Here is a 72089-nt window from a genome sequence, read left to right on the forward strand (position 1 = left end):
ATATATAATTATGTTCGGCAGTGGAAGTGTATGGTTTTGATTCAATTCTTTTTGAGATCATCGTGGTTTTATCACTTTTCATGTATTGTTTTATCATCAAGTGAGAGTATTTGAGGATAGGGATTTCCTTATTCTTTCATCTACTCCCAAGTACCTGGTCCGTAAATACTAGGCTATAAAAGCATTGAGGATTGAAGTCTGATCAGGGTCCTCTTTACCATTTAAAAAAATGTATTGTTCTTGTTACGAGGGTTGTTTTGTGCTGTTCTCGCTATATTTTATCTTTGTTTGTAATTGATCCTTAGAATTAGCTAGGAAGGAATGGCTAGCATTGCTACCAAAAGGACCCATATTCCTACCAAAAGGAGTAGTTATGAACAAATAAATGGCCACATACTTTGCACCTAAGACCCCTTTCATCAAATAATAAATGCTTCAATATAGCTTTTAAATTGTCTTATTTTATGTAATTACAGGGTGACTTTCTGTAACAATAGAAATGACTTTCAATATAGGAGTGGATACTTACATAGTTACATGATTGAGGATAGACTAAGCTCACTTTGAAGTCCTCTCAAAGAAAGTTTGGTATGAATCGACCCTAGAAGAATTTGGCATAAATGTATTGAGGAATGGGATTGCAGGTTTCACATATTCACCACATTCAAACTATTCAAACTAATTAGGCACTTATTGTTGACTAAGGAAGGATATAGTCAAAGTTACAAAATCAGTATCTTTGAAAATGCACAATAATTCGATTGCACACAATCAATCAATTAGTCAATTGTTCTCATCTATGCACTGCCTACCGCCTAGAGTCTAGAGCTGAAGAATAATCTAAACCTCTAGAACTACCATCCTTCAATAATTATACCTAGACTCGGTTTAACTGCCCTCACATTTATACAATAATTATTTATTAATGGAAGAATTTAATGAAATTAAAATTACCATGTGATTAAGTTTGTGGAGCACAATGGCTACTAATAATTTGATAGATGACTATAAAGTATAAACATTTATTTAGATACTAGCTAGGAAGAAAACAAGCTATGACCGAAATTAGATTTGCCAAGATGTGTGGACGCATGTAAATGAAAACTTAAGATCGAATTTTGTATACATCATGTGAAGAAATTATAATGAATGTCCAATGAAAAGGTGATCTAAATTGAGATGAAGTAAATTTTTTAAGATGTGATACGATAACTAAGTTAAGTTTGGTTTGGTGGAAATGAAGACACTTTCAACCTTTAAAAGTTGGTTATTCAATCCTACTAGGAATAATGCTCTAAGAGAGGAGATCCCGGCTTGTACCTTACCTCTGATCTTACTCTCCAAGTGTACAGCGTACTAATACAGATCGAGTTAACTCAAAAGGGGATTCATCCTAATAGACCTTCATCTTACCTACCAAAAAAGAATACGGAATATTAATTCAAATAGAGGTAGTCCAATACTACTGAATATTGAAAAATAAGAACAACTAGTTACTAATTACATACCACGTTAGCTATCAAATTTTCGCTGAAAAGACTTTCTTAGGCATATAAGTAATGGATCACCCACATTGATTAGGTTTACTTAATCCTTACATTTTAAAGCAATAAAATTGCTTAGGGCTTGTAATCCACACAATATAGATATTGGGATTCCAAGTCTATATAATTTGACCTATCTTATTACTTTATTTTTAATATAATGTACATTTTTGGTTAAAACTTTATTTTCCTTGGCATTAAAAATTTAAAAATTTCTTCATATAGTTAAAAATGCATGAGTCGTACGTATGACCAGGTCAAGTCAGAACACAAATTTCTGTGAACAATCTTCAAATCTGTCTGTATTATGTACTAGATCCGAATAAAAGAATGGAGGATCCTTTTTCACATTTATCAATATGATTGGGTCAATGTTACCCGTTAGAAATTGCCACTTTGTTTGGTTATTATGACTTAATTAATTCATTAATTAATAAGGCCATTTTATTAATCAAATTCAGGTTGGAGCATCTCAAGAAATGCAGTAGTTGGACTCTATAGAAAACTACATTTAAAAATATAAATATGAATACAATATTATTTACTTGCTTTATTAGTTCTTGTTCTACAAGAAAATTTGGTGAATAATTGCATTATATCTCTTGCTTGTTGATGTTAATTAGGTTATAATAACCAAACAAAGTGGCCATTTCTAATTAGGAATCTATTGGAGCAGGTACATAACTGGAAAAACTCTTTAGGTTTGATGATCAAATAAGGGGTGGTTCTATATGATTTAATTATGAAATTTGTCAAATATACTACTAATGATCCATTAAGGGTGACTTTTAATTTTCGAATATTATTATTATGGTGATCATATTTATTGAAAAAAATTATAGATCGTGATTTATAGTAATTGGTTAATGCAATAATTACTTATTGATAGAACATAATCATGGATCTCAATCATCAGCTTAAACTTTTGGTTGAATTGGTCTTTTAACTTAGTATCAAAACCAATGTGACACAAATGTCACGGGTTCGAATCATACTCACGTACCCTCCTTTCAAAGTGAAATATTAAGGGCCGAGTAGGGCCTTAACCATCAGATAAACATTTTGGTTGAGTTGGTCTTTTAACATTTACTCCCTCCGTTTTTTAATACTTGCTCCATTTCTCCATCCGCGGAGTTTTAGAAGAAATTGGAGAAAGTAATAAAATATGTAAGTAGTGGGGTAGGTGGAAGAATAAAAAATTGTAAAAAGCAAAAATAGTGAAGAAAATTGGAAGAGAGAGAATATGAAATTAATAAAATATGATTTATGGTGGGTCCACTAGGTGAGAGAAATTAATTAAATATGGTAAAAGCTTTCCAAATAAGGAAATGGAGCAAGTATTTAAAAACAGCCGGAAATAAAAAGTGGAGCAATTATTTAAAACCGGAGGAAATATAATTGTAATATGAGTAGTTATGCATACCATACCCTCGAGGCCTCGACACATTCTTATCATTTTGAGGAGTAATGGGCACAATATATGTACCGAGTACATTCGATACACTTGAATTAACCGATACACCTGGATTGACCATGTGTATATTATATAATGTATTAGGTTAAAGGCCTACATTTTGCATACATTTTTCTTTGAAATAATAACTAGTACACACACTTTGTTTTCAGACAAACCATACATTGTTGAATACTTGAATTGATGATTTGATAAAATTGTTTCGAAAATTGTAATGAATTACAGAATATGCTAGTTTAAGTATAGCTCTAAATGAGATTGAAATTCCATGGTTAGCAATTGGTACAGTATAAGTGGTCCCCTAAACAAGATGATCAGATTCTGAGCCCAACTCTGAAACTGACAATGAACTGCAAGTATCCTAAGCAATGCAAATAATTAGATAATTATGCTCTACTTACAGCTTTGCCGTTCACATGTAGCAACATCAACATTATATTTTGTCCTACAAGTATGTGATTGGTAGAGTAAAATTAGTCTAAATAGGTTTAAATCTAGGAAAAATTAGAAATAATAATCCCAACTTTCATCAATTTTGTCAGAATAATCCTAACTTTGGATTATACTGGAATAATCCGAACTTTAAAGGGTCTTCTTTTTCTTCAATCCCAAACTGGTCAACAAAAGTCAATGACTTGTTATTATAGATTATGTGCCACGTGTCAGAAAAATTAATTTTTTTTTAAAAAAAACCAGAAAACCCTTATCCCCTACCTGACCACCGTAACCCCACCACCACCACCACCTACCACCGCCGGCCGCACCTACCCCTCCCTTCCCCTGCCTCAACAGTGCGCCGCTTTCCCCCCCAAACACCCTATGCCGGTGTTGCGACCCACCTCCACCCCCAATCCCCTCCTTTCTCGATTTGGTTTTCCGCCCTCCACAACCGGAACTCCCTTTAAACCCCTCCAACCATTCGAAACACCCTCAAAACCCCTCCCTCACTCCCGAAAACCCCCAACAACCACTTCCTCAACGTCGAAACCCTAGCCGCTAGGATTTTGGGGTAAGCAGAGTGGTGGTTGGAAGTTTCCGAAATGGGGGATGGAGGGGTTTAATAGGTGGTTGCGTGGGGGTTTCGGGGAGGGGGACTGTGGCTTAGGGGAAGCGCCGGAGCGGCGAGTCTAGTGGTGGGGGAGGGACGACGATTTGGCGAGTAAGGCGGGGGAGGTGGCATGTTGCCGGAGTTCTAAGGTGGTTGGGGTTTTGGTTGGTTTTTTTTTTGTTTTTTTAATATCTTTTTTAACCACTTAATTTGCAACACGTGTCATTTTAACCAAAAAAAAATAAAAAATTAACCCATTCAACCGGTAACCAGTATTTGGGATTGAAGAAAAAGAAGACCCCCCAAATTTCGGATTATTCCAATATAATCCAAAGTTGGGATTATTCTACCAAAATTGATGAAAGTTGGGATTATTATTTCTAATTTTTTCTTAAATCAAAACAAAATATTATGCCGCAAATTGTTATGTAAAAATAAGCTAAGCAGTGAGAATTATATACGAAATAAAAAAAAAAATTAAATAAAATTTAATAAAAAATAAGTAAAGTTCAGTAAAAATAAATTAAGTATAATACTCCGTACAATATTAGCCCAAAAAAAAATAAAAAATAAAAAATAAAAAAAATTAACAGACAATCACAAGAAACCCAGGGAATATAGTCTACACATTCAGCGGTGACCTAGGAAATGGTAATAGAGGTGTGCTGATTTTTGGTCTAAACATTGTAAAGATCATTTTCAGTTTGAACCCACAGGCCACCGACGTAGTTGTAATGTTATTTTGCAATCGTATTCTATTTTCACTCTAACTAATGCATAATTTCAACCCTAAAATTAAATATTTATAAGGGGGTGTTTGGTTCGTAGAATATAGGTATGAGATATGGGTTTAGAATGACTAAACTCATACTATATGTTTGGTTGTCAATAGTATAAATTTTAAACTCATACCTCAAACCCATGAATTATAGGGTTTAAAAACCTTTGGAGGGAGGTGGGTTTGACTCATTCCTTTCCCTTAAGTATCAAAAAAAAGGACGGAATAGTGAGGGATTCCATTCCAAAATTGAACAAAACACATGGTATTAACTATCAAATTCCAACCCAATACCACCTTAACCCCATTCCTAATTCCAAACCCATACCACTATACGGACCAAAAAGTTGATATTTAAACGATATATTTAAGGCAATTTTAAGATTCTAACTAGATCTCACGTAACTATTTTAAGATAAATATGAAATATTAAAGATAATCAAACATGGTGGATAAATAGTGTAAAGTTGAAACATTGCAACTAAACTTAGGAAGTATTAACGACATTATAAAAGAACATGTGCGAGGAAGGGTCTGTAAGTAAGCAGCTTCACATATTACATCTTATCAGTTAAAGAGCATCCAATTACCCTGATCCATATAAGTAATAAGTCAATATTTACAAGATAAACATGCGTAGTGTATACCTCTGAAAGCTTAATAGATACAGAGGTAACCGAAATGGTTAAACAAAAATCATAACAATATACATTGAAGGGGAGTGGGATCAAGAGGAATGCTACATTCTTTTTTATTTCCTGTGCTTCTGTTAAAAGGGTTCCTCTGGCTTTAGAAAGTTGTTATATTCCAGTTGGGTCATCTCTCCACCCTTTGCAGGATCAAACTTGCAGCGGTAGAAGCTACATTACGAACAAAACTGTCAGTCTTCAAAGAAACTTGTATTGCCCATAGTACAATCATAAAAATTACCTTATGCACAAAACATGCTCACAAAAAAGTTCTCTAGTATTCAATTGAAGGGGAGGAAGAAAAAAGGATGTGTATGGTTAGGCTGAAGCAATAAAAGGCACCATAAAATCTTTTCAAAAGAGAAACAAAAAGGCAACTAGAAACAAGGAGAGGGATTTGCAAGGTTTGAATGCTACAACGCAGAAACAGGTGAATTCAATATTGATAGACATGTCGCAAGTCTGAATTAAGAATAAGATGTCCCAAGATGGTGATTGGAATTGGGAGTCTTGCTACTGGATTCTTGTAAAAAAAAAAAAAAAACATCAAATCTCACCAATAACTTTGAGAATTTGATACCCAAAATACAGGTAGATTAACAATGGTCAATGAAACATTCAGTGATTGAAAAAGGTATGCTAACTGCTGAGGTACATCACCAGTAACATATTTTATAACTATGAAATATATGCAAGTGATTTTATAACATATGTTCATCTGACGGTAAATTGAATTTTAATTACAAATGTATTTTCTCCACTTCAGTTGTACAGGCACCTCCACAGGGCTTACTGAAAAATTCAGACTTACATTGCGAAGATCAGTGGATATTTTAACCAATAGAAGACTACTTGGTTGGTTTTCATGTCACTGTGGCTTTAAATTATGACCTATATTGCTTTAGAGGGTCAATAGTGTTGGAAGCACAAGGAGTTCCATGTTTAAACTCATACGGAAGAAGAAAAAAAAAGTTCTATACAACCACCAGGGCCAATATATTCAAGCTGGGCATGAAATCAAGATGGCAAAAGCTGTATTGTAGCTTTGCCAAATCACCAGGGAAAATCCAGGCAGGGAGGAAGTCAGCAAAGTGGAAAGGCAGAGTTGCAAAACGGATAGAAAACCTAGGCATATTGGCCATGGCCAAGGCCAAGCTTGGGCCGCAGTGGGTTATTTACAACATTTCGCTTTTTATGAATTAATTAATCTTGGCCATCCACTATACTAGGGGTGTAACAGCATGTTGAAACACAAGGTACTCAATTAAATTTTGTGTGAGAGTAGTAATTTTGATTGCTCATAATCCTCCCCCCAAAAGGAAAAAAAAATGAAAAAAAAAAAAAAAAAGAAAAAGGGGTGTGGGGGTGGGGGGTACTTTTGAAGTTAAAAAAATCAGCATAAAAAATTGCTTTAAAAAATTATGGATCTTTTATGCTGCAGCCTGCAGCTCAGTGTGCACCCTTCAAAAGCTAAAAATGGAAAGGACTTGATAAAAAAGTCGTCCCTGTTACAGCCAAGGGGTGCAATATAATGGCTTTTAGTTGAAATCTTAGTTCCCATTAGGGGAGGAGGGAAATAAACCAACATCCACAGCATCATCAACATTGCAGTAGTAGAAATGTCTATAATTATGATGAACTCAGCAACACTCAACAATATAAATTCTTAGCATAACATGAAATTTAAAGAGCTGTATATACTCTCTATACCATAAAAAAGAAATAATAAAACCTTAGATGTGCTATCTATTTGGTTACTGACCTGCCATCCATGCCAAGAATTACCACTGTATTCTTCTGATGCCCAAATGCAACGATATACTGATTCCCTTCAAGTAAACGAAATTGAGCAACTGACCATTCTGAATTGAAATACCTAGGCAATACTCCTGCACAACGAAAATGACTCAGGCCAGCATGTAATAGAAACAACTATAATATTATTAGTAATACAATTTTCCAAAAACCAAGTTACACTTCCATCAATCTATGGTCACAACACAGTAACTAACAGCAAAAGAAAGGGGCTAACATAAAGACAAGCACAGTAACAGCTTAACGGGTTAAGCAATTGACAAAAAGAATGACAAAAGTAGCTATTTTTAAGCTCCTCTAACGTACTCAAGACCAAAAAGTCAAGAAAATGAGAACTATCAGCCTTATATATTACTTAAAAATCGATGACATATCAGCCTTAGTTTGATTCTCCAAACTAACAAGAACAATGCACTTACAAGTACTATCTTTCAAAAAAAAAAAAAAAACAAAAAAAGGTACTATCTAGCAAACTAGCATTATCTATGAGTACCAACCTAATTTCATATGAACACCAAACGTGCAATATTTTTCTACACAGCCAACAAAATCAGATTCAATGCAAGTATCAGCACCATCAGCTTGATTGGTACAGAGGCCTTATAACAATTTTAAGGCAATACACAGTTCGCACAGCCTAGGCTGTTTTGTCCATGAAATTGTTGCCCTAAAAAACCAAAGAACGATATTATACCACAATGTTTTTTCTAACCAAATAGTTGGTTTTAAGCATTTTTATTAAAGAACGGATGTAATTGAACAAGTGGATATTCTTGTATCAGGAAACACACACAACAAAAATTTACAAAAGAAAAAAAGAGGGGGGGAGGGGTATAAAGTTAATAAGTTATTCAATGTAAGTAACAGCCGCCTATAAAAAATTTACACAGAAACCCTTAAAAGTTAAAAAGTTAAACAAATTGTTTATTATATTCTATACCATCCAAAATCCTTATTAAGCTATGGTAGGCTAAGGGGCACAATTCTTTGTAATAGGGGGAATGGGTGAATGGAAAGTAATTAAGAGAAAAACACAAGGGGCAGGGACGACATAGAAGTGGATAAATGTTTGTAAACAAACAAAGTACAGACAACTGTGTCCATGTTTCCAATATCTTTCGTTAGGCTATGAAACTCATTGAGCTCACTAAAAGAACAGTAGGACATGATACATTTAACAAATGAAAAAACCCCTTAGTACAAGAAAATCCCTCTTTCGCTACATGTAATGCTAATAATCAACTTAAGAAATAAAGTCAATAAGCAATGAGAAATACTTGTCTAATACGAAGTATTTAATTGTCGCCACTGAAAATCCATTTTGTGAAATAACAAAATAAAATCTAATCTAATCTAATATATTACATATAAATAAAGTAGGCATTTTTTAGAGCATTCGGCGCGCCACATAAGCAAAGGCATTATTTAGACCAATTAAAAATTATATTTGTATTTTATTTTAGAATTAAAAAATTCACTTGCCACCTAAGTAAAAGTGACAAATGAGATTTAAGAGTTTTGCCACTTAGGTAAAAACAACGAATAGTGATTAAATAAGATTTAAATTATTTAAAAAACTACTCCCTCCGTTCCACAATGATGTTCTTGTTTGGAAATTTTTACTTTTTAAAAATAAGAGTACATTATTAATATCTAACTTTTATAATTTTTGCTAATGTGATACAAAGATATTTGCGGTCAAAGATGGGTAAAAACTTACATCGATTTACATAAATAGGAACATCATTATGAAACGAAGGGAGTAATAATTATCTTTTTTAAGGACTAAAAATTATCTTGAGCTACTAAAATTTAAATTAATTAAAAAAACTAAAAAATTTATTTACATATATGGATGCAAATTTTTGATCGCAAACAACTTTAATCACACTAGCAAATATTATAAAAATTTAGATATTAATAATGTACTCATTGAGACGAATAAAACTAAATCTCATACAACTATGTTTGTTCTTATATATAGAAAGAAATTTAGAAGATTTCCTTTATTTTTTAATAGTCAAAAGATTCTAAATGGAACAACATTTTGAAACAGAGGGAGTATTATAAAAACGCATAAGCAAAGCAATTATTTCAAAATAGAATTGTAATTTAATTATGAATTAAAAATTTTAATCGTCACACAAGCAAAATTAACGAATAAGGTTTGAGATTTTAAATTCAAGTGCTAAGTAAAATAAACAAAACAACGAAAGATAACTTTAGTGTTAAAAAAAATTGTTATCTTATGATTTAGGAATTTTATCAAAATATCCAATGAATGAGATTCATAAATATACAAAATTTTAAATTAAATAAAAGGATTACAATTTAATTAAGAATTAAAATATGGCAAAATAACGAATGTAATACTATATTTCTTAAATCATAAAAAATAAGTGTGTATCCATAAAGAATAAAAAATAATTTACAACTTTGAATAATTATACAATACTCGAATGAGATGGTAAATTAAAATTTATCAAATATTTTTTTAAGGAAAAAAAAAACTATTTTTCAAGATTCACAATAAAAATGATTTTGAACATAAGTAATTATTGTGATTTTAAAAAATCATAGCAATCCACACATCATAATACCTAAAACCGAGCATCAATATATATATATATATATATATAAAGGGGAGTTTTTTTCCTGAGGTTTTAGAGAGCCACATAGGATTTTAATTTTTTAAAAATTATTAGAGCGCCATGTAGGATTAGTAGTTTTAGCGTGTTACGTATAGGGTTATGCCACATAGAATTATTATTTTAAAGCGCCACGTAGGATTAAAATTAAAGGTTTAAATTTATTATAAAAATAAAATATTATCTTTAAAAATTGAAAATTTTATCTAAGAGAAAAGAAACAATTTATTTTATTTCGTATATATAAAATAATACTATTAAACTTAAAAAATGAAATTCAAGTTCAATTGATTTTTAGAAAAAAATGGGATTAGATAAAAAAAATAATGAAATATGAGAAGTGATTATAATAAAATATCTTTTAAAAATATACTAATAAAAAAAATGAAATCACCTTCAATTATTAAAAAAAAATATCAGTTTTGGATTAGAAACAAAAAAAATAAGAAATAATCATTGAAACTAAAAATATATCCTTTCTCTTTTCCGGGAAAAAAAAAATGTTCATCATTTAACATTTATTCGCTACGTTAATAAAATTTATCATATCTAATAACTTTATCACCACTTTAAATCCAATATTTTTTTCAATGTAAAACTTTTGCAGGGAAAGAAGCATATTTTAGAATTTGAACACTGAGAAATTCTTGAATGCGATGAACAGGGAGGTTAATTTTGCAATTCAAGGGGGTGGGTTTAAATACGCAACTTATCAACAGCCATGATCAACGATTGATTTACAAAGTATAATGGAATTGAAGCCTGGAAGATTTAAAAATTTGTTTGTATATGTATGAACCTTAATTGTATATGATTAAAAAAATTAGTAATATTATGTATATATATTTTGTTATTTCGATTAAATATTAAATGATAAGTTTAACTATAAATAAAAACCGTGCATTGCACGGGTTTAAATCTAGTAAATAAATAAATTAGTAAATAAATAAACTTTCAGTTCTTGTAAATCTAACTGACATTCCATCATAGAGGGAAATCCGAAAATTATACAAGATGCTGATATTTAGCACACAATAGAAGACATAGTTAATGATATATATTGCAAGTAGTGACTGACTGACCTTTAATAAAAGAAAGAGATGAGCCTGCAGGTGCACCAGCAGCATTGCTTTCAAGAGCAGGATTTGGATTTTCAGTGACTGGGGAACCAGAATTAACCTTCAAGCTGAAGACATGAACAGTACCCTTGTCGCTTGAAACAGCTAACCACTGAGCAGTGGTAGAGAAGGCCAAGCTGTATATCTCTGCTCTATCTGCACCTCTTCTAACCTACAGTACCCAATAAATCTGATATGAAAGATTCATTGGCAATCTTGTATGCCATTGAGATTGAGGAAAAAAAATCATTAATGAAAGCTACAAAATATTAAAAATCAAATAGGGGAACCAAGTGAAAGGGAAGCAAAATCCTTCATAGTCCAGTTTTAAAATAATTTGCTGTTTTAGATCAGCTTTATATTAGGGAAATTGTTATAGTCAGTGCCATTTGGGTTTTAATCAGATAATCTTCCGTCAATAGTGATTATTTACAAACAAACATAACTAGTGGTAATGAATAATACTTCAAGTTCTTCATCCGATAGTTTAGTGGACACAGAACATGCTACAGATATTCATATATTTTCAGCTGCATATGTGGTTATCAGATGCTGACAACTGTGGCAACCAAGTTTCTGTGGTTGCAGCTCCCAATAACTTATGCATTTATTTGTTTGCATCTAAATTACCTCCAAAATTTGTAGTGATCACATAATTCGTAATTAAATTTAATGACATCCTTGATGAGCTATAATAACCATTGTTGCATTCTTCAAGCTATTTACCGTTTCTCAAGCCGACACCAAACCAAACACAACATAAAGCTTGCGGCCCTCAAATGACCATTAAGGCATTCACTAGTTAACTGTTACCCATTTTTATCCATTTCCTCTCCTTATATCAACTACAAACATGCCAGCTATCACTTTACTCCCACAATGTGAAAGATAAAAAGAAATTTCTTCACCTAGCCACCTAAAATTTGCATTCTGCCTCTTTGGCTTTCAACTACACTACAATTCCACTCTCTTCAACCTAGTCTCAACAAATGAAGCAACTTCATAAGAGATGTCAGGCATCAACTAAACACAATCTCATAATGTTTATAGCCCTATCATCATCAAAAGTTACATACAATCTCGAGATTACAAACAGTAAATATCACTATCCGGCATCACAAGACACAGGCATACTTGATATCTCAAAATTCTGTCACTGTGTATACTTCTAAATCAAATTGGCTATGAAACACATGAACACATATATTTATCTATAAGAAAGAAAGACCAAAAAGCAATGCCATTTGAAACAAATCAAATATAAATTATTTCTCAAGCGAAAAACGAAACTCGAATTAGAAGTTACCTCCTGCAGCAATGTACCATCAAAAGTGTTAAAGATCCTCACAAGCGTCCCCTTCGAGCTCGCGGTAGCCAAAAGACCTCCATCTTGAGTTAAGGAAAAGCAAGCAATCCTAGAATCATGAGCCATAATGAACTTAGTCTTTCTAGAAGCATAATGCTCAACCCGAATTTGCCCCTTCCTCAATCCAGGACAGACTAACACCAACTTCCCCGCCGATTGCGAAACCTCACACAACCCCTTCGGATTAGCACTAGTCTCAATCTGATGCAATAGCTTCAAATCTGCAAAATTATAAACAAACACCTTCTGCTCCAAAACAACCACAATTCGATCACGACGAAGCCGAACACCGCGAACTTCCGACCGAAACGACAATTCCCCAATACACCTGCTTTGATGATCATCCCAAATCATAACCTTATTAACAGGGTACTGAGGGTCAGGTCCTCCACCTACTAAAGCGAGAATATTACATCGGTACAACATTTCCACCTTCCCAATACCCCCACCTCGATCAAAATCCCTTCGAAAAATTTCCCTAAAAGGATCACAATTATAGATTCTAAACCCTCGATCAGTCCCAGATGAAAAGCACCCATAATCTTGATTAAACGAAACATGAAGAAGAGCAAGAGGTTGAGAAGATGAAAGCGAATTTGGGGAATTGGGATTAGGGTTAGGGTTTTCCGATAAAGAAGTTCTAATTGGGGGAAGAGAAGAAGGAGGAGAGAGAGAATCAGATTCTTCGGGATTGGAATCGAAGTAAAGGTGATCAGATTGCTCCGACATGGAAGTCGCCGGCGATGAAGGTTGTGGTGGGAGGTTTGGATCAACTTGGAGGAATGAAGATGGGGAAGAAGATGGAGAATTAGGGTTAGGGTTTGGATTGTTTGGCCAAGCTGAAACGGTCGCCATTGATGAAAGCTTCAATTTTTATTTTATTTTTTGTATGATGACGTTTTTTTTTGGGGTGATTTTATAGATGCAGTATAAGAAGAAGAGTGGAATTGAGTGAATTTGGGAGAGAAGGTAGTTAGGAAGTTTATTGTTTTGTTGTAGTGAAGGGAAAAACTGAGTTATGATATGATGATTTTTTATGCTTAGTTAATAAGGAGGGAATAGTGATTTACTCCTATAAGATAGGGATTAAGGATAGTGACATTAGGATTGGATTCTTTGATTGGGTGTTAAGTAAGGAAAATGGTAAGTTGTGTACACTCAATTCATATGTGCTACATTGTTTATGTGAGAGAATATATTATATTATTAGGTTAGAACCCGTGCGATGCATGATTTATATAAAATTTATTTTTATAATTTTTACATTTAAAAAAAATGGATAAATATAAATAAGAATTATTACAAAAATATTTGTAATTTATAGTTTTAGATTTTCATCAAAATTATGATATAATACATGTTCAACGTCGCCTAATACATATTTCAATGTAGGAGTCCATTCATTAGTGTACTATTATAATTGTTTCATTTTTTAAAGATAAATTGATAGGTTGTAATTGTAATGTAGAAGCTTTCAATATTCAAATTTAAAATTTTTAAATATGGTTGCTCCACAAAAAAACCAAAAAAAAAAAGATGACATCATCCTTGCATTTAGGTGGGAAAAAATTTATTATGTGAGTGACATGTGGACAGTGATGACGTCAACAACGTTTTGTTTTAATAATAGTTAATAGATTATTTTAGTTTTAGATCAGCTTATTATAGTCGGGATTGATCTAAATCAATCAAAGGCAATACAAATTACAAATGGGAATTGTATTTACACAAGCCATCAGTCTTAATCAATAGGCTAAGATCTCATATAGTTGGGGATTTGAGATCATATTCGTTTTTCTCTATAGTTCGAGTAATTGTTTGCGTTTATGATGTAGTCTATTTGTTAAGTTTTCCTGAAATTGGGGTTAAAGACTTAGATAGTTAAAGCTAGGAGGTAAGGCCCGATTCTTGAAATTAATATTTAACAAAAATAATAATATTATTTATTACAAAAATGATACCTTAAAATTAAGTTTTATTGGAATTGGGGTTGAATTGAGCTGAGCCTAAAATATTAAAATTATTATGTAACAAAAATAAAAAAAAGTTATTTAATAATAATAATAATAATAAAAATAATAATAATAATAATAATAATAATACAGAGTAATATTTTTTTTGTATGAAGGAATATATTTATATAATTCTTAAATGAAATTGCGTTAAGAGTAAATAAATTGGGAATCAGTTTGAAAAGTTGCTAATTACAAAAATGTCATTAATGAGCACGGGAAACATCTTGACCATCTTATTATGGGTCTAGATGGCAAGCTTTATATAGCAACTTGAAAGCTATTGTAGCCCAAACAAGCTACATGCTTGATTGGAAAAGAAACAACCAAACTCCACTCCATTGTAACATGTGTACAACCTTTTTTTTTTAAAAAATCTTTATTTTTTTTACAAACTACAAGTTGTTGTAGCTCACTGCTCACCATTGGAACACTTTGTAGCTAAAAAGTGTTGTAACTTAAAAATTAATATAGCAAAGCAAGATACACAACATTGTAACTTACCGTTGTAGATGATGTTAGAGGAAATGTGAGGGTACTTTAGGTAGTTGAGTGAATTTAAACAAAAAATAAATAAAATTGAGAATAATTTAATCTTTTCATATTGTCCAAAATTGATAAAATATGATTTGGAAATTAAACAACATTTTAGGGCGTCTAAAAGGAAAACGTGAAGATCATTTAGGGACGGAGGAGTATAATGTTTCGTAGTATAATTGTATTAAAAAAACGAAGTGTGTATGTGTTAATTTCATTTTAAAATTGTTGTGAGCCTATATGTACTTGGATGATTGATGTGGCAATGACAATGTGGAGACGATAATTGAGCCTATGAACTCAAGATGAGATGATTGAGCCTATGTGTAATACCCCGAATTTTTATACGTATTTTAATTTAAATAAGTATTTTCTTAAAAGTATTTAAATAATTCGAAATGAATTCTTTAGGGTTTTTCGTTAATTTAAAAAGAATGATTTTTATTAAAAGTGTATTTTTAATTATTTAATAATCTTGAAAATATTTCAATTTATGATTTGGGAATATTGGGGCATATTATTTTATAAAAGATAACTTTTAAAAGTCAAAGTTTTAAAGAAAGTCAAAATCCTAGTTTGATTAGGAATCCTAGTTTGAGTAGGAAAGGGATAATAAAGGGTAGTAAGTAGGAGGTTATGGAGAGGGTATAAATACCCAAAAGTAAATTCTCTCTCTCCTCTTATTTTATTTTTCCCTTAATTTTTCCCCTTCCCCTTTAATTTATTTATTTATTTATATAATCACCACCCACACACCACCACACGCACCGGCTGGCCACCACACGCCACCACCGACCGGCGGCCACCACCACCAACCTTCGCCAGCAGCAGCAGCAGCAGCAGCCACCAGGTGGCGCGGCAGCAGCCAGCCATGGTGGTTGTGTGCGTCGGTGGTGTTCAAAAAAAAAATTATTTATTTTGTTTTTATTTCTAATTAAATCTACCCTAAATTTAATTACTGTTTTTGGGTTTTGTGTTGATTCTAGGATGTTTGATAATAAGTATTTTGTATTTTAATTTTCAAATTTAATTTTAAATTAAAAAGCCCCAAATTGAAAGTGAATCGCTAAATATCGCCCGCAAATCTCCACATAAAGCCCACAAATTTGTATTAAAGTGACCTTATTGCCCTTTTCGTTTTTAACAAAAACCACTCACTACATCTCTCTAAAAGCGGCAAGGGAAAGAGGTAGCGGCGGCGGAGGAAAGGCGGCGACTTGGTGGCAAGGTCATTATTTAAATTATTTTTTAAAAAAAAAATAAGCGGCGAAGGTGGGGCGCCTGGCCAGGACGCCCACCCACTGGCGGTGGCGCCAGCTCCGGCAGCCAGTGTCGGTGGCGTGGCGTGTGGCTTGGAAGCCCAGCCAACGGTAGAGGCGTCCAAACCAGGCGCCTGCCCACTGGCTATGGCTGCCGGATCTGGCGCCACCGCCAGTGGGTGGGCGTCCTTGCCAGGCGCCCCACCTGCCTTATATATATATTTTTTTAATTTTTTTTTTTTTTTTTTGGAAAATCAGAAAATTTGTGTTACTTTTAAATAATTTTATGTGTTATTTTTTATAAGTCTAGTATATATATTTTTTATAAAATCAAATAAAAAACATAATTTCCACATCCTAAATCAAAACATAAATTTATTAAACATAATTAAAAAAAAAAAAAAAAAAAAAAAAAAAAAAAAAACTGTTTTTAATAGAATTCAAGATTTTCATTTTTTTTTAAAAAAAAACAAAAACAAAATAAAAAAAAGTCAAAAAAAAAAAAATTAAGGCGACGTCTGGCAGAAACGCCAGTCCACTGGTGGTGGCGTCTGGCCTGGACGCCTATGCACTGGTTGAGGCGCCTGGGCTGGACGCTAGTGCACTGGTTGTGGCGTCTGGCCTGGACGCCAGTGCACTGGTTGTGGCGTCTGGCCTGGACGCCAGTGCACTGGTTGTGGCGCCTTGCCTGGACGTCCTTGCCATGGATCCGGCGTCCAAACTAGGCGCCACCTCGTTTTCCGTCGAAGACGACGTATCTCCGGCATCCCTCGCCTCTCCGGCCTCCCCTCCAGTCTCCCTGGGCAACCCAGTACGACTCTACATTTGTTAGATCGAGATTTGTTCACTTTGGGTACTATTTTAGAAATGGGCAAAATTGTCAAACCATGTCTAATTTGTGGGCTTTATGTGGAGATTTGCGGGCAATGTTTAACAAATCCCAATTGAAAACCCTAGGTTTCGAAATTAATGTCTATTGATGGAATTTGATTGTGGTTGACTAAAACTATTGAAATTAATGTTTTTAAACTAAATTACAACAATTTTATAAGTTTAAATAATGCTGGAATTTTTATATATATAAGCTATAATTAGGTTTCTTGAAAGGATTTTTAATTACCCATTAATTGGGAATAAAAGTAAGGGTTTTAAATAAAATTTCAGATTATTTTAGAGGGTTTATGAGTGATTTAAAGAGAGTATATATTGCTGGAAATTTGTGTGAAAGAGGTATTAATGCTTCTTTATAATTTTGGTTTGTAGGAGACTTTCAAGTGAGTGATTTTATTTAGTCGTGGCGATTTTGAGATTATATTCAAGGTACATTCGCGTACTTGGTAATGATTTAAGTGTATAGAAGCATGTTAGGCTTTGTTTAATTAATTCCAAGTAGTGTCATGATAGGTGTTTGTTGGAATTTGTTGATTGGATTGATGATTGGTGAATGATTTGTGATGTATGAATTATTTGTGATGAATGGGTGATTAGAATTAATTATATTGGCATATTGGTTATGAACCACACTTTTATTATTGGCATGTTAGAGAGCATGTTTAATTAAACTAAATGTTTAATTTTGGTTTGGAATATGAAAAGGGAATTTTATTGTGGTTCATATAATTTTTATTGATGCTATAAGCATGAGGAATGAGCTATTTAAGTGTCTTAGTACACATGAATAAATTATATTGCGGTGCTTATATGCACTTAAGGTGTTTCTAACACCGAGGGATAGGATTTGCGGCGCATTATGCGTTTAAGGTGTCTTTGACACTGAGGTAGATTAAAAAGGGTTCAACTATTAGATTTATGTGGTCACTAATTATTCAAGAATTAAATTGGTATGTTTGATTGCTTGAATGAATGATAATGTTTGATTGTGCTGTGGTTTGAGAGTCATCACAGAGTCTAATAATATGTAAATAACGTAAAGAGAAAGAGATTACACACCAAAACTCTTGGAATGTATATACCTTAAGTATGAACATATGGGGGGGAGTTATGCGACTTTATATTTGACCATAACTTCTACTGGGAGTACAGGACGCTGTATTTTCTTTTTTATTATTATTATGCGCAGGACGTCCAGTCACTTTATGTGACAGTTGCCTACCCGGTTAGCTACCAGTGTAGTTTACCTCAATTTATTTGAGGCAGGGATTTGATTGGAAACCCGTTCGATGTGTAATCAAAATTAAATGAACATTGATAGTGGTCTAGTTAGGTGTTGAATGTTTTGTATACTTGTAAACAGGTGCTACACGGTAAGTTGTGTGATGTTAGGATGAAAGCATGTTAGTGTGTTTTATTACGCTTATGTACTCAGCATTGCTGATTGTGTGTTTATAGGTTTGTTTGGCCTTGTCTTTGCCTTGGCCCTAACGACGACCCATTTCTAATGGCGAGTAGTGGGGACAAGTAGAGAGAAGCTTTTCAGGTGAGGAAGCATATTCATGAAGGGCATGAGTGAAGAGTGAAGAGTGAATCATGCTTAGTTCTCATAGGATTATGATGTGTTTTATTTACTTTGAATATTATTTATTTTATTATGATCGTGAGACTAATTAACGCAAAGGTTTTAAATATTGATTGGGTTTTAAGGGCCTACAGTGGTTCCAAGTTGTAGGTTTACTTTGTTTGACTTTTACTTTCGTTTGGTTTGACTTTTTAAGTTGATTTGTTTTTAAATGGTTTTAAAAGTAGTCTTCCGCTGTGTGTGAGTCTTTGATATTTGCCTTAGCCATTTTCACGGTGGCAGTAATGTATTAGATTTTCCTTTTTCGTATTTTAAAAAGGGCAAAATAAATTTTTTTTAAGGAAAGGAATTTCTAGGGTGTTACACTATGAGCTCAAGATGAGATGATTTTTTCATTCAAGCAGTTGTTAATTGTTGTATTTCTTGTTATGATATGTGTTTTATTTTTTTTATTTTTTTTTTTTTTTGAAGAAGAATTGTTATGATAATATTTCAGTATGTAAAATTGTTGGTATATTTGACAAATTTGGTTTATAATTTTGTTCACCGATATCATAATACGAACAAGAATTGTAAAATTTGTAATTTTTAAGCATTATTTCTTGAGCGAATTGTTTCATGGACTATTAGTTTTTGTAAAATTTAATGCGTTTACATTAGTTGTCGATTAAAACGTGGTTGGTGGTGTCCTAACATTGTTAAAAGGATGTTTCTACTATGGTCATCTTTATTGTGACCATGACTATACTTAATTATAATTGACTGATTTTTGCTTTATTTTTAAATCTTGATCAAACCTATTTATTTTTAATTTTTTCCATTTTTAATTCATTTTCTTTTTTCCAAAAATTAATTATTGATTTTCGAAAAATGTTTTTTTTTTATTTTCGATATTATTTTATTAAAATCTATTTTTAATAAAATCCAAAAATAAGATTAAACAAAAAAATCAAAATAAAAAAAATTGTTCTTCATAGTTCATCAATGTTCTTCAACGTTCTTCAATGTTCTTCAAGTTTGTTCACCCGATTAATGCACCAATATATGATTTATGTCCCTTAAATTCACTCACATATCAATGGAGATAAAATAATAATAATAATAATAGTAATAATACTAATAATAATAATAATAATAATAATAATAATAATAATAAGGCCCGATTTAGAAAGCCTTTGCAAAATTTTAATAAATCAAAATTCGGTATTCTAACGCATCTAGGTAGGTTTTTAATCCTTGAAAAATAGATTTTGATTGTGCAATATCAATCAACGATGCGAAAAGAACGAATTTGTGTAATCGAAATCGAATATTTTAAGTTTTTCGGTAATCTAGGTTCGTCATGAAAATCCGAGAAGAAACTGTATCATTGTTTTTTCGAAACCCTGTTTGATCCGAAAAAACGGAGATCGAATTATAAAACTTGTTTGTGTTTACGGAATTTACCAAAATATGAATAGGACATTACCTATTAGAAACATCTTAATTATTAAATGCCTATTACCATACGTTATATTGGACATTACCAATTACTATTAATGTACTATACGACCAATGCAAATTATTTAACACTAAACATGTACAAAGATTTAAATAAATCTTTTTTGGCGAGATTTAAATGAATCTAATATAATTATTATTAAAAAAAACATATTACGGAATCAATATCTTTTATTTTTAGAAATATTATTTTAATTTTAGAAACATTTTCAATCACCAATTATAATTAGGATATTTTCCTAATTCCTTATCTTATTATTATTGTACAGAAGATTTTAAAATCAGTATCTTTTAAATTTTGAAAAGTTTATATTCAAATTTTTTAACAAAATTTATGATTATATTCAAAAAAATTTACGCTGCACATCTTCATCTTTCTCCACGGAAAACTCCTTTTAGTTTTTGTGGCCGCTGATTTTGATTTAAAGCTTCAACAATTATATTTGAACACCAAACATGGTTAAAAATGTAAGTATACTCAAAACTGATTTGAATCACATGTATTTGAAATACAATTGAATTTTTAATTTTCGATTTTTTATTCGATTTATGAACATTCGTTAATCACACACACACATGTATATATACATATATATATATATATATATATATATATATATATATATATATATATATATATATATATACATGTATGTATATATATACATATATGTATATATATATATATATATATATATATATATATATATATATGTATGTATATATATACATATATGTATATATATATATATATATATATATATATACATATATGTATATATATATATAGGGTTTATGTATTTGAAGTATTCAAATCATTAATTGCATATATCTAGGGTTTATGTGCTAAATGATTTGTAATTTCAAATGTAGTTTGAATTCAAAATCTTCTTGCTTTTTCCTTGTAGAAAAATAAGGAAATGGAGAAAGACATAAAAGACATTCACTGCAAAGTGTCAAACATGGTGTTATCATTGGCTGAACTCATTAACAATGTTGCTAGTATATCTAATAGTATATCCAAGGTTCCAGAATCAATCGATTGTAGTACTGACAAAGAAAGCGATACCATTGAGAATTATCCACATCTAAATCGCTCTAAGTCTCCTTTCTTAAGCCTTAATGGTCAGTTGATGGTTAGCTCACGTGTCTCAACCACTAAGCGAAAGCTAGATGTGGATAACACTGGCGAAGAAGAAGAAAAACAAGTTAAATGCTTCGATATTGATTCATTCAGCATTCGTAATATCCGTTTCAATGAGCCTCAATTTCCTCCGGGTGTTGAAACACTAAAGGACCTTATTGAGAAGGAAGAAACACTGAAGGATACAAAAGCAAAAGAGAAAAGCGAAGAGCCTTGACATCAAATTGAAAACTCCAAAGGCAAAAGCAACAACAAAGACTGGTAATGATGAAACAAAAGACCTGATTTCCACATATTCAAATTAAGAGAAGAGGCCGCGTTAGGAGGCCAAGGACAAGACCAAAGTTAAATTGCAGATAACTCTGTGATTTTCAAAAAAGGTAATCATTCATCAATGTAATGGTCATTACATTAAGCGATACGATTTCTGATCTAGTATCTATTGTTCCCCATTTACAGACAAAGACGTCATCATCCTCAAAGCCAAACAAAGGAAATAAAAGCAATTCAAAAGCACAAGTGGAAAAGGTAATAGTCATCAATAATTCCTCAGTATTGCTAACTGTGTATTGCAGCAACATATACCTGTTCATGAAAAAGCATCAACGTGCTCTGCCGAGAAGGAAAACCAAACTCTAACTGAATTGGTAATCTTATTTCCAATATGTTTCTTATTTTAATATTCAACTCTACGTAGTTTGCAAGTGACAACATCAAAAAAATAAAAAAATTGCAGGCCCAATTATCAAAATCAAAGAGGCGGAAGAAATGCACTTCGAATGCAATTACCGGAGGGTTGATACTTTTTTAAATTGATTGTTTATGCGACAATGACAAAATATAGTATTGGTAATTGCCTAAATAATTTATTACCCTATGTCTCTATGGTTCATTGTTTTCTGAACTACTACTCATAAAACGTAGGGACCTAACAATTCGATTGAAGTACACAGTTTTGATGATAATGGCTATGTGAAATGGTTTCAAGATCAGCATCTCCAATTCCCCTATTTCTTGAATATGTATCACAACTAACATCCTTGGAGAAACAGATATGTATGAAGGCTCACAAAGAATGACATTATGATGAATGCTATTGTGCAAAAAATAAACCAATTATCAGGTTGACATTGGTGAATCTTTGTGTTTGTATCTAGATAGATGTGTAACTACTGAAGTATGCTATATCAAAAATCTTCCAACCAATTTTTATTTATTGTACATAGACATGTTAACCTATATTTAAATGGCATTTTATTTTTATTTTTTTTATTTTCTTCAATTGCAGCTGATAAATGTGTACTTATATGATATGCAAATGGGATTAACTCAACTACGCTCATATTGCTAGCAATATTCCAGGTATTTACAGTGGTTGTTATTACACATGTTTATTAATTATGATTGATAACAATGCTTTATTATACATGCTGCACATAGACTATAGTACTGAGATCAGATGGTGCACGCATACGATAAATCAATCGACTCTTAGTAACTGTTACAAAGTGTTATGAACCCTTCATACCTTGTAGGGATCTCAACAAGATTGAAAAGGTTTGAGCTACGCAAGTTTTGTCCAATTTTTCATATGTGTTAAATGATATGTGCATCATAAATTGTCGTTTGTTCATCAGATATTCATCCCCGTTACGGAATCAGCCTCACAACATTGGTTACTATTGGTTTATCATGTCTTAACTAAAAAGGTTTACATTTTTGATTTGCTATGGATCTCTAACAGCCGATACCTTCTTGTTATGGATATGGTAACTATCTGACTGTGTGTTAACCTTATAAATACTTGTTGTGTGATTAAAATGGTTTTTGAAACTGTGATTAGATAAACTTTGCTAGCACTACAATGCGGAGAAATCCATTAGGTCAATTTTTGAATTCAGAGCTATTACATTTGAAGTTTTAAGTGTTCATAAACAACCAAACGGGTATATCTATCTAACATCATTCCATTAACCTAAATATGGACTTGTTTAATTTATATTGCTAATTTAAGTTATTTACTATCTGTAGGGAATTTTTCAAACTCAACTTTGAGCCCCACTGTGATTCATGCTTTTTAGGCATGGACGCTCCAAGGGAAGGAAGCTAGAGATAGAAGAATCGCCAATAAGTTTTAGGAACTTGTAAACCGTTCACGAGTGTGAAGGTTGCACCCCATTCACGATCACGGAGATCGCTAACTCCATAGTGGTTTGGAACCATGACTGGATGTTCGGGGATGATGGTACGAACCCAACCTAAAAGAGATTGAACCCGCCCTAAATCGGCCTCTACTTAATTCTTATGATATTCATGTGTGCTTTTCGAGCCACATACATACATCAAATTAACCCTAAACTTGTTTAATCTATGTGGGTTAATTATTAATGCACAATCAAATCTATTATCGGTAATCACTTGAATTAAAATCATATTAAGCCTAAATCAAATTATTAATTATCTTATTAGGTGTAACTTCAAGTATAAATTCCCTTTGTACTTGCAAAAAAAGGGCGTGATCAAGCAATAACAATAAATCATGAATAATCAAGCAACATATGATTAATACAACAATCATCATCATAATAACACCATCAAAATATCATTTATAGTAGATCCTAAGCATGATACTAAACGAATTAATAACAAATCCTAGCATGTCACTAATAATCAAATCAAAGCGTTATCCTACACATGATACTAGAAATCATAATCAACATCCTAAACATGATACTAGAAATCATAAAAACATCCTAAGCATGATACTAGGAATTAAAATAACATTGTAAGCATGATTCCAACTCCAAAATCAAAGAATAAGGATAGTGGAATTACTCACTTTGATGCCTCAACCTTCTTGCTATCAAAACAATACTCACATTAGTAAACTTCAAGAAAGTAAAATCAATAAAGTAAATAAATCAAATATGAATTGAAGTATAGGTTTGGGACCAAACCCTCAGAACTATCAACCTTTCACATTGAGGTCGAAGGCAACGTCGAGTATGGCTAGGAGTATTCAAATCTAGCGAAAGAGGTATGGTGTTTGATTTGGATGAGTATTTAGGATATGTTTAGGGTGTGCTTAGGCTAAGGCTAAGAACATGGGATCAAGAGAGATAAGATGATTAAGAATATTAAGGGTAATGATGATGATTGTTGGTGATCTGAAAAAGGGGTGAAATGACCTCTATTTATAGGGAAAAAAGAGAGTCAAAGCGATTAGAAAACACTACTAGAAAACAGGTCATTTCCGACGGAAAAATTCCGTCGAAAACACCCTAAATTCCGTCGAAAACACGGTTCCGACGGAAATTCCGTCGGAACGTGTTGTCGGAAGACCCTTTGTAGGAAAAACGGCTACTTCCGTTGGAAATTCTGTCGGAACAGCGTTTTCCAACGGAATTTCCGACGGATTTTTTTCATCGGATGAGGTTTTCCGGTACCGGAAAGCCCGTCGAAAATTCCGTCGGAAACCCCTGCAAAAACAAATAAAAAAAAAAACAAGCCCCACCCCCACCAGCCCTAACCACCCTCATCCAACCACCGCCACACCTACCCCTTACCCTTACTCATCCACCACTACCCTCCTCCTTAACCCTTAACCACCATCGAAGCCTATCCCAGATTAACCAACAACGCACAACCACCGAAACCACGCACCACCACCGAAACCACCCTCGCACCACCACCGAAACCACCCACACACCACCACCAACACCACCTCACCAAAATTTAACCACAAAAAAATCAAAAATTAACCCCCAAAAAACACAAATGAGCCCAAAAATACGGAAATTAACACAATAAAACCGAAAAATACCACGCAAAAATCGAAACCACCACCAGAATTTAACAAAAAAGAAAAAAATTCCAAGAAAAAAAACGAAAATTACATAAAAAAAAAACAACGAAAATTAACCAAATTAATTAAAAGAAATATATAATTATACAATTATTTAACAAAATTTATACATTAACATTACAATGACATCAATAATTAACTAAAATCAGAATTTAAAAGGAAAAAAAGGCTAGATTTACAGTCTAAGAAAATAAAACCGTGTTGTTGCGACGGAGGCTTTTGTTGCGCCGTTGTTGTGCGGTGTTGGTGGTTGTTGTTGATCTCGGTGTTAGTAGTTGTTGTTGATCTCGGTGTTGGCGTTGTCTCGGTGTTGACGATGATCTTGGGTCTTCATTGATGGTTTTCGTTGATGGTGGCTAGGAGATCGAAGAGGAGAGTGAAAGGGGAGAAGAGATCGAAGAGGAGAGTGAAAGGTTGGAGAAGAGAAGAGGAAAGGAGAGGAATTTAGATTGAGGAGAGGAGAGAGAAAGGGAGGAGAAGAGAATGAAGAGGAACAGAGGAGTAGAGTGAGAATCTAAGAGGAAAGAAGAAGAGAGAAGAGAGAAAGGGAATAGAAGAAAAAAGAGGCGGAAATGAGTTTGTATAATAACCGGTTTTTTAGGTTTGGTTTTTTTTTTTTATTATTATTATTTAATTACATTTCGACGGAATTTTCCGTCGGAGATTTCCGACGGATTTTATTTCCGTTGGAAACTTAATGTTTCGACGGAATAATCCGTCGGAAAGTTCCGACGGATTTTATTTCCGTCAAAACGTTTAGTTCCGACAGAATATTCCGTCGGAAAGCCCATATATTCCAACGGATTTATATTTCGTAGGAAATCCGTCGTAAATTTCCGACGGAATAAAAATCCGTCAGAATTTACGACGGAAAAACATGTCCGTCGGAAATCGGCCTATTTCTAGTAGTGAAAAATCAGAATTTGAATCGGAATAAACCTGGTCTCATCGCAGGGCGATAAGAGTATCGCGCCGTGACAGGGTCCATCGCGGCGCGATAGTTCTGTCATTCTGCGATGGTTTTTCTAAAGATAAGAATCCGTAAGGATTTTGATTTCCAATCGGATTGGGTTAATCAAATATCCGTACAAAGACATGTTTTATTCAATATCAAATTCTTTAACCTTATCTTTTGGGGAAAGGATAAATTAGAAACATTCTAGAGGATTCTAGAATCTCGTAATAAATCCTAATTTTTTTAGGATTGGGATTAAGGTATTTGGACCCTCACATGACCATTGGGTCGTAGGTAAGATGGACCTAAGTTCGGTTTGGGCTTGGTTTAGTATTTTGACTATAACTTGTTTGTTATAAGTCGGATTTGGGCTTATAAGTATATCGTTAAAAAGCTCTTTTCAAGCCCCATTCAACTAAATAATAATTGGACCAGGTTATGGACCAAAATAATCTGGTTTGGATGTTTTTATGAATTGGACACGAAATGAATGATTTTGGGCTTAAGGGAATGAAATGAATGATTTTGGGTTTAAAGCATTTTAGGTAAGGTTAGAAATATGGTCAAGGCTTAAAGTAACTTCATGAGACTCTTCAACTCTTTACCGAACTCGTTAATCAAAACGTGAAAGGTACTCATCACTAGGTTTGGTTTTTGGGAAGACACAATCAGGTGTCTACACTATCTCTCTTCAGTCATGATTGTGTAATGTATGTCTTGAAGTACATCAAGTGTGGTGATATCAAGGTCGTGAATGACATTACCTACATAGTATAATTGAAACTTTATTACTTGTGAAATTTTATCCTTTTGTATAATCGCAATAATTCTAACTCCCTTTTGAAGCTCGTTTTAATTAATTTTAAAACTCGTATTTTTATCGATTTGGCTGTCGAACCCAGATTTTGGCTCAAAAATAGTGATTTTTGGGTGGAATCGACATTCTAAAACAGATTCGACCATCTTTGAGGGCTGTCCAGAAGCCAAATTCGAACCAGATACCCAAGTTTTTGGGGTTTTTTCGTTTTTCAACGAAAATTTTAAATCCTTTTAAGCCTTGATTAATGCAACCATTACAAGGTTAGATTAAATGCATTATTGCATCCCTAATCTACTGCTATTTTAAATATCCTTAAGCATAATTATGGAGTTTTAATTAGTGCTTGAGTTGATATGCCTTTTTCACATAAACTTGTTTTTCACAAATTTTGCAAATTAATTGCAATAATGTGTGAATGTTTGATGTGAATGTGTAATTTTAAGTTCTCAAGTATGGTAAAGTTCTAATCTTTAAAGGTTTAAATGATTGGAACTCTAACCATAAATTCCATATTGAACAAAGTTTGGATTTTTCATTTTGGTTGATTAAAATCCATGAAGTTCAAATACTTGTGAGTAAAATTTTGATTATTCTTCATATTGGAAGATGTAATCTTGGTATTTTACACAAGTATGAAAGTTGGAAAATTTTTATCATTAGATGGTTAATTTATTTTTCCAACTCCCATTTGTCAAATCCATTATTAATTTGCATATTGGCTAAATTAATTATGGACATAGCTATTTCAATTTTAAGCATAAAGGAAGACCTAAATTATTTCAAAATAAATTTTTGGATGATTTAGGCTTGTGCACCGTTAAAATTGAATTTAATTAAGTTGGACTTATTTTATTTTCATTTTGCCCTTAAATTAATTCTAAAATAAATTTAGATTAATTTTATGTCACACGTAAGTGGGGATTAAAATCCCGAGAAATGGCACGCAAATCAAGGCAAAAACACCCAAGCGCCATCAAGGCTAGCCGGGCTGCCTAGCAGCCCACATGTGGCTGCCTATGGTGAGCACAGGGGTGTGCCTTGAGGGGCTGCTGTGTGGCATGGGTGTTGCGTGCTGCCGTAGTGCTAGGTGCGTGGCAGGGCTGCTGGAGTTGCTTGTACGTGCTGCTGGCAGCGAGGCAGCAAGCCCCAGCCAGCTTGCCATACGCTGCCAGGCACCAGCTAGCATGCGTAGCGAGCTGCTAGTGCTGGCTGGCGCAGCATGCTACGCTGGGCGTGGATGCTGGCACACAGCATAGCAAGCGCAGCACATGGGCTGCCTAGCAGCCATGGTGCGCACCCACCAAGCAATTGTGTGGGCTAGTTTGCTTAATTTTTGAGCTATGTAATTTTTTGAAAATTTTGCCGTTTTAAATAATTTATGTAACTATTTTAACGAGGTTAGACCTCGATTTTTCCGGCTTTTGCAAAATTTTGATTTTGACAAATTACGGGTTAAGCGAACTTAATTAATCGGATTAATTAAGTATGGATGCGGAATTAAGTGGGTGCTTAGTTGATTGCTTGAGCAATTTGCTTTTAGAAATAATGGATTAAACAACTTGGACTAATTTTAATTAGGCGCGTTAATCGGATTAACCACCTAAGTTAGTTACTAGGTTTGCGTGTTTAATTGTGTATTTCGTAAAATGCATGTGCCATTCACAAATAGTGAATGGGTGAATGAAAGATTGTTTTCAAAACAGGTTATTGAAAATGGCAACTAGTGGGGCCCGACTAGGATAGAAAATACGGACTGCGTTCCGTTATGTATTTTTGTAAATCTAAATACGGTCTGCAAATTGTTAAGTATTTTTGTATTTTAGATTAATCTTAGTCGAACTAGCTAGTTATTTTATTTTGGCCAAGATGTCTCAAGACGGCGTTTCGATGAAGACGAGCCAAGATGAAGACCCATAGAAATTGAAGATTTCAAGGGGTCATGCTAGTTGCCAAATGCATCAATTTATGCTTTATATATTATTGTTATATATGAATGTTAGATGCATGTCTAGGATTTCATATGTTGCGACGATTAGTTAAGTTCACTTAAATCAAACCAACATAGAAACCCTAGGTCCCTTTCAAATATTGAGCTAAAATTTGCCGTTCTAAGAACAACACTTACCAAACTAATGCGCGTATGTGATGGGCTACGCCAAAGCGAGGCATCACTACTTCCCTAGGAACGTAAGGTATACTAGGTATACAAGTTGTATTGGTTAAGCTCAACGATATCAGTAAGGAGTCCTTAGATGTTGTGGCAAAAGAGATAAAATGTCAAGGATGCATTAGATGCGACATATTATCAAACCGAGAGTAGCTTGGAGCTATTAGCAATTGGATTGCTTACCTTAAGATATTTAATGATTAAGACATGCCAAAGCATGCTTAACCATTTCTTGATCTTTGGGATCTCGGAATCATTTTATTCTCGCCCATAAGGGACAAATTATTAATGTGTGGATAAAATGCTCAATAAGATTGAAAATATGCATGAACGCTTTTAAATTTCAATTTATTGGTTTATGAATGGTTTTTCATTTCAAATTCTTTCAATTGTAGAACAATGTCTGCAAGTAACTCGAACAATAACCCTATGTGCCCGGGTCTCCCCGATAAGTTGGCTATCAAGCTTAACTTGACAAACCTTGAAGAATGGGAAGAAGAACTCAGGAAAACTCTCCGGAGTTGTTCCAAGGAGTATGTTCTAGATACTTCCCTCCCAACCCTCTGTACCAAGAAAGACTTGAGTGACGAAACTTATTGTGCATGGTCCAATGATTGCAAATTAGTGTCACAACTCATGGCTAACTCCATCCCGGAAGAATGGAAAGAAAAACTTCCATTCTCTTTTCCGGACTTATTCCTTGGAGGACTAAGGGATGTTGTCGGTGTGAGATTCTCTAAGAGTTTCAACGACAACAATGGACTCTTGTTTGAGGTGACTAGGTCACTTACAGACATGAATGTGAAGCCATCAGATCAAGGTTGTCTTGCTAAAGAGAGGTACCATCTTTGATCTACGGTCTGCAACACCAAGTTGAGACCCCATGTGGCAAGAATGACTAGGCTCTTCAAGCACATGGAACTCCTCGGAATTCCATTAGAAGATGGAATGGCTGGTCATATTATGCTCACTTCACTCCACTCAGGATATGATGCACTAAGGGCATATATTTCTAAAAGAAAGGAGACACATTCTTTGAAGAGTGTGGTGGAGCTACTTCACCGAGCCAACTCATTTGGGGCAACCAAAAGACCATCAAGGAGGAGGGATTTCAAGGTCAAGGCAAAGATGCGTTGCTTCTATTGTGGTGGGCAAGGCCACTACAAGAGAGAATGCAAGCTCTTTCGGGAAGAGGAAGAGAGGAATGGAGCATCTGCCTCAAGTATCTTCCTAAACACTTGTGAAATTAAGCTTATCGTAGGTATTAGATATCATGTATGACTCACTTAATGTTACCTTTTTAGGAACCAAGTGAGAAGCTTATCAAGTGTTGGTGCAAGGACAAGTAGACGACGAAGATGGTTTTTCGGTCGTGCTTGCATGCTCTATTTTGTCTATGACATGTAATTAAACTAATCCTAGTTTTCATCATGCTTTTGAACATACTATGATCTATGGTGTTGGACACTTAGTTATTTTGCATGTAAGACTTTGACAATAGTTGTTTCAAAATTGTCTTGCAAATATATGTTCAATGGAAATTGCATGTTTTTACATATGATTAGACAAAAGTTGATACCGCTACTTAAACTAAGACCACTAAGAATTCAACTTCGTTAACAAACATTAGTAGATATGGCTATATCTACTTAATGTCAAACAAATCTGAATCCTTTGACAAATTCAAAGAATTTCAGAAAGAAGTTGAAAATCAACTTAGCAAGAAAATTAAAGCACTTTGATTGGATCGAGGTGGCGAATATTTGAGCCATTAATTCGACGATCACTTAAAAGAAAATGGTATTCTTTCAGAGTTGACACCGCCCGGAACTCCTCAATGGAACGGAGTATCCGAACGGAGGAATCGAACCCTGTTAGACATGGTTCGATCAATGGTGGGTCTTAGTGAACTTCCTATCTCTTTCTGAGGACATTCGCTACAAACCGCGGCACTAACACTGAACCGAGCTCCGTCAAAAGCTGTTGAAAAGACTCCATATGAATTATGGACTAAGAAACCTCCTAGGTTGTCTTTTCTCAAGATTTGGGGATGCGAAGCATATGTCAAACGATTAATTTCGGACAAACTTCACCCCAAATCGGACAAGTGTTTCTTTGTGGGATATCCAAAAGAAACCAAAGGGTATTACTTCTAAAATAAATTCGAGAACAAAGTGTTTGTTGCTTGTGATGGTGTCTTTTTGGAGAAGGAACACCTTTCCAAAATGACAAGTGGGAGGAAAATCGAACTCGACGAAGTTCGAGAGGACATGCAATAATGTCAACCTGATAAAACTGACAATCTAAGTGCTTTGGAAGCAGCTGAGAAGATTGGTCAGAATAAAACATACAATGTAAATGCTCAACCTATTACCCTTCGTAGGTCGCAACGGCAAAAGTCTCAACCAGACAGATACCTTGGTATTGTCTTAACCGATGATCAAGACATCCTAGTTATGGATGGAGATGAGCCAGCGACATACAAGCAAGCTATGACGAGCCCCGACTCTGCTAAATGGCAAGAGGCCATGAAATCCAAGATGGACTCCATGTCTGAAAATCAAGTCTGGGACTTGGTGAATTTGCCCGAGGGTTACACACCCATTGGTTGCAAATGGATCTTCAAATTGAAGACAAGCAAGGATGGAAATGTATCTATATACAAGGCTAAACTGGTGGCAAAAAAGTTATAGACAATCCACGGGATTGACTATGATGAAACCTTTTCACCGGTTGCAATGCTAAAGTCTGTCCGGATTATTCTAGCGATTGCTGCATATTACGATTATGAAATATGGCAGATGGATGTCAAAACCGCCTTCCTAAATGGGATTTTGGAAGAAACTGTGTACATGACACAGCCAGAAGGTTTTGTTGATCCGAGCAACGCTGGAAAGGTTTGCAAGCTTAAGAAGTCCATTTATGGACTAAAGCAAGCCAGCAAGAGTGGGAGTGAATCCAAATGAATCTTGTGTATACAAGAAGGTCAGTGGGAGTGACATCGCATTCCTAGTCCTATATGTCGATGACATACTACTCATTGGAAACAGCACAAAATTACTGGAGTCTGTAAAGGGCTGGTTGGGAAAGTGCTTTTCAATGAAGGACTTAGGAGAGGCACAGTACATATTGGGCATCAAGATCTACAGGGATAAATCTAAGAGGATGATTGGATTGAGCCAGAGTACTTACATTGATAAAGTACTAGCACGATTCAACATGGAGAATGCCAGGAGAGGGCATCTACCCATGTCCCATGGCGTAACTCTCAGCAAGAAACAGTGTCCACAGACACCTGTTGAGCGAGAGAGAATGGATCGGATTCCATATGCTTCGCTAATTGGGTCGATCATGTATGCCATGATATGTACCAGGCCGGATGTCTCGTATGCCTTGAGTGCTACGAGCCGATACCAATCAAACCCAGGAGAAGCGCATTGGACTACGGCCAAGAATATCCTGAAGTACCTGAAAAGGAACAAGGATAAATTCCTGGTTTATGGTGGCCATAAAGACCTGGTTGTTGAAGGTTACACCGACACTAGCTTCCAGACTAACAGAGACGACTTCAAGTCACAGTCAGGGTACATATTTTGCCTAAATGGAGGAGCATTTAGCTAGAAGAGTGCCAAGCAGATCACAACTGCAGCCTCTACAACTGAAGCCGAATACTTGGCTGCTTCAAAAGCTGCTAAGGAGGCTATTTGGATTCGCAAATTCATCAGTGAACTTGGTGTTGTACCTTCCATCAAGGGTCCGATAGATCTCTACTGTGACAATAATGGAGCTATCGCTCAAGCTAGAGAGCCAAGAGAGCACCAGAAGGTCAAACATGTCCAAAGGCGATTTCACATGATAAGGGAATGGAAATCCGAAGGTGAAATAAGAATTTGCAAGATCGACAGGGATGATAATGTGACCGATCCTTTGACTAAACCTTTGCCTCAAGTGAAACACAACAAGCACATTGAGGCAATGGGAATCAAGCACATCGGAGACTGGATTTGAAATTCCCTGTACATGTGTTTTAATTAAACTGGTTGTTTTAATGTAACACTGTATTGAAACCATTCATTAATGGAGTAATTAATTTTGTGCAAAATTATCATTTGCTCCATTACTAATAATGAGTCCATTCGATTTATGGAAATATTCAAGACAGGGTATCAAGACCATGTCTTGGATAAAGAAACACCTGTTAAGTGAACATTGAATATTTAAATCGAAAATTATCCCTAATCGAGGTCATCTAACTGATGGACGATTGATGACCACCAAAGATTAGTGTGTAGTATGATTTACAGCATCGTTTCTTGTGCTACAAGGACATGATGGTCATAAATCATTTGCACAGGTGCCAGTTTGGAACTGCACTGGATCGAACTATGAGAGTACTTTAAGAGATTCAAAATTGTCATAAGTACATTTCTCATTATAGCTATCAGACCTCGTTTCCTCGACCATGAGTATTGTGAAGTTTTCTTGTTTGAGTACTAGTCTCTTTGATGTTGCCTAACGTCTGCCATAACTGGGGATCATAACGAGAACACTCGGGAGATTAGGTCCTCTTAGTAAGAGAAACTTACAATACAAGACTGGGAATGTCCCCCTATCAACAATAGGGAATATGTCTTTGTTGTTTACAAGGCCGCTCGATGAGCGAGACTGTGAAAATGCATGGCCGTGCTCAGATGGATTTTAGAAATCATCTGCTTATTGACAGTCGAACTCGGAGATCGAGAAACACTTCTGAACGTAATAAGGATGACGATGAATCTTACCTTATAGTTCACGAAGAGACATTAAGTGACATAGGAAATGGGCTATACACTATATGCACACTTGTCCGAAAGGACAAGTGGGAGATTGAAAGGAATGGTGTCCTTCCAACAAGTGTATTATTCCGATAGAGGGTTCATAATTATTACAGAGCTAATTCTTCAGTAAGGTCAAGTGCTCGGAATGCCTAGGTGGAGGCCGCTTCCGATCAGTAATATTAAGATATAATTAATATTACAGCTTAATCTTAACTGAACCCTTCGGGTCGAACCCAATCGAACAACCGATCCGAGACGACAAATTAATCCGAAGGATTTAATGAGTCGATAGAGATTTACGAATACAGACGTCGGATATCGAGCCTAGGGCGTCGAGGCCGAGCGTCGCAAAATCACAAGCGACAAGTACGAGCATAGCCGTAGCTAGGTTAGGCTAGCTCATCGCAAGCCTAGGCGCACCATGTGTGTGCTAGGCGCGCCATGCGTGCTAGGTACACTAGGCTGCCCATCGCAGCACCGCCTGCGTGTATGCGTGCCTTCACATGGCACTGCGGCACTGCAGCACCGCAGCATGTGTGCATGGGTGCCTAGGCACTATCGCAGCACTATCGCACCAACCACAACACCCTTGTGTGCGTGCATGTGCGTAAGCACCATCGCAGGCCATGCACCAAGCACATCACCCTTGTGCGTGTGTGTGTGTAGGCACCATCGCAGAAGCAGCCTCGCACAGCAGCATCATGCTAGGCCTTGTGTGCGTGTGCGTGTGCTTATGCCTAGGGCCATCGCAAGCCATTGCAGCGTCATAGCACCAAGCTTCGCATGCTTGTGCGTGTGGCTGGCGAGGCGATGCCCAGCATGCGTGGCTCGCTAGCAGCACGCATGCTGGGAAGTGCGAAGGGGGCATTGCGTGTGCGTGTGCGATGGCGAGAGAGGCAAGGGCCAACGCTAGTAGCTAGTAGCGCCTAGCACTAGCACTAGTAGTAGCACGCAGCAGTAGCACAAGCATCGCCCTGCACAGCACGCATATGCTGGCTGGGGTGATGCGGGGCTTGCTGGCTGGTGCTAGCTGGCAGCACTAGCTGGCGTGCCTTGCTGGCTTCCAGCCCAACAGCCCTCCTAGGCCGGTTTTGTGAGGGTGGGGACCAAGGGTTTGGAGCATGCCTTGGGGAGAAAGGCAATGGTCCTCCCAAGGCTCATGGTCCTCACCTAACTCTCTCTCTCCCCTTGACACTTGTTGCATTGTGATTGATTTGATTATTAATTTATTTTGGAATTAAATTAATTATCAAAATTGTTCATTCTCCCACATTGGTTGGGAAATGAAGATCAAGGGTTCATTTCCCTATAAATACCAAAGTTTGGGTATTTGGGAAAGGATAACCTTGAGTGGAATTAAAAGGCAACTCTTGATTTGAGTAAACCTTGATTCGTAAAACTCATAGTTTTATTTGTACGGGTCTCGACTAACCTTCGAGACTTAGGACGCTCGGGTCGGGTTCGAGGGTACGATCCCGTCGGAGGCCTTGTATTTTCGGGGTTCAAGTAAGAGCTCATAGTTGAGCGAAGCACGCGTCAAAGGTATAATCTTTTATCCTTTATTATGCTTTTAATTATGTTTTTCTTGTTAATTGCATTTATTATGGGGGCGGGTCTTGGCGGGTTTCATTCCGCGTAGTGTGGGTAACTACGAAACCCTACAGATGGTCAAGGAAACCGTTACACATCATCTTTAGAAGCTGTCATGCATAAGAGCATCGTTGTGCAAGAAATGCTTAGGCGAATGAGGCCGAACATATTCACTAATGATGTTATGAGTGAGATCCGAGTGACTGCACATTCTCAAATTGACGCTCGTAATGAGGCTTCAGGTATTTATTGTACTTATTTTCCATTTTATATTGACATTCTAGTATTCATCTCTTATTTCATATGTAATGACCATATACGTTGTTGTATATTGCCAATTCTCTAATTTGTCATTGGGAATTGACTATCTGTATTAAAAATATTACGTATATTGTTGAACTCATGATAACAATTCTCTATCTTAATATAAATGTGTAATGTCAAAGTATAAATCGGGTTATTACCTATCTTGTTTTTAATATCAATTTAAGAAAACTAATTGTATTACGTGTGTTTATTGTTGGGAAGATGCTGATGAAGGTGAGGGCAACTCTAGAGGAGAAGAAAGGGCTGCTGGTGGTGCAACTGCTGATGAAGATTATGATTCTGGAAATGACAATACAATGATAATTAGGATATTGACTTTTGTGTTGGTTTTTTTTTTTTTTTTTTTTTTTTATCTATGCATGACTGGGAACTATATATTTTGATTGTAGTATATGTGCTTTTTCAACTGTGATTTGAAGACATTTGTAGTACTTTCTAATCTTGGTCCTAGAATATATTTGGCCCTTTGTGGAAAAACTCTAATGGTGGCATGTCACTTATTAAGTAGTTATGTATGGTTTGTTTGAACCGTAACTATCTACTTTACTCTAGTTACTTGATGATGTTAAGTTACTTTCTGTTCTTAACTTGGATTAGATGTATATTATTTTATCATCCTAAAGTAAACTTTTTTATGAGGGGATCATTCTAAATTAAACGTAGACTATTACCAGTAAATTGTACATGGATTTAGTAATCCTTGTATATTTTTTTTATTTTTTATTTTTGAATGTTTAAAAGGTTAATTACCAAAGTTAATTAAGATGTGTTATTAATGGAAAGCATATCAATTGATATCCCCATTTTATGAACTTAATTAGGATATGCAAATATTCCATTAATTCTACAACTATATTAGGTTATTGATAATAAGGAATTTTCCTATGATAACTCGATGTATAAAAGGAATAATTTTTTAAAATTGGCATGCAAAGACACATCAAATGATTTTTTAAAATTTCCATCGCATGATATGATATTTTAAGGACCTTAACAATAATATAATTATTTTGAATTTAGATCTGTTTGTAATATTTATAATTGAATTTGAATTGATATATAAATGAAATGAATTTTTTTAAATTAGAACATAAATATACAAACAAATAATATTTAGCATTAACCAAATCCCCAACAAGTGATTCCACAATAAATCTTATTCAACTATATTTAGCAATAACTAAATCATTCAGTAATAATTGACCACAAAATTAGCCCATGACATAACCAGCGCAAACAAAGTCACTGTTGTGTATGCAATATGTTTGTTCTTCTCCTTAGTTGATTGACATAACTGGCTTTTCAAGTTGCATATTTATTCATGAAATTGTGACTTCAAGTTGCATATTGGTTAAGGATATAAATTGAAGTTTTATAAACTGACAACCGAAAAACAAGGGCGGTCATTTGAAAAAATTGAATTTAATTTGAAAAAGGAAAATTTATCAAAAATAATACAAATTTTAAGCGATCTGCCAGAAACAAGTCGATCCTTTTGATTATTTCTAAATAATACAAACTTTGGGGAGTATCCGCTTTAAACAGGTTATAACCAGTTAGTGACTTGATTAGTAGGTATACAGGACACGTGTTGTTATTCTATTAGTTTGACATTTTTTTTTATTTAATGTGTTTAATTTCTAAAATATATAAAATAACATTTATTATTATCTTTGAAATAACAAAAAAAAATCCAGCCACCTACTCAACCAGACCCCCATCCTGCCAAGACCACCGACATCACCTCTAACTGTCAGCAATCACCGACCACCGCCCCTGAATGCCAGCGACCACCTACCAGTACCCTAACCTGCTGCCGACCAAGCCCTTTCCCTTCCCCTTACCGCAAAATTGTCGTGACGCCCCTGCACAAACCGCCGCAAAACCCCAAGAACTCAATTCGGCCCTCTCCCTATGCAAATTAAGCAGCAGCTGTGAAACCCCACAAAATCAGATCGGCCCCCTCCCATCACCAATCAACCACTACAACCCATTCTCACAACTCCCACGCGCATCAACCATATTCCCTGCCTAACTCCACCATTTAATTAGCCATCTCTCCCCACAACACTTCCATCACCACCTTGCCAAGCATTTCCTCGCAACAGCAGCCTGCAAATGAAGCTACCACCGAACTGCCGCAACAAACAGCAGTAGCCCTCAGCTGCAGCACACCTACGCTGCACAACAATCAAACAATATCTTCCCCACTGCCGCAAGAAGAGAGGAAATCGCAATCATCTAGGTTCGGGTGAACCTCTGTAGTGTTTGGCCGAACAAAAAAACAGTGACATTCGAGGGTTTTGGGGTAGAGGAAGGGATTTCGTGGGGAGGGAGAGGGATATCATTGACGACGGCTTGGGGGGAGGGGAATGGGATTTTGGTGATGTTGGATTGGTGGTCCAAAGGAGAGGGAAGGGGAGGGCGATAGTAGATAAGAATGGGCGGCAGGCAGGCGAGGTAGCTGCTAGCGCTGCAGGGGTTGGGGAAGGTTAGCAAGGGGTGGCTAGTGGTGAGGGCAGGGTTTTTTTCAATTTATTTAAATTATTACTAATTAACTTGATTAAGGCTTTATTTAAGAGTTAATTGTATTTTTAAATGAATTTATCAAAAAAATAAAAAATGTTAACTAGTTATTTAGGTTCCAGATCAAAAAAATCTCGTTTAAAGCGGATACTCCCTAAAGTTTTTATTATTCAGAAATAATCAAAAGATCGACTTGTTTTTGGCGGCTCACTCAAAATTTGTATTATTTTTGACAATGTATTCAATGCAGGATTTAATTGAAAAAGATACCGCGTAACTATATTTTTTCATGTACTTAAAATATGTTTTATCATATTTATTTGAATGTCATTACCCATTTGTATTTAAACTATTTTTCTTCTCCTAATTTTTTAAAGTAAAAACTAATTTGGGCCTAACCATTTGTGTATAAGTAAAAACTAAGGTTCATTTCAATAATAATCATCTACCTAACCATTTAGGCCATAAACTAGATACAATTATCATTAGGTAGAAATCATGTGTGACAAATGAATTATATATACATATTTAGCCCTTTTAATAAAAAATAAGACTACCCTTTTATGAATAATGTTAAGAACATTATTCTACTAAAAATATTGTTTACATATTTACCAAATTAAAAGTGTGACTAAACTTTTATAATAACTGTATTGAGATTATATAAACTACTATACAACCATTGGGTCACAAGATAGATACAAATATATTCTCATATGTGTCATACACAACTATTTTGACAACTAAGATAACAAGATATTAACCAATTATAAACCAGTAATTGGTAATGTCCAAAACAACGTATGGCCATACGCAATAATTAATTAATATGTTCACAGGTAATGCCTTATCGGTTGTTTGGTAAATTCAATGTACACTAATAAGGTTTAAATTTCAATCTTCGTTTTTTTGGATCAAACAGGGTATCAAAAAAAATATATGTTAATTTCTCTAAAAGTGAATGTTTTAGATAGTTAATCTAATATTGAAGTATATGCATATAGAAATCAAACCACAGTAGTAGATATATATTAGTTACCATTTATACCAAACCTGATTAACATGAAGTGTGGGTTGTCCAGTGAATACCACAATCATATTTACTATCTATTAAGAAGATAACAAGATATTAATGAATTACAAAGCATTAATTGGTAATGTCCAAAATAACGTATGGGTCATAGGCATTTAATAATTAAGATGTTCTAACAGGTAATGTCCTATCCGTATTTGGGTAAATTCCTTTTACGCAAACAAGATTTATAATTCGATCTCTAATTTTTTGGATCAAACAGGGTTTCGAAGAAACAATGATACGATTTCTTTTCAGATTTTCATGACAAACCCAGATTATCGAAAAACTTAATATTTTTTTATTTCGATTACATAAAATCGCCGTTTTTGCAATCGTTGATTGATATTGTACAATTAAAACCTGTTATTCAATTCAAGGATTTAAATCAATGTCCAGATTCGCTAAGACCCCAAATTTTGGATGTCTTAAAATTTCGCAAATGCTTTATAAATCGGGCCATATTTTTAATCGCTTTCGATGCACGAGTGAATTTAAGGGACAGAGATCATATATTAGTGTTTAATTTCATCAATGGATGAACAAACTTGAAGAACATTGATGAACTATGAAGAACAATTTTGATTTTGATTTTGATTTTAAAATTTAATCTTATTTTTTGATTTTATTAAAAATTGATTTTAATAAAATGATTTAAAAAATTAAAAAATGATTTTCGAAAAATCAATAATTAATTTTTGGAAAAAAGAAAAAGAATTAAAATTGGAAAAATTTAAAATTAAGGTTTGACCAAGGTTTAAAAATAAAGCAAAAATCAGCCAACTATAATTAAGTATAGCTATGGTCATAATAAGGATGACCATAGTAGAATTTTGGATTGTTAAAAACCTGGTTCCATCACTGTCAATCCCCTCGGACATAAAATAAAAGTAAAAGCAATATGAAAAGTTATAACTTGAATAAAAGATTGCATACACCTTTAGTATCTACTAAACTCTAGAGACAATTTTACATTACATTTAAGCAATATTGTGTTTCCAAATAAAAAATGAAGACAAAAACTAATTAAATATGAGTATACATATGAGTATACAAATCCTAAGCACATACAAGGAGGGAGTGGAGCATCACAGAGGCCAAGATTATTTGAAAATGAAGAAGCGGGAAAATTTGATTTGTGGGGTGGAATTTTTCCTCTAAGTTGATTATTAAAAACATTAAATACATGAAGTCCCTCCAAATTCAACACTTTTGATGGAATACCTCCTGTTTGGGTCCAATTCATCCTAATTGGGCCAGTCCACAAATGTTCAATTACAATCCCAAAGAAGGTTCAACTCTCCTAAAGCATGTCAGGTCAGTCAAAGGCCCAGTCAACATGGCAAGCCCATTTGACTTCAAGGCCAAATCTATCTATTTGAGCAAGGTATAAAAGCCTTAACTTTCCTCTCTTTACATTCATTCACTTCAAGCCTCAGGCAATTAATTCTTTTGCATAACTTTCTCTCTCTAAAAACATTGTACTGACTTCGGCATCGGAGGGGCCTTCCTCGGCACAACCTTGAGGCCAATTTACGTGTGTTTTCTATGCAGGAAACCCTCGTCCCAGTCATCACTTGGGCTGAGTCCAGTCTTCATCCCACAAGAAAGGTGCAAACAAAGGACCCATTGTTTTCACCCGAAACAATTTGGCGCCGTCTGTTGGGAAGACATTCAAAAACAAGCCTAAAATCCATCATCTTAGCAACATGACTAAGAGCGGAAAAAGCGCCAAGAGCGCTAAAAAGAGTGGCCCTTCTTCCTCGAAGAAAGGCCCAATTCCATCTTCACCCTCGAAGAAGGGTCCACCTTCTTCATCATCTTCTGAGGCTACCTCGTTAGGGAATGCTGCCTCTGACAGATCACCTCACAACACAGGTCAACCGTCGAACTCTTAGCGGCTGAGCCGATCAAATGCTAGGAGTCCAACTCCTAGCCGTCATTCACAATCTTGTCCAATAGGGACGCCCCAAACGGGTCCCACTACTGAGGAGATGGCAAGAGCCCTCGCTACTTTCATGGACTTCATGAAGGCTCAAGTGAATCAACATCTCCCACCTCCTGCTCCCTCGATGCGCGCTGACACCATAGAGCAGCCGAGGCACCTGAGAAGGAGAACAGGGAAAGAGGAGGGAGAGCAAGTTCCATATTTTAAGGAGCTCGAATATTGGGACGAGTATACTTGGAGAACTGAACGAGAAAGAAAAAGAAACCCACAGTTCTTCAATGATTCTGAGCCCCGAAGTATCAAAAGTAGCAACACTGCATCCACGCAGTAAGAGACTACCCAGTTGCCTCACCTACCCCGAAGGGACTGCACCTTACCCTGCACTGTCCTAGCCGAGGACGAAACCACTTCTACCTCTCTGAGAGGGGGGAGAGAGGTCCCATCAATTAGGAAAAAGGGGAAAGCCGTGATGGTTCCCTCCAGTTCCCCATTCCAGAGCTAGATTCTGGAAGAGCATGTGCCGACGGTGAAAATCCCGGCACACATCACGTATGACGGTACTTCGGATCCAAAGGACCATATTGCCTTCTACGAGGGGGCACATGTACTTGAACCCCAGGTCCGAAGCAACCTGGTGCAAAATACTTCCCAACCACTTAGAAGGGTGTTGCACAAGCGTGGATCACTAAAGGAGTAAAGGAAGGATCGATAACCGATTGGAAAGACCTCTCCAACAAGTTCAAGAGCAAGTTTTCTACGGCAAACGGTCGAGAGAAAACAACTACAGAGCTCATGAGCCTACAGCAAGGGAAGGACGAAAGCCTCCAAGACTATTTGACTCGGTTCAGCAACAAGTTGTCCAAAATTACAAGTCTATTCCAAGGGCTAGCCGTTTTCGCGTTGCGGAACGGGCTACAAGCTGGAAAGTTCCTTGACTTCATGGTTATGCACACCCCGCAAACCTTGGAAGAAGCCCTCGACGCTTTGGATAAGTACATCCGAGCTGAGGAATGGAACAAAATCAAATCCCAATCTCAAATTGGGACAGGAAAGGCAAAAGGACAACAGTCCGAAGGCCAAGGTCAGAGGAAAGGGAAGGCAAAAGCCTCAGAACCGTCCTCGGCAGCTGAGCCGAAGAAAGAAAAAAACCTCATTCGTAGGGAATTACGAATCATACACTCATCTCGCTCTTCCGCGTGCAAAAGTCTATAGCATAAAGAAGAACGAAGAGAAGTGGAAAAAACCGAGGCCACTTCCATCGTGGCACCAAAACAAAAATAAAGACCGATGGTGTGAGTTCTATGAGTCTCCTGGACACCACACTGAGGACTGTATCGAGCTGATCGAGGATATGGTCCGAAAGGGATATCTGAAAAAATTCCTTGCGGATCGCCGTAAAGAAAGACATGCCACAGGATAAAGAGAATCCTGACATCCTTTTCATTTTGGGGGGGGGGGGGCGAGCTCCCGCAACGCTCGGATACACCACTTGAGGGGTCTGACCCATCAAATCAACCATGCCTCCATTCGAAGTCCACAGTCTCCGGTGCCGAACATTACAATCATAGCCGAAGACTATCGGGGGGTAGCATACCCCCATGATGACCCGCTGGTAATCATCACGGGGATAGCAAACCACAACGTCTGGCGAACCCTCATCGACGTTGGTAGTGGGGCAAACATCCTATTTAAGGATGCCTACGACCAGCTAAAGCTGCAGACCAAAGACCTGAGTCCGGTACCCTACCCGGTATCTGGATTCAATGAGTCTGCAACATATCTAGATGGGAAGATCACCCTTCCCCACCATCGGCAGAGACGAGCAGCTCGGAATGTGATGGCTGAATTTTTAGTCATGGACGTTCCAACTGTTTACAATGTAATCATGGGGATACCCATGATTCATCATATTCAAGGAGTGGTCTCCACGTACCATCAGATGATGATCTATGTCTCGGACAAAGGCCACTCCGAAAGAACTCAAGGGAGCCAACAGGCTGCCCGTGAATGCAATTACCGCAAGCCATCCAAAGCTCGTCGCGACGACAAGGACGATGAGGAGAAAGAAAAAGAGAAAGACCGAAGCACCAAGAAGTAGAAAGGCTTAAGTGTTTCGGCCCAAGGGACCCCTGCCCAAGAAAAATCTAAGGGGAAAGGAAAGGCTAGCTCCTCATCCGAACTAAAGGATTCGAAAAGCCGGCCGAAGTCTAGGATGCCTACTAACATTGAGAGCAGGCCATAATGTGAAGAGTCCGATTCCAAAGCAATGGAGCTGGACCAGCAGACTGAGTCAATTGAGTTGACCGAAGGAGACCATGAAAAATGTGTCAACATCGAGCTTGGACTCCATCCGAACATCCAAGTTGAACTTATCCAACTCCTTCAGGACAATAGAGATGTGTTCGTTTTCTCAGCAGCAGACATGCCTTGGATTGATCCGAACCTCATCTCCCACAAGCTGAACATCAACCCCACCTGTCGACTTGTTAAGCAAAAGAAGCGGAATTACTCCGCTAATAAGAACCTAGACATCGCAGCCGAAGTCAAAAAACTTCTGGATGCAGGTTTCATCAAACCCTGTCAATATCCGGAATGGCTGGCCAATGTGGTGATGGTTCAGAAGGCAAATGGCACCTGGAGAATGTGCTTGACTTCACGGACCTAAATAGGGCTTGTCCGAAAGACTTCTATCCATTGCCGATGATCGATCAGCTAGTCGACTCGACAAGTGGGCATGCTCTGCTTAGCTTCATGGACGCATTCTCGGGGTATCATCAGATCTTCATGCACCCCGACGATGGAGCAAAAATAACATTCGTTACGAACGCCGGGGTATATAATTACAAAATGATGCCCTTCGGATTGAAAAATGTCGGGGCAACATATCAAAGGCTTGTTGATCAGGTCTTTGCCGAGGAGAAAGGCCGTAACATTGAAGTTTTTGTTGACCATTCCATCGTCAAAAGCAAAGAAGACAATGACCATGTTGCGGACCTGGCTGAAACCTTCGCCACCTTAAGAAAGCACCAAATGAAACTGAATCCGAAGAAGTGTGTCTTCGGCGTGAAGTCAGGCAAATTCCTAGGCTTCATGGTCAGTAAAAGGGGGATTGATGCCAATCCCGCTAAAGTACAAGCAGCGCTCAATCTTCCCAGGCCGAAAACAAAGAGGGAAGATCAGCGTCTCACCGAAAAAATGGCAGCCTTGTCTAGGTTCATCTCCAGAGCTTCGGACAAGGGGCTACCCTTCTTCAAAGCGCTGAAACTCCCAAAAACAAAAGACCTCATCTAGGAGGACGAACAAAAAGTAGCCTTCAAGCAACTCTGTGAGCACCTGGCTCAACTCCCAACGCTGGCACGCTCAGCCGAAGGAGAAACCTTATACTTATATGTGGAAGTTAGCCCTACCACTATAAGCGAGATTCTGCTGAAGGAGGAAGATAAAGTCCAGAAGCCGATCTACTTCGTCAGCCATACTCTGACCGATGCCGAGACCCGATATCCCTTACTCGAAAAAGTTGCATATGCAGTAGTGGTAGCCGCTCCGAAGCCGAGGCCCTATTTTTATTGTTATCAAATAATGGTCTTAACTGATCAGCCACTGCAAAAGTCCTTGGCAAAGTGGAAAAATCTGGTAGGCTGGCGAAGTGGGCCTTCGAGCTCACTGAGTTCAGCATCAGCTACCAGCCGAGGACAGCCATCAAGGCACAAGCTCTAGCGGACATCCTGGCCAAATGCTCATACCAGGAAACGCTAGACAACGAAAAGAAAACCTGGACCGTTTTTACGGATTGATCCTCCACCGTAAATGGTTCGGGGGCGGGGGTAGTACTTACCTCGCCTGAAGGCAAGTCCTTCGAATATGCACTCAAATTCTCATTCCAAGCTTCGAACAACGAATCAGAATATGAGGTAGCAATTACTGGCCTAGAATTGTGCATATCTCTGGAGGCCGAGCATGTCTGTTTGAAGATAAACTCTCAGCTCGTCGCAAATCAAATTCGAGGCGAGTATGAGGCGAAAAAGCCCTTAATGATTGCTTACCTCACAAAACTCAAAACAATATGCGAAGCTGAGAACTTTTGAAGTCGAACTGATCCCAAGGGGTCAGAACGCATAAGCCGACGCACTCTCCAAACTTGCAAGTTCAACTCTAACCGATCTGAATCGATCTGTCTACGTCGAGGTGCTTCGAGAAAGAAGTGTGGACGAAGCACCAGAAATCTGTTGCGTCACACCAGAACCAAGCTGGATAGACCCCATCCTAGCTTACAAACTTCAGGGAGAAATTCCCGAAGATAGATAGCCTCCAAACTGAAGCGAATCAGCTCAAGATTCATCGTCTTCAAAGGAGAACTGCTAAAAAATCCTTCTCAACCCCACTGCTAAAGTGTATGGGACCAACAGATGCTGATTACATCCTTCGGGAAATTAACCACGGCATCTGTGGGAACCACATCGGGGGGAGAACATTAGTCCACACCTAATTGTGTCTCCCCAAAACCAAACCCAGTATTGAGTACCTTTCATGTCTTTGGTTATCCAGTTAGGTGAAGAGTTGAAAAGTCCCGTGAATTTACCTTAATCCTTGACCATTTATAACCTTTCTTAAAAATATTTTAAGCCAAAATCATTCATTTCGTGTCCTTAAAATCATTCTTATCTTGTCCTTTTTATAAAAATATCCAAATCAGTTTATTTTGGTCCATAATCTGGGTCCAATAATGGTGTAGTTGGATGGGGCTTGAAAAGAGCTTTCCAATGATATATTATAAGCCGAAATCCGAGTTATAAAGAGGAAGTTATGGCCAAAACACTAAACTGGGCCCAAACCGAGCTTTATATGCGGACCCAATGATCATGTGGAGGGTCCATTATATTTCTAAAACTATTAGGATTTATCTTAATCTTCTAGAAGGTTGTTTTAGATTCTAATTATCCTGTTTTGAAAAGATAGTAATTAAGGATTTTATTTCGAATAACACAAGTGTTTTTAATAGATTTAATTCTGATAAAATAATGATAAGTACGAATATTCGACTAACCCAATTTTATTGAAAATCGGGTTCTGTACGAGTTTTATCTTCTGAAAAGCATCGCACAGCGATGGATCCATCGCACAACGATGAAAATATCGCGCAACGATATCCCCATCGCGACGCGATGAATCCATCGCCACGCGATGAATCCATCGCCACGCGATGAAACCTGTTTTATCCCGGATAGAATTCGGATCATTTTCTGATCTTTTCGGTCGTTTTTTCTCTATAAATAGGGGACGATTTCCTCCGTTTTCATTCACCAACAATCATCATCCTTCTCTCTCTAAGCTATAAGCTTTTCTATATCTCTCTTTCTTAACCTTAGCCTAAACATATCACAAACACACACCATACGTCCTTTACGAGACTCTAATAAACCTAGCCAAGCTCGAAGTTGCCTTCTCCCTCGACATGAAAGGTTAATAATTCTGAGGGTTTGGTCCCAAATCCATATTTCAGTTATTATTAATATTATTGTTTGATTTAATCTTTCTTGAAGTTACTAACGTGTGTATTGTTTTGATAGAAAGAGATACGAGCCATCAAAGTGAGTAGATTTACTATCCTTATTCCTCGCTTTTGATATAGAAATCATGCTTAGAATATTATTTTAATCCCTAGTATCTTGTTAGGATGTCTTTATGATTTCTAGTATCATGTTAGGATGCTTAGTTAATATTTCTAATATTATCATGCTTCCTAGTATCATGTTTAGGGTGTTAATTAATATTTCTAATATCACATTGCTTTCTAGTATCATGTTTAGGATAAAGCTTTGGTCTTTATTATTTAGTGACATGCAAGGGTTTTTTTATTAATCCGTTTGGTATCATGCCTAGGATCTTGCTAATATTATTTTGGAGATATTGCTTTATTATTATGATGATGATTGTTGTGCCAATAATTATATGTTGCTTGATTATTTATATTATTGTTATTACTTGATCACGCCCGTTCTGTAGGTTTAAAGTGAACTTGTACTTGAAATCACGCCTAATAAGATAATTAATAATTTGGTTTAGGCCTAATATGATTTTAATTCAAGTGATCGCCAATAATAGTTTGTTTGTGCATTAATAATCAACCAACGTTGATTAAATATGCTTAGGATTAATTTATTGATTGTATGTTGATCGGAAAGCGCACATGAATATGATAAGAATAAAGTAGAGGCCTATTTAGGGCGGGTTCAATCTCTTTTAGGTTGAATTCGTACCATCATCCCCAAATATCCAGTCATGGTTCAGGACCACTATGGAGTTAGCAATCTCTGTGATCATGAATGGGGTGTAACTTTCACACCTGTGGACGGTTTATAAGTTCCTAAAAATTGTTGGCGACTCTTTTATCTCTAGCTTCTTTCCCTTTGGATGCCACCATGCTTAAATGCATGATCACAGTGGGGCTCAAAGTTGATGTTTGAAATATTTCCTACAAGTACTATTGGCCCACCATGATCCTAGAGGCTTACGAGCTGGTCAAAAAGTGCGAGAAATGTCAAAAATTCGCAGAAGTTATCCATCAGCCAGCTTGAGATCCAGCCGATCCTGAATCCTCCTCCGTTCGCCCAATGGGGTCTGGATATCTTGGAGTCAATTCGTATGCTCCGTACCAAAAAAAGATGTTTGATAGTCGGCATTGACTATCTCAGCAAATGGATCGAGGTCGAGGCAGCCTCGAACATCACAGAGCAAACTGTCAAAAAATTCATCTGGCAGAATATTATCACTCACTTTGGAATTCTGAAGACCTTTGTCTTCGATCATCGGAGGCAATTTGACAATCTTCCGCTGAGGCAGTACACTGACCAATTCGGCATCAAGTTGGCCTATATTGTGGTTTTCCATCCGCAAAGCAACGATCAAGTCGAAGTAACAAACAAGCGGATTCTCAACGCACTCAAGAAGAAGGTTAAGGATCAAAAGTCTATGTGGATAGAGGAACTCCTTGGAACCCTCTGGTCACTTCGGACAACCGAAAAAGAGGCTATGGGAAATTCACCATTTGAGCTGGTGTATGGATCCGAAGCCGTTCTTCCGGTGGCAATTGGCACAGAAAGTCTGCGGGTGCACCACTTCTCAACCGAAGAAAATGAACAACTCATGAAAGAATCCCTCGATTTTCTGGATTAGGTCAGAGGTTCGGCCAGAGACATAATTACTGCATACAAACAAAGAATCAGCAAGTTCTACAATCGAAGGGTCAATGCAAGACCACTCAAAATTGGGGACTTGGTTCTTCGGAATGCCACAACATTGCAAAAAATCTGCATTCATGGGAAACATTTAGCCACTTGGGAGGAACCTTATAAAATTTATGATGACCTTCAACGTGGAACCTACCGACTTCGTCAGTTGGATGGAATCGAGCTGAAAAACCACTGGAATGTTGATGTACTGAAAAAATTTCATGTGTAAGCCCTTCGGGGAAGAACAATCTATGTAAGTGCATCTTTTAAAATTAATGAAAGGCCTCCGAGCCACCGTTCATATCAATTTTGCAAGCTTCTATTTTCTGTGATTTTTGGAAAGGCTTTCTCTTCGACATTGTCCGAAGTATAGCCCACAGTGGCATCATACTTCGGATTATCGCCAAACCTGCCCAACAGGGAACAATGATTTAACAATCGAAGTATAGCCATATAAAGGCACAATACTTCGGATAAATCAGCTTCTTGGGGCAAAGAGGTCGTGGACAAATCTGAAGCATAGCCAAACACTAGCATTGTGCTTCAAAGGAGTTATATTCGAGGTATTGCCAAACACTTGCATTGTGCTTCAGATATCATTCCCTCGAAAAATTTCAAGGATTAAGAGAATTACTTCTCTAGGAGTCTAAGACTTCTGAGCAGCAAACTCATAGATTCTTCAAAAAAAAAAAAAAAAGAGAGAAAAGAAAAAGGCAGAAACTCCAAAATTTTGCTTAGTACAAGGCAGAACGAAGCAAGTCTTCATCTGTACCAGCAAAACCAAGCAAAAACCTTAGAAATCCAAAGACTACGACTTCTGATTTCTGGAGAAACACTTAGCCCAGTCTTACTTTTCTAGCAAATGGGGACTAAATAGGCCCAAGCCAAAGCTCAACACTTAGAAATTTTTTGTAAAATTAACAAAGAGAGCAAAGTGCAAGACTAAGTAAAAAAGGCAAAGCAGCTGGGAAAGAAGGCAATGCGTTCAAAGCAGCAAATTATGCTCGGTTCACCGAGCTACAGTAAATCAAATTCAGATAAACAGAAGGAAAGACATATCCTAAATCGGTAGCCTCCCACAAGACGGAAAAACACAACTGTCGAACTAAGTACAACTACTTGAAATTCAAAAGCAAGTAAAGAAGTTTGTACATCAAGGCAAGCTGAAAAATGTTCAAAAGGTAAAAACAGATGCGGCACATTCTAAAATTAAGAGCAAGTTGATCCGCAAGACTCTGTAGACGATTGCCCGAGTTCCTATGCTTCAGCATTTGCAGGTTCAGGTTGAGGTTGAGGAATAGCTGCATCTTGGCCACCTGAAGCCTCAACACCAGCAGAGAACGAGGCAGGCTGAACAAGAGCTTTCTCAGACTCTTTCTTCTGAGTTATTTCCTTCTCTTTCCTCGCAACTTCTTCTGTTTCTCGAGCCTCGGCTTTGGCCTAGCGAGTTAAAAAATTCAATCTTAGCTTGGCTGGCAGTGACCAGATGAACATCCTTGTCATCCGAGGCCCAAACCTCCACTTGATCCCAATTAATATTGGGTTCAACATGGAAGTCCAACCGGCGAGCTACGTTGAACCCGTTCTCATAGCCTTCATTATCCTCAGCCTAAGTGTAGATCCGCACCTTCGGCAGCTTCTGAGCTTCCTCGAGCTCAGCCTGAGCCTTGGAGGACTCTTCCTACTATGTCTTCAGCAACTTTTGAACCTCCTTGATCTCGTCTTGAGACTTGGAGGACTCCATCTATTTGGCATACAACTCATTCTAAAGCCGCTAAATTTCATTTTGCAGCTCAGTTTGTCTCTTTTGCGACTCCTCCTCAGCTAGGACAGACCTCTGCCAAAACTCTTCAGCCATCTTCTGCTGAACCTCCTGCTGATGTTACTGGATCTCTTAAATTTGGGTCTCGATGCAAGGAATGTCTTCGACCCCGTATTTCCTCAGCAATTTGGACCCTGGTCCAAACCAGGGAAAATGTACTTCTCCAAGTTTTGGACCATGGTCTCCGAGGCCTCCCTCGCTGCAGCAGCTTCTTCCTCAGCAGCTTTTGCCTTGAGTTCAGCAAGACCAGCTCGTGCTTCGGCATCCTCTTATTTGAACCTCAGCTCCTCGTTCATCTCCACAGCCAGAGTACGATTCTAAACAGCCTGCGGAGGTTAAAAGCCGGTCAGCCGCCAAAAATATATATATATATATATTTTCGTAAGTGCCAAATGCATCAGCAGCTTCTGAGTTTCAACAAAGGGATCTGGAACCCTCACAGAAGTTTGACTACCTAGTTGTAGCTCGAAGGGACCAAGTCCTTGCCCTCTCCGGCTCGGATTTACTCGACAGGTCGCCGAAGAAGGCCACGGCCGAATCTCGGTACAACCAAAGAATCTCCCTCGTGCTATCAGGAATATGGAGAAAAGGAGTTGAAGTGAAACCCATGTCAGTAGATTAGAAGGTCTTGAAAGACTGATTCAGCGAAGCTAAAGGCACTTCCTCATTTTCCTTCTCGGCCTTAGCATCCTTCTTCAAACCCTCATCATCAAAACCCTCTGGTATCTCTCCTAGAACCTTTACATCATCCTCGGGTTGATGCAGCAAAAGAGCATTAGTTTCCCCGCTGAATGTTGTCGGTGAAAGGTCCTTCCCGAGGCGGGGACGAGGAGCGCAAAGGAGGAGTCTTCTCACTGGATTCCATCTCCTAAATGTTGACAAATGGTTCAGGAAGAGGAGTCTTCTGATGGACTTCTTCTTCGGCTAGAGTCTCTGGAGGAGGAGGATTTTTCTCTTGGTCTCTTCTATTTTTTCTTCCTCTAGCCGAGGTTTCTTCGCAAGAACAGGGGCAGCTTGAAATTGCCCCGACTTGATAACATCTCTCCTCTTCCTAGGCCCAGACATTTCTTCGTCTGAAGATGACTCTGGGACAGCTTCGGCAGGCTTTCTCTCGTCCCTTTCTTCTTCGTCAGACTGCAAAAGAAGGAACAAGGAGGGCAAGGAGCCACATAAGCACAAAAAAAAAAAAAATCCAACAACAACAACAACAAACAAGTCAAGTTTGAAAGTTTACTGAAGTTTTGACCAAACGCTCGTCTTCGTCTTCACTTCCTTCAACTCCTGGAGCAGCTGTTTCTGCTCGCTCGACAATAGGAGCAGAGGGCCCAACAACAGCAAAAGTTCCAGCAGCATCAGAAGCAAGAGCTGCAGAGGCTTGTTCCTCGACAGTCAGAACAAAGAATAGGTCGCTTTTTTCAAACCAAGACTTTTGCTGTTGATACTCAGCAACGCTGACTATTTGAAACCTCTTCTCATGCAGCTAAGAGGTCGATTCTTTGAATCAGTGATCTTCGGGGTATTGGTGATCGGATTCCTCTCCTGAGTGATCCCGAGCACCTCGTAATCGATGCCTGATTTCTCTTCGTACAGTTCTGAAAAGACAAAACTACAGTTAGCTTCGCCGAAGAAAACAAACATTGAAGAACAAAAGAAAAAAAATAGTCTTCGGCCCCAGCCGAGCTCCTTACAGCCTTGATACCTTCGGGTGAGGCCGACGACAACAAGCATATTCTCTTGGAAGATGTAGTGGAAACAAGTAGGGCTGTGCAGAGTGCAGTCTAGACCGCACCAAACCGCAAACCAAACCGCAATTTAGCGGTTTGGTGCGGTTTGGAAATTGCGTTGCGGTTTTCAAATTTGACCAAACCGTGGTTTTGTGGTTTGGTGCGGTTTCAAAAAAATTTCAAACCAAACCGCACCGCAAACCACAATTTAATGCGGTTTGCAGTTTAAACCGTAAAACCGATGTTATAATATATATTATTATAAACAAATATAAAAATAGAAGATCTTAAAAATTTTAAGGTTACTGATTTTATTATAAACAAGTGTTTTATGTTGTGTGTTAGATCTTAAACATTATTAGTTTATTTTGATGTTGGATGTAAGTAGGACTTTTGACTTTACTAGAATTGTTAATCACTTTTGAAGGTGAACAGGTTCTGTTTCTTCTTAGAGACTTAGTGTCAATATGACATAATATTTGAGTATAAGTTAATTAAGAATTAAAAAAATGAGTTTTAATATTTGCATATTAAATTCATAATCACAAAACAAAACTAATTTTTTTAATCATTATTTGTGAGGTAAAAAAATTGTGGAAAAACCGAAAACTGCACCGCACCAAACCGTATTTTGCGGTGCGGTTTGTATAAAACTGCGGTTTGGTGCGGTTTGTATAACAACAAGGCAGCCAAGTAGTAGGGATAGTCTTCATTCAGCCAGCAGCCCCGCGCACTGTGGACCGGCCGAAATGTACCATTTGCTTCAAGCCCGCCTTTGAGAACTCATCAAGACCAATGCTGGCCATGTCGGGATCAGGTTGCCTCAGATAACTCTGCGCACCGAAGTAGTTTGGGTGTTCTTCGTCCTAGGGCGCCCTTACCCAGATCCATTGACCTCTCCAGTCCTTGTCCGAGGTGTCATTCGGTCAAACCGAAAGATAGCCTTTTTTGTCCTCAATCTGCCACCAACCAGGACCATGGTGCTTGTTGGCCTGGACATTCGGGACCATCTTATGCGTGCAGCAGAAGCAATGGACGCTCGGCGTAAACTCGGTAAATAAACACACCCAAAGGTACGACATCAGCCTTCGGACGCTCACAGGAGTTAGCTGGCACAACGAGATATTGTACCTATTCAACACCAAAGTTACAAAAGAGTGAAGTGGGAACCGAAGCCCGTACTGCAACTGACGGGTGTAAACCCCGATGTAGCCTGGCCGAGGGCGGTGAATCCTTTCTTCCTAAGAGGGCATTCAACACCAATACCCATCTTCCTCCATAATTCCATAGCAAATCTCAATTTGCTCGACAAAGCAGAACTCGGCGTCGTTCCCAATCCACCAGCCGTAAGGGGGAGACGACATAATGCCCGCGTTCGTCGCCTCTACTAGCCATTCCCTTTCTTCAAGGAGCAGAGGCCTAGATGCTGAAGCCACGCTTCGGCCGGAAGTGCTAGCCGATCCCGAGGCCCGGGGTAAAAAAGTAGTCAAAGGGACGGCAGTGATGGCAGAACCGCTAGCAGCGGCGGCGCGACCAGCCCTAGCCCTAGGATTCTGGTTGATGAGGGGGGCATCATCGCCAGAGGGTGGTTCCGCCACGTAATTAACTGCGGGACCTCCTCCTCCTCTTCATTACTTGGCTCAGTCTCCACCTTCCTCTTTCCACGGTCGCCGGCCATCTCCAACGGTGGTTGTGCGGATAAACGGAAAACGGGGGGTACTTGAAAAGCAAGAAAACCGAAGAAAATTTGAAGAAAATTACCTTGATTGAATGCGGAATTTTCCGATCTATAAGTTCAAAACAACAAATTTAAGTTTCAAGCCTCGGATTGCTGACTATTAGTGGGAAAAAAAAGGAAAAGGGTTTAGCAGCGATGATTAGCGAGAAGAAATTGGAAATTAGCAAAATGAAATAAGGAGAAAGAACGGGACGAGTAGCTTAAATACCTTCCAGAAATGGGAATCTTAGGAGTCTGCGCCACTAAAAACCCCCACTAACTCCACTTCAATGCTCCACCTTTCCGTCTTCTTCTCTAATTAACTGCCTACTAAACCATCCACATCCTCCATTAACTCCAAACAGCCGTTATTACCTCAATAACCTCAAAAATTTAAATGCTATTCAAATCATTTACTTCCCTCCAATTTGCAAGTCAAAACCCACTTCGTCACAATTCCGAACCGGGTATGGGTGGCAAGTTGTTTGGGACCAATTCATCCTAATTATCGGGTCAGTCCACAAATGATTCAATTTCTCTTCTCCTTCTCCTTCTCTTTCCTTCATTTCTCTTCTCCTCGTCATTTCCTCCTTCTCAGTTCTCCTCTCTTCTCCTTCTCCTTCTCACTCCGACAACAAAACCCACTGCCGCTGCGCAACCAACACCACCACCACCACTACCCTCTATGCCATTTTCATTTTTTAAGGTTTTTAAGGTCAATTTCGACCAAGAAAACTCTAAATCTAGAGGTTTCTTGGTCAAATTTGGCCTTATTAACCAAGTTTGAGGTGAAGTTCGAACCAATTTCAAATTTTAAGGTAAGGTTTCGTGATTTTAAGTTTCTTTGTTTTTTTTTATCTTGGTGAAATTCGAATTTGTTGTTTTTTTTTATGGATTTCAGGTGGTTTGTGTGGTTTCGGTGGTGGTTTGGGAGTGTGGGGAATGGCGAGGTGGGTGGTGGTGGTGGGGATCTGGGTTTTGTGGTGGTTTTTGTAGTGGGTTTGGTGATTTTAGTGTAATGGGTTGGTTTCGGACGGATTTTAGGTGGTTTCAGTGGTGGTTTGGGAGGGTAGGGAATGGCAAGGTGGGTGGGTTTAGTCAGTTTTAGTTAGGTTTTAGGTGTTTGTGGTGGGTGTGTAGGTGGGTTTTGGTGGGTGGATCTGTGTCAGTTTTAGGATTAGGTGGGTTGTGGTGGGTCGGTTAGGGTGGTGGGTGGTGGTTGTGGGTTATATATGAGGAGTTTTTGTAAATAAATTTGTTGCGGTGGAGGCTAGTGGTCGCGCTAAGGGTGGAGGTGGTGGTTTAGCGGTGGGGGCTGGTGGTGGTATGGGGTGGTGCGGCCTTTTTTTTATTTTTTTTACAGGATTTTCCGACAGAATTTCCGGTGGAAGTTCCGTCCGTCGGAAATTTCCGACGAATTTTCTGGTGCCGAAAAATCACTTCCAGTGACTGAATTCCGTCAGAAAAGTGTTTCCAACGAAATTTCCGTCGAAAAACGTCGTTTTTCCTACAAAAGGGCTTCCGACAACTGGTTTCGACGGAAATTTCGTCGGAAACGTGTTTTCCGACGGAATTCAGGGTGTTTCCGACAGAATTGTTCCATCGGACATCGGCTTATTTCTAGTAGTGAAAGGTCACGGGTTCGAATCTCATCCTTATGGTGGGGCCCATGCTACATCCACACTTCAAGCACAATGGGCTCTCATGTGAGGGGGCATGATAGAGTATATAAACCGATCATGAGCCTTAACCATCAGCTTAAGCATTTTGGTTAAGATGATCCGTTAAGATGGTATCATAAATTTCCATATCGCACTCTTGTCAAGTCTAAGCCTAGTGAGTCACTGTTCTCTCATGACACAACTCCTTTTATTTTTGTTCTTGATTGGGTTCTGTAGGGAATATTTCAAACATCAACTTTGAGCCCCACTGTGATCATGCATTTAAGCATGGTGGCGTCCAAAGGGAAAGAAGCTAAAGATAAAAGAGCCGTCAACAAGTTTTAGGAACTTGTAAACCGTTCACGGGTGTGAAGGTTACACCCCATTCACGATCACGGAGATCGCTAACTCCATAGTAGTCCGCAACCATGACTAAATATTCGGGGATGATGGTACGAATCCAACCTATAAGATATTGAACCCGCCTTAAATCGGCCTCTACTTAATTCTTATGATATTCTTGTGCGCTTTCCGATCAACGTACATACAACAAATTAGCCCTAAACCTGTTTAATCTATATAGATTGATTATTAAGGCACAAATAAACCTATTATTGGCGATCACTTGAATTAAAATCATATTAACCAAAAAACAAAATTATTAATTATCTTATTAGGCGCGATTTCAAGTACAAATTCCCTTTATACCTGCAAGAAAGGGCGTGATCAAGCAAAAACAATAAATCATGAATAATCGAGCAATGTAATAATTAATATACTGACACAACAAATCATCATCATAATATCAAATCATCATATCAATATCTCCAAAATAATATTAGCAAGATCATAGGCATGATACTAAACAGATTAATAATAAACCCTAGCATGTCACCAAATAATAATAAAGATCAAAACTTTAGCCTAAACATGATACTAGAAAGCAACATGACATTAGAAATATTAAAATAACACCCTAACATGATACTAGAAATCATAAAAGCATCCTAACATGATACTAGGAATTAAAATAATATTCTAAGCATGATTTCTATATCAAAAGCGAGGAATAGGGGTAGTAAATCTACTCACTTTGATGCCTCGTATCTCTTTCTATCGAAACAATACACACGTTAGTAACATCAAGAAAGATTAAATCAAACAGATAAACAAATAAATTAAATAAGAATAATTGAAATATAGATTAGGGACCAAACCCTCAGAAATATCAACATTTCACGTCGAGGTCGAAGGCAACTACAAGCTTGGCTAGGAGTATTCAAGTCTCGCAAAGATCGTATGGTGTGTGATGTGTTTAGGCTAAGGCTAAGAAAGAGAGCGAGAGAAGCTTATAGCTTAGAGAGGGGATATATGATGATTGCTGGTGTATGAAAACAAAGGAAAACGCCCCTATTTATAGGGGAAAAAAGAGGGAAAAGATCAGAAAACAGTCAAAATCCAACTCGGTGTAAGACGCCTTTCATCGCGTAACGATGGTTTCATCGCGTCACGATGCTTATGTCACTGCGCGATATTAGCATCGCTGTGCGATATTTCCGTCGCTGCGCGATGCTTTTCAGAAGATAAGATCTGTACGAAATCCGACTTCCAACCAAATTGGGTTAGTCGAATATCCGTACTTATCCTTATTTTATCAGAATTAAATATATTAAAAAGTGTTTTATCCAATATAAAATTCTTAGTATTTATCTTTTCAAAAAAAGGATAAATTAGAACCTTCTAGAGGATTCTAGAAGCTAATAGTATAAATCCTAAGGGTTTTATGAATGATATAAGGTTAATGGACCTTCCACATGATCATTAGGTCGTAGGTATGGCTCAATTTGGGCTCATTTTAGTAGTTTGGCCATAACTTCGTCGTTATAACTCGAATTTGGGTCTCACCTCCTTTTCAAGACATTCAAGAGCCCTTCCTATTAAGGAGAAAGAAAATAGCTTTAGTCTCACAAACTCTTGAGTGACACCATTCACCTTGATCGTGTTGCAATATTTCTCAAACTCGTTCAAATGTGCAAGAGGGCTCTCGTGTTTTGCTCCGCTAAATTGTCTCCTCCCAATCAAATTTATCATTGCGCGCCGAATCTCAATATCATTGGCCGGGGTGTTTGGGGGAACAATCCCACTCGAAGCTCTATAAGCTCTCGGAGTTCCCAACTCCTTCAAAGGTCTTTGAGGTGGTGGCTGTTGATCACCCATTTGGTCTTGTTGTTCTTCGAAGTTGAACTCTCTCGTTGGGGAAGTAGTTAACGGTCTGGAACCGGATCTCCTTCTCCTTCTTCTAAAAGATTGTTCAATCTCGGGATCGTAGGGCACCAAATCTCGGTTTTGAGTCCTGCGCATACACACTCAACAAGTGCAATTAGTAGCAAGGCTACAAGTGTAGCCAAAAAGAAAACTCTTTTTGTGTTTTTTTTAGTGAACTAGACTCAAGCAATCGAATAACAATCAATAACACCGTCCCCGGCAACGGCGCCATTTTGACAAGCGCTAAATCGGTCGCACAATCTAGGCTAAGTCAAACACATTTATAACAAACACCTCACTCAAACAAGTACAATGGCTAGCAAGGGTTCGGTCCACGGAGAACGGGAATCAATCGCTAAATGATCTTAACGCTCAAGCTAAATCGAAATCAAGGTAATAGTGGTGATTAACTAACAAACTACAACTAAGGATTGAATTTAAGGGATTAAAACACTAGGGGAATGGGATTCACTCAACCAATAGCAATTAGGCAAATAGGAAGGAACAAGGATAATGGAATAGCAAAGACCACATGAAAGACCAACTTCAAACGATATGAAAACAACTCAAATCACTAAGCTTAGATCCCTCGTTAACTTAGCAACAAAAGATACATAATCATATTGTAATAGGTAATGAAACATTCAACTCACATTTCCATGTCGAACCAAACATTTCATGCCATCAAGTTTAATAATCTAGGTTAATTACTCCTATCATGAAGAACTAACAAGCAATCACATATAATCTATTTTAATCACAATCCATCATAAAAATCACTCCAAAACTCACATAATCACCATTAGGTTGGGTTTCACCCAACCCCTAGCTAGGGAACTACTCACGCATCATATTGAAAAGCACAAAATCAAAATCTAGTGTTCTATCTTGCTCAACAAACTTGGAATAGTAACTTGCTAAAAATAGAACTAACATTCAACAACAATCATCAAAGAACTAAAAGGGATTCAAATAACAAGGTATAACATGATAAATAAGAAACCAAGTAAAGTGGAAAGAGAAAAGTTACTAAAATGAAGCTTCAAAATCTTGATTACAAATGTTGCCAAATCTTGGTAATAATCTTGAATGCTAGTACAAAGTGTCAAAGTTGATGAAATCTAAGCTAAACTTTTAAGAAAAATGTTTGAGCCCCAACAAGGGGTGATATTACAAGCCTTTTTCTCTCTAAAATCTAGTTACCCTCATAAATGAGGCAATTAATCTATTTATATTAGTCCAAAACAAAGGGGGCGGAGAGAACAAGAAACTGCTCTGAAATATATTGGCACGGATGTGCCAAACACTGCACGGCCGTGCAGCAGGGTCAGAAGAGCTGAAAACTGGAGCAAGGGCTTGGCACGAGCGTGCCACATACGGCACGGACGTGCAGCCAAGGCAGAAGCTTCGACGTTATCAGCAGCTAACTTGCACGGTCGTGCCAATATCATGCGTGGTCGTGCAGCTTCCAACACGGGCATGCCAATTTCTGCACGTCCGTGCAGCCTTCTCAGAGGGCTTTGCCAATCTTCAAACTCCCTTGCACAGCTGTGCCAAGCATCATGCATGGTCGTGCAGCTCCCAGGAGGTCTTCAAATGACATTCAAGCCTAGCCAAAAATACCTCAAGGCCATGGCTCCTATCCCAACCATCGGGATGTCCCGTAGGGGTCCAAGCATCCCTGAAAGTACATCAAAACACTAACAAAACCCGTGAAGCATGACAAATATGAAGGAAGTGCAGAAACAGAGCGATAAGTGAGCAAAATAGCTAGAATATGGCAATAAGTGAGCACTAAATCACCCTAAAATCGCGCACTAAAGTACGTTGTCACAGGGTTTTGCCATCTTCAAAAATCTCGCTATTTTTTCGACGTGACCAATTAATACTAACAACCTCCACACCCTAGGGAAAGCCGTCATAGACCTCAAATCTTGCCAATGCTTTAAGCGGGGTTAACCCATGCTTCGGTAAGCTGATGCGCTCCTCCAATGCTTCGGTGGACTTAACCAGTGTTTTGGTGCGATGAAGTGTGCTTTGCCAATGCTTCAGCGCGTTTAAGTGTAACGCGCTGATGCTTAGGCGCTTGTGCTTTGTAATGAGCCAATGTTTAGGCGCTTAAGTCATTGAAATGATCGTCATCAGGCCAATCATCAACCAAATTTGTAATCGGGCCGATTACTAATCAAATCAATTGCTTTGAGGCTAAATGGTGCACCAAGGAGCCCGAACATTAAATGTAGTCTGCATAATCCATTTATGGGACCCACATAGTCTAATGTTGGCTGTAGCAGGCGCATCGCGCAACTTCAAGCTTCATCGCGCCGCGATGGTAGTATCGCATTGCGAAATTTTCATCGCGCGGCGATATTTTCGCATTTTCCAGATTTGAACCCCTTCTTCTTCCTTTTCTTAGGGCTGCTCGTATTTTATTCGTTTTTGCTGAAAACTTCAAAGTCTTCGTTCTTGGTTGTTTCTCAACCAAATCGCTTCAAACTTGTTGCAAATCGACGCTCTTCCATCATAGTTTGCTGATCTAAACACGGTAATCCGGTGTTTTGTCCATATGAATCCCCAGGCACTTTTACAGCTGGGGTGTCGTCTTAGTTTGCTGGTGGGACGTATGAGGTCGGCTCATCGTCGCAGGAGTAGCAACCTGTTTCTTTTGCTGGCGGAGGTACTCAGTGGGCTGGTCCTTACCATTACCATTCTGACGACTAGTGATGCTGATGCTAGTCAGGGGTTGGCCCTGCGGAGTGCAAAGTTTTATGATACATTCGACGTTCCTCGTCCTCCTGCACCGTAGTTGTTCTTGTGTTTATTAACTATGTAGGACTTTGCTTATGTTTATAGTTTCCTTGAGGTTGACCCAAGATTTGGCGTTACTCAACTCATTGTGTGACTCAATGTGTTTAAATCAACCCGACTCAATGCGTTTTGACACGTGTGCAGACTCAACTCGATGTGGTGCGACTCAATGTGTACACTCAACTCAATGTGATGATACGACATGACTCAACTGTGTTCGTATGACTCAAAAATGCAGAAAAGCAAAAAATTTCCGTCATTTTTGTGGAGGGTACCGACTTTATCCTGGAAAAAGAAAGACATGAAAAAGAAGAGGTAGAGTGTTGGTGAAAGATGAAGGTTTTGAACTTTCCCAAATGGAAAAAGAGATGAAAAGAATGAATCAAGTGATGGTGCATGTTGAATGAGCTTAATTAAGCGTGTGCGTTGATGTTATATCTTGTGGTGCAAGGATTATAGCATCCTAGACTATCTTAATTAATGATTCGATAATGAAAGTATTTGGGTAACTTAGGCGCGGAAGCTAAGTACTTCATACTTTGTGATGTAGTGATGATTATGATAATGAGTGATTCTAAGATGACAAGGCATGCTTCAAAGCTATGTTAAGATTCCATGACAAAGGGTTCCTAAGGGAAGGATTATTTGGCTATGTATTTGTGACGTGTGTGAAAGTGACACTTAGGTTAAGCTGCAAAAGCTAAGGGTGTGGAAAAGTATTTTGAGAAAAGCCAAATGATGGTGACTCTTAGGCTGGGTAGCTAGGCTAATGAAGTAGGGATCAAGCCCCCAAGTCTAGCTCTAAATTGGAGATCCCTTAATATGATCATGCATGAATGTAAATATGAATGTGATGAATGCATTTATATTACGGCCGCACCTCAATGCAAGGTTGCCTACATATCCGTTAGGAATCAGGCCGAATGTAGCTCTAGCCGAACCTCGCACAAGTGTCTGTACACCTCAAAGAGGTCTTTTAAGGGTTGTAACGGGGTTAGGCTAAAGGTTGAATAAGAAGGGATAAGGCTCAAGACCCAAAATAAGCCCCCAAGGTGTGCAACCTTGCATTTAAATCTTGGTATTTGTATGCTTGAGGCTTCTTACTTTTGAACTCATTTTTCTTTATTTTTTGCACTTGAAATTTGTTTTTGAATTTTCTTTTGTATAAGTGTGGGCAATCCCGACCATGCGGGCTATCACTCACTTGGCATTCATGTTTCTCAGACACAGTACCGAGCACTCGATAAGAGACGCAATCTAAGATGTTTTCGTATCAAAGACATGTTCATATCAAAGACATTAGAACACTTGCCCTTTTGTACTCTTTTATTGTTTTTTAGACCCTTTTTTTTTTTTTTTTTGAACTTTCAAAATTTCGATAAATATCACTCAAGCTTTTGTATTTGGCTTTGATAATTGCGTAAGTTACACACCATTCCATCCCAAGGGTAGGTAAATGTGGGTTGAAAATAAAAGGTTTATCATTAGACGAGGCTCAAAATGGTTTATCAAGAAAGGGATTGTGTAATGAACGAAAAGGGTAAAGGTAATATGATGTGGCTACAAGGGGTGCCTCAAATCATTAGCATACCTTGTGATTAGTTCGGCAATGATTTTTTTTTCTTTTTTTTTTTTATGAAATGCAATGCAATGGTCATATACAAGGAAATAAATGCTCATTTTATTAAAATGGAAAGGGTAAAGATAAACTTATGAAATAGCTCTAAGGAAGATGAAGGGTGCTTATGCTACACTTATTAGGCTCAATGTTAGAAGAACTGCGCGAGAAAACAGGGTCCATCGCACAGCGATGACCCCATCGCGTCGGGATGGAGCCATCGCATGGCGATGGACACTGTCGTCTCGTGACAGTTCCTACACTTCGCAGCAGCTTTCCGTGTTCTCAGAATTTTCCTATTTTTCATAATATTTTTTCAATTCTAGTTGTGAAAGATATTTTCCAATTTTCCTATGTGTAAAAATCCTATGTTTTAGACGCATTACGGATGGTCTTTCCAATGCGGATCTTTTTATGCTTATGCCACAATGTTAATCAAAATTACGCACAATGAATTTCTAGAATCTTTCAAGTCTCATCCACTATTCTAAAGTCAATTGCCAAAATAAATTTTAAGAATCAAAATTAGAAATCCTCCATAGTGGAGTCGCCAAAAAACTGTAGGGAATATTTCAAACATCAACTTTGAGCCCCACTATGATCATGCATTTAAGCATGGTGGCGTCCAAAGGGAAAGAAGCTAAAGATAAAAGAGTCGCCAACAAGTTTTAGAACTTGTAAATCGTTCACGGGTGTGAAGGTTACACCCCATTCACGATCACGGAGATCGCTAACTCCATAGTAGTCCGGAGCCATGACTGGATATTCGGGGATGATGGTACGAATCCAACCTAAAAGAGATTGAACCCGCCCTAAATCGGCCACTACTTAATTCTTATGATATTCATGTGCACTTTCCGATCAACATACATACAACAAATTAGCCCTAAACCTGTTTAATCTATATAGGTTGATTATTAATGCACAAATAAATCTATTATTGGTAATCACTTGAATTAAAATCATATTAACCTAAAATTAAATTATTAATTATCTTATTAGGCGTGATTTCAAGTACAAATTCCCTTTATCCTGCAAGAAAGAGCGTGATCAAGCAAAAACAATAAATCATGAATAATCGAGCAATGTAATAATTAATATATTGACATAACAAATCATCATCATAATATCAAATCATCATATCAATATCTCCAAAATAATATTAGCAAGATCCTAGGCATGATACTAAACAGATTAATAACAAACCCTAGCATGTCACCAAATAATGAAGATCAAAGCTTTAGCCTAAACATGATACTAGAAAGCAACATGACATTAGAAATATTAATTACACCCTAACATGATACTAGAAATCATAAAAGCATCCTAACATGATACTAGGAATTAAAATAATAATCTAAGCATGAGTTCTATATCAAAAGCGAGGAATAGGGGTAGCAAATCTACTCACTTTGATGCCTCGTATCTCTTTCTATCAAAACAATACACACGTTAGTAACTTCAAGAAAGATTAAATCAAACAAATAAACAAATAAATTAAATAAGAATAATTGAAACATAGATTAGGGACCAAACCCTCAAAATTATCAACCTTTCACGTCGAGGTCGAAGGCAACTACGAGCTTGGCTAGGAGTATTCAAGTCTCGCAAAGATCGTATGGTGTGTGATGTGTTTAGGCTAAGTCTAAGAAAGAGAGAGAGAGAGAAGCTTATAGCTTAGAGAGGGGATAGATGATGATTGTTGGTGCATGAAAACAAAGGAAAACGCCCCTATTTATAGGGAAAAAGAGGAAAAAGATCAGAAAAAGAGTTAAAATCCGACTCGGAGTAAAACGCCTTTCATCGCGTAACGATGGTTTCATCGCGTCCCGATGCTTATATCGCTGCGCAATATTAGCATCACTGTGCGATATTTCCATCGCTGCTTTTCAGAAGATAAAATCCGTACGGAATCCGACTTCCAATCAAATTAGGTTAGTTGAATATCCGTACTTATCCTTATTTTATCAGAATTAAATCTATTAAAAACAAGTGTTTCATCCGATATAAAATTCTTAGTCTTTATCTTTTCAAAAATAGGATAAATTAGAACCTTCTAGAGGATTGTAGAAGCTAATAATATAAATCCTAAGGATTTTAGGAACAATATAAGGTTAATGGACCCTCCACATGATCATTGGGTCGTAGGCAAGGCTCGATTTGGGCCCATTTTAGTATTTTGGCCATAACGTCTTCGTTATAACTCGGATTTGGGCTTATAATATATCGCTGGAAAGCTCTTTTCAATCCCCATCCAACTACAAAATTATTGGACCCATATTATGAACCAAAATAAACTGGTTTGGATGTTTTTATAAAGATGACACAAAATGAATGATTTTAGAAGACATGAAATGAATTATTTTGGGTTTAAAGGCACGAAATAAATGATTTTGGCTTAAAACATTTTAGGAAAGGTTAGAAATGATCAAGGATAAAGGGAATTCACGAGACTCTTCAAGTCTTCACCTAACTCGATAATCAAAGACGTGAAAGGTACTCATCACTGAGTTTGGTTTTTAGGGAGTCACATTCAGGTGTCTACAAGTCCCCACTAGTTCTGCTACCTCTCATGGTTTCTTGCCTCATGTCACGAATAGTCAGTCCTTGGTACACGACCCACCACCAGTCATAGAGGTTTTGGCCCCACACCAAGCTTTTGCATCTACACCTAGTCCTATTGCCGCATGCACAACAACATCTCCATCCCAGTCAAACACTCCATCTGCTGTTCAGTCAGCCACTGCATCATCAAGTGATGTTGCCATTGCCACGTCACTTGTATCTTGCCCATCAGTTACCTTAACACAGTCAGCTTCCCCTAGTCATGGTTTGACCCAACCACTATCTACGATCAACCCTAGTCAACCCCAATCTAAAGTCATCACTCCTATGTCAAAGTCTGTCCCACCATTAGTCCATAACTATCACAATATGGTCACTTGCCTCAAAGATGACATTGTTAAGCCACGAAAGTTGTTTAATCTTAAAACGGATGTAATTGAGACTGAACCTTCTTCGTTTAAACAAGCCTCTAAGGATTCCCGATGGTGTAAATGAGTAAAATTGCAACGTACTCGGTTGTAAGTGGGTATATAAGATAAAATATAATTCTGATGGTACTATGGAACGCTTGAAAGCTAGACTTGTTGTTTTTGGAAATCACCAACAGGCAGGTATTGACTACTTTGAAACCTTTAGTCCGGTTGTCAAGCCTACTACTGTACGCTTGGTTCTCACTTTTGCTGTTACTTTTAAACGGGTTATTTGTTAGTTAGATGTCAAAAATAAGATTCTTGAATGAGGAGGTTTATATGAGACAACCTCCTGGCTTTGTTGATCCTTCTAACCCGAGTCATGTGTGTCGTCTTAAGAAATCCATTTATGGTTTAAAACAGGCTCCTCGAACCTGGTTTTCTCGTTTTAGCAACTTTCTTCTCTCTATTGGTTTCAAATGCAGCAATAATGACAATTCTATGTTCACTCTCAAGTATAAGGGTCATATTGTCATTCTTCTTCTATATGTCGATGATATAGTTTTCACAAGTAGTAGTCCAGATTTAGTCCATAAGTTTATCAAACTTCTTTCTTCTCAGTTTGCTATGAAAGATTTGGGAGATTTACATACACTATTTTCTTTGTATACAGGTAGTGCATACTTCTTCAGGGTTGTTATTGTCTCAACAAAAGTATGTCTTAGATTTACTCCGTAAGTTCTCACTTACACACAGTCAAACCTGTTCGCACTCCCATTGTTTCTAGGGTCACTATGTCACTCCATGATGGGGAGCTTCTAGCTGATCCGACAGACATCATAGTATGGTTGGTGCTTTGTAATATTTAACTATGACACGTCCTGACATTGCTTATGTTGTTCATATGGTTTCTCAGTTTATGCATGCACCTCGTACTAGTCACCTTCTTGATGTGAAGAGAATTTTCAGGTACTTATAGGGCACATCAGAGTATGGATTATTTCTACACTCTACAGGTTATCCTACCATTGTGATTGCATACTCTGATGCAAATTGGGCTGGTTGTCCAGATGGATGCTGTTCTACCACAGGCTATGTTGTTTTCCTAGGGAAAAACTTGATTTCCTGACGCTCTAAAAAGCAACCCACTGTGTCTAAATCCTCCACTGAAGCTGAATATCGTGTTGTTGCTTACAATGCTGCTGAAACTATCTGGTTAAAGCAACTTCTAGCAGATCTTGGCTATTTTCTTCGTCGTCCTGTTACTTTACATTGTGATAACATCTTAGCAACGTACCTTACTGCTAATCTAGTACAACATGATAGAAGTAAACATATTGATGTCGATTATCATTTTGTTTAATTATCATATTGATAACGTCTTCGTGTTCGTTATGTTCCGACACAATAACAGGTTGCTGATATTTTTTCTAAAGGCCTTTCTAGTGATTTGTTTTGTAAACATAGGACCAATCTGTCCGTAGTTGCACCCCGTACAGATTGAGGGGGTGTATTAGGGTATAAGGACGGATACGTCATTTCATTATGTAGGTCATGTATTATTTGTTATATATATAAGCGTCTAGGCTCCCTAATCAAGGTGAGCCGTATTCATCCCAGTACTCGTACACCACGGACTATGTTATAAGAGGAAATTCGAATTTCAAATTGTAACGACGAAGTATACAGTTGTAGTCTGAGTACACTGCAATGATTATCTGAACTTCTTCTTAGGCTCTGGGTAATTTATAATCAATTTTAATCGTTTTAATGGTAATGTTCTAACCCTTTCTGATAGAGTTATGAGTAGTATTTAAGGTATCCATGAAAACAATAAAGATACTAAAAAGATTAACAATAATTTGAAATCAAAGATATAACAACCTTTGTAAGATCCTAATATACCAAAGATAACGAGATAAGATACTAACAACAATATTAAGAGAGATTTGTTATGTCTAATACTTTCATTGTATAGAGTAAAACTCCTAAAACCTGATATATTGATCCACGCAGGAAGGGAGAGCTATTTGCTGAATTATGTAATCAGATTGAATCAGAAACAACAAAGATGAATGCTCATCGCATTTCAATTCAATAATGATGAATTAAAATTCTGAATTTCAATAAATCTGACCTGTTCTAAGTACAGATTTGACTCAGTCGAATTTTAATCCAAATCCACTAAAATTATCTGTTAACAAGAGGCTATGATAATATAACCGAGGAAGTTACTGCAATTCAAACTTGAACAATGGAACTTGTGATTAAGATGATGTAGCGACAATTCCAAGAAAATAAAACAAATTGAAAAAAGAAAAAAAATCAAGGAAATCAAGAAACAAAAATAAGGGGTAAACAAACTAACTATTCTATCAAAGCCTGAATCAATTAGCAAGCCAATTCATTTACAATAAAGACATAATTAGATAGAACCTTAGATTAACAATTTGAAAAAAAAAAAAAATTGAAACTAGACAATATAAGATAGATCAGCAAACGAGCAATCGAAAACCGGATCGCAATCAGAAATCACAATCAACATCAAAAGCATCATCCATCACTTCTCCAAGAACAAGTCCACCAATAGCTCCTCCTAATAGACCAGCTCCCAATCCCATTCCCATCCCACCACTCTTCTTCGGCTTCTGTGGTTTTTGCGCATACCCACCTGCAGGAGGATAAGCAGGGTACCCACCAGGTGGAGGATACCCTCCAGATGGAGGGTACCCGTACCCGGCATTAGGCGGGGGTGGGTACCCTCCATACTGAGGGTACCCCTGTGGTGTAGCAGAGTATGGAACCCCGGTTCCATGCGACTGCTGTGGAGGGTACTGCTGCGGAGGGTATCCTCCTGGTGCAGCAGCATATGGGATTCCTGCTGCAGGTGGTGGTGCCTGCGAATGCGAAGGAGGGTACCCTCCTGCATGGTGTGGTGGAGGGTACACATCGCCATACCCTCCACCGTACCCTCCAGGTGGAGGGTATGGCGCAGCAGCAGCAGAACTCGAACTGCTGCTGCATGACTGCGCAGGTTTATATTCACCTTTACCATACGAACCCATATTGTTACCTACATCGATAAACTTGTATGACAACTTGAGCTCTCCTTGCGCCTTTTGCGACGAAACCCTCTTAACCTGATAAGTTACAAGCTGAGAACCACTAGGATCCTTAACACCATCTAACAACTCTTTCAAAGGTACAAGAACTTCCCCTAAATCTTTATCAGCACCAAAGGTATGCTCATGCTTCAAGGTAAATACAACATATTTACCCGGCTTCGCAGCAACAGCATCGTCGATAGTAAACCTCATCGTATAATTCCAAGCCGGGTTCGTGCCACCATCTTGATGCACCGGGGTTTTTTGCTTGTTTTTTGGATCATCAGATAGGTGAACCACAACATAAGGATCCATCTTGCCTATAAGATTAACATTCTTGAGATCTTTTGCAGAAATCAGAGTGATTTCCAAGGTTTTGTAAACCATTTTTTTTTTCCCTATAATCTTCTTCAAATACAAAGATGAACAAATTTGATGGAAACAGATAGAGAAATAATAGATAGATGAACAAAGTTGTTGACTTTCTGAAAGTTAGGAGATCAGATAATATCGAAGAAATACACGAAACGTTCTAATGCAGGCGTAAGGAGTATTAATAGATAAAATAATAACGGGCATACTCGTTTATGACGCGTAGAAGTTCTGAAAGTTTCTTTCTTGGTGAAATAAATTAAATAAATTAAATAAATAAAACAAATATTAAGTCATTATCTTTTTGGAAATAGTGGGTCACAAGAAAATTCAAAGTAAAGTCACCTTTATTTGTTTACAGAGAAGACATGCAAATTGCCTAGTTGCTTCCATTAATTAATGACAAAAAATATCTCCACCCAAAATATGGAGTCAAAAAGAAGAATATAAACAAAAATTAAAAATAAAAAAAGTAGGTAAAAAAAAATTGAAAAGAATTTCTGGGTAAATTGTACTCCGTAGGTTGGAACTTTTGGAAGTACAAAAGTATAGGATATTTTGAACCAAATAAAAAAGGATAGCATATTACAAGCATATCATTATTCTATCTTTAACGATTATAATCAGTAATTATCATGACAACTCAAAACAGGTGTGGAGATTCTTCAAATACAGTTAACAAAATCATGCAGATTATTGCAAGTATTTATTAGAGGATAGTGGCTAATTTTGTAGGCAAAGCGCAGTACATAAACTTTCATAGCCATCATAGGTATTTGCTGTTAAAATAATAGAAACCCACACATGTCAACTCGGCTTAGTTTAGCGGGATAACACTTAGAAAGTCAAAGAAAAGGATTAGGTATCCTCAATCTCAAAGTACCCCCTAATAAGGATTGAACCCCATCTTTTCCACTAGGTTAAACTTAACTTGGTGGATCTTTGCCTTTTATCAACTTCTCACGAATCCAACTTATAGTAAAACAAATAAAGGAGATGAGTGTAGACATCTGATTGTGCCTCCCCATAAACCAAACTCAGTGATGAGTACCTTTCACGTCTTTGATTAACGAAATCGGTGAGGAGTTGAAGTGTCTCGTGAAGTTCTCTTAATCCTTGACCATACCCTAACCTTACTTAAAATGTTTTAATCCAAAATCATTAATTTCTTGTCTTTAAACCCAAAATCATTCATTTCGAGTCCGCTCAAAATCATTCATTTCCTGTCCAACTCATAAAAACGTCCAAATCAGATTATTTTGGTCCATAATCCCGGTACAATTATTGTTTAGTTGGATGGAGCTTGAAAAGAGTTTTCCAACGTTATATTATAAGCCCAAATCCGACATAAAACAAATAAGTTATGGTCAAAATACTAAACCAAACCCAAAATTTGTTGGATACTTGTAAACCGAGCCATTCTGAGTTTTGTGACTCATATTTTTTATCCAAATTTTGGATGGTTAGATAGCCCTTGAAATTATATTTCCAATGATATATTATAATCCCAATTCCGATTAGAAACGAAAAAGATATAATTAAAATACTAAACTCTATCCAAAACTGATATTGTTCTACTATTTCGATCATATCTCAAATTCTACAAAAGATATCAATTTGATTCCAATTAGGTTGGAAAGTAGACTTCCATATCTTTCCAACGATATATATATCTTATTCCGATTTCTAGCAAAAGTTATGATAAAAACAAAAACCTCAAAACTGTAGGACCAACGCACTGCGATAGCACCAACGCGGCGCCTTGGCACCTAGCGCGCCGCGATAAGCCTGTCTCCCCGCGTCAAAAAGGATTCTATTCTGATTCGAATTATGATCTTTTCTGATCGCTTTGACTCTCTTTTTTCCTTATAAATATTAGTCGTTTTCCCCCGCTTCAAATCATCAACAATCATCAACAATTAGCATCCATAACCATTGTAATTCCCAAAGTTCTTAAAACCTCATATTCTTAGCCTTAGCCTAAGCACATCCTTGATATTCTCCCAAATCAGTCACAATACCTAGCTCATTCACGAGATTTGAATACTCTTAACCATCCTCGACGTTGCCTTCGCCCTTGACGTGAAAGGTTGATAATCTGAGGGTTTGGTCCCAAATATATATTTCAATTGATATTTGATTTATTTACTTTATTGATTTAACTTTCTTGAAAATTACTAACGTGTGTATTGTTTCCATAGAAAGAAGGTTGAGCATGAAAGTGAGTAATTCAATTATGTCTTTAATTATTCTTTTGATTTTGGACTAGAAATTATGTTTACAATATTACATTAATTCTTAGTATCATGTTTAGGATGCTTATTATGATTTCTAGTATCATGTTTAGGATAATGCTTTGATTATTAGTGGCATGCTAGGATTTATTATTAATCCGTTTAATATCATGCCTAGGATCTTACTAACAATGTTTTGAAGATGTTCTTATGATGATAATTGTTATATTAATCATATGTTAGCTTAATTATTCATGATTTATTGTTATTGCTTCATCATGCCCCTTTTTGCAGGATTAAAAGGAATTTGTAATTGAAATCACGCCTAATATGATAATAATTTGATTTAGACTAATATGATTTTAATTAGAGCTGTTAATTCGGGTAAACAGGTCGGGTTTGGGTCAGGTAAGTGTGGGTCGGGTCAACTCGGGTCGGGTCATTTCGGGTTAATGTCGTAGCCTATACGGGTCGGGTTCGGGTTGGGTCATGCTTGAGTCAGGTAACGTCGGGTCATACATCTTATCGGGTTAGGGTCAGGTTAAGGTCGGGTTTAATTCGGCGGGTTAAAACGAGTTAGGGTCATTCTCCGGTTCGAGTCGGGTTCGGTTTAAGTCAATAATTTGCGGGTTATAATCAGGTCGGGTCATTCTCGGGTTTTAGTCGGGTTCGGTTCGAGTCAATAATTTGCGGGGTATAATTAGGTCGGGTCATTTCCAAGTCAGGTCATTCTCGGGTTCAAGTCGGGTTCGGTTCAAGTCAATTATTTGCGAGTTACAATCAGGTCGGGTCATTTACAAGTCGTGTCATGTTCGGGTTCAAGTCGAATTTAGTTCAAGTCAAAAAATTGCAGGTTATAATTAGGTCGGATCATTTACAAGTCGGGTCATGTTCGGGTTTGGGTCTCAAATATTGGGTTAATCTGGGTATCGGGTTGATTTCAGGTCGGGTCATATCAGGTTCGGGTACATTTTTTGGGTCGATTTATTAACAGTTCATGTAATGACATTCACATTTAATCATTATCAATTACTTCATTTATTGTAAGAGAAATAATTTCAAATA

The 72089-nt window shown here is 37.3% G+C and overlaps 2 protein-coding genes across 2 annotated transcripts; both read right to left on the reverse strand.

Annotated features, from left to right (window-relative positions):
• Positions 1-5326: 5326 nt before the first annotated feature.
• LOC110739283 (autophagy-related protein 18a-like) lies at positions 5327-13659 on the reverse strand. Its single transcript, XM_021919749.1, has 4 exons — positions 12421-13659; positions 11079-11286; positions 7296-7422; positions 5327-5704 (listed from the first exon to the last, which is right to left on the reverse strand). The coding sequence occupies exons 1-4, from the start codon at positions 13333-13335 to the stop codon at positions 5614-5616; spliced, it is 1341 nt and encodes a 446-aa protein (XP_021775441.1). The 5' UTR covers positions 13336-13659; the 3' UTR covers positions 5327-5613.
• Positions 13660-67554: 53895 nt separating this feature from the next.
• Positions 67555-69014, reverse strand: LOC110739284 (protein SRC2-like). The gene has a single exon (XM_021919750.1). It carries the CDS (start codon positions 68803-68805, stop codon positions 67840-67842), a length of 966 nt encoding a protein of 321 aa, XP_021775442.1. The 5' UTR covers positions 68806-69014; the 3' UTR covers positions 67555-67839.
• Positions 69015-72089: the final 3075 nt, after the last annotated feature.

This window comes from Chenopodium quinoa, unplaced genomic scaffold (assembly GCF_001683475.1).
Source record: "Chenopodium quinoa cultivar QQ74 unplaced genomic scaffold, ASM168347v1, whole genome shotgun sequence".
In the NCBI taxonomy this organism is placed as follows: domain Eukaryota; kingdom Viridiplantae; phylum Streptophyta; class Magnoliopsida; order Caryophyllales; family Amaranthaceae; genus Chenopodium; species Chenopodium quinoa.

Bases quoted from the DNA above. Each gene is read 5' to 3' on its own strand.
- LOC110739283 (XM_021919749.1), bottom strand. From the start codon at position 13,335: ATGGCGACCGTTTCAGCTTGGCCAAACAATCCAAACCCTAACCCTAAT. The intron at 11,287-12,420 runs GTAACTTCTAAT...TGGGTACTGTAG, and splicing joins ATGGTACATTGCTGCAGGAG to GTTAGAAGAGGTGCAGATAG. The intron at 5,705-7,295 runs GTCAGTAACCAA...TTCGTAATGTAG, and splicing joins ATTCTTGGCATGGATGGCAG to CTTCTACCGCTGCAAGTTTG.
- LOC110739284 (XM_021919750.1), bottom strand. From the start codon at position 68,805: ATGGTTTACAAAACCTTGGAAATCACTCTGATTTCTGCAAAAGATCTC.